General features: G+C 40.5%; 1 protein-coding gene across 2 annotated transcripts; it reads right to left on the reverse strand.

Moving 5' to 3' along the window:
* Positions 1–15,658: 15,658 nt before the first annotated feature.
* Positions 15,659–57,484, reverse strand: CDH11 (cadherin 11). Of its 2 annotated transcripts, XM_028094787.2 has the most exons (11): positions 57,257–57,484; positions 52,719–53,013; positions 49,727–49,846; positions 49,255–49,422; positions 44,783–44,970; positions 38,763–39,016; positions 32,292–32,428; positions 31,705–31,838; positions 31,351–31,468; positions 18,135–18,386; positions 15,659–16,394 (listed from the first exon to the last, which is right to left on the reverse strand). In XM_028094787.2, the coding sequence occupies exons 1-11, from the start codon at positions 57,482–57,484 to the stop codon at positions 15,898–15,900; spliced, it is 2,391 nt and encodes a 796-aa protein (XP_027950588.2). In that variant the 3' UTR covers positions 15,659–15,897. The 2 variants fall into 2 exon arrangements, with proteins under 2 accessions (XP_027950588.2, XP_087883252.1); XM_088027126.1 differs by lacking the exons at positions 49,727–49,846; positions 57,257–57,484 and having other exon boundaries at positions 52,719–53,006.
* Positions 57,485–72,089: the final 14,605 nt, after the last annotated feature.

Here is a 72,089-nt window from a genome sequence, read left to right on the forward strand (position 1 = left end):
ATACTACCAGTAATGAGGAGCTTATTGTTTTCCAAAGACATAAATTCCATAGTCCTCATTCCTTCCTTACACTGAAAATATGTATTTTTTATTATTATTCCTTCCCATCAACCCACCTAGAGGAAGCCCAACCCTACCCCACAGGATAATCTTTGGGATTATTATTAGTCCTAAACATGTCCAGACAGGTCTATTTTCTAATCTAACAAGACTCTAAACTTTCGCCCTTATTCTTTTGAGATGGTTTGAAAATCTTTTACCACTTAAATGCCAATTTGTTAGTGTTTTATTTTTGTTTTGTTTTGTTTTGTTTTGTTTTGATAACTGGGGTTTTCATGTCTAGAAACAATTCTACAGTTGTAGTACAACCAAGGCAGACAGAAATCTATTATCTCCCCCTTCATTCTTTTGAACAAATAAAGGTCTGTATTTGGAAAATAAAAGGATTACAAGGAGAAGACAGTAATGCCATAGTGAAAGCTCTGTGTGGTTGGCTTGGACATCTGCAGGAAACTCGAGTCAGGACTCCTGGCTCCTCAAAAGCACTGTCTTGTTCTCCTTCTTCTTGTATCACTTTTCTCCGAGAAAGTCATTTCATATAGTGTAACTGGGGCTGCCACTTCTCCCACCCACTGTGTGACATAGGCTTCTCCATAGTTCCCTGACCTCTGCCCACTGGGATGGGCTCCGGGATTGTCATCTTCCCCAAGCCAGCCCTGTCTTCTGTGGGATTCTGCTGGAACCATCATTTTGTTTTCTAGCATTATGGACCTAAAGCATTACGTACACCTCAAGCTATTGCAGGATGTGGTGGTTAATTTTATGTATCAACTAGGCTAGGTCACCTACCATACCCAGATATTTAATCAAACATTATTCTAGACATGTCTATGAAGGTATTTTTTAGATGAGATTCACATTAAAAAAAAAAAACATTTATTTATTTTAGAGAGGGAGGGAGAGAGCAAGAGTGAGCAGGGGGAGAGGGAGAGAGAATCCTCAAGCAGACTCCCTGCCAAACAGGGAGCTTGATGCAGGTCAACCCTGAGATCATGACCTGAGTTGAAATCAAGAGTCTGCCGCTTAACCGACTGAGTCATCCAGGCAACCCGAGATTCACATTGAAATCAGTAGACTTTGAGCAAGGCACATTGCCCTCCATTATGTGGTGGATCTAGTCCAATCAGTTGAGGAACTTAATAGAAAAAGACTGATGTTCCTAGAAGAAGAGGGGATTCTGTGAGCAGACTGCCTTTGGATTCAAACTGAAACTCTTTCCTGGGTGTCCAGCCTGCCAGTCTGCCCTGCAGATTTTAGACTTGCCAAGCCTCCGCAGTCATGCAAGCCAATAAATCTCTCTTCTCTGTACGTGTGTGTGTGTTTATATGTATGTGTGTGTGTGTGTGTGTGTGTGTGTGTGTGTGTGTATTTACGTCCTGTTGGTTCAGTTTTTCTGAACAACTCTGACTAGTAGAGAGACCATCATTTCTTCCACATGTAGGAAGAATAAAATACCTACAAACACAGGAACATGCACACAAGTGAAAGTGGATTATAAACTTAAACTCTAATCAATATACACATATAATGCTATAAACTGACTCCACCCACTCCCATTTAACATGTCAAGACCATCTGTCATGTTACCATGTTACTAAATCACTTTTGAATCGTCAGGTTTAATAGCTACATATTATCTCATTGAGAGAACATGCCACAGTTACTGAGCTCATATCGTGCTGCTGGACGTTTAATTTGCTTTCGAAACCATTGCCCACTCTTGTGAATATATACAAGCATCTATTTGTCCATGTTTGGGTGACGTTTCTGGGTAGATTTTTAGAGGTAGAATGCCTGCTCATGACAATTTGGTTCATGAAGACATTTGCCAAATTAATTTTCCAAAGAAGTATAACAATTTACACTTCCATTGTCAAAACATTAAGGTATTTATTTCTGTGAATTCTTGTCAGTATTACTGTTATAATTTTAACATTTTCTGTTTTTAATCTTCTTTTCACTGAAATAGAGCAGTTTAAATGCTACGTTAGATTAGTATATATTCATTTGATTATTAATTGGGGATATATACATGATTTTTCTATGTTTTTTAAGTTATATTTCCTCTTTTGTGGTTTGTTCATAAACTTTACTCATGTATCTATAAGTATCTTATTGATTTATGTGAGTTGTTTGGATGTTAAATATATGATCCCTTTGCTTGTCCTATTTCACATAAATATTTTCCCTTCTCTATTCAGTTGCCTTTGCTCTTCGTGTTCCCACTACTTGAAATACTCTTACACCAGATGTCCGTATGATTAGCTGCTCAGCCATTCAGGGTTTTTCTCAAATATCACCTTCTCACTGAGGCTTTCCCCGTCCAGACCATATAAAATTTGAGCATCTTCTCCTCCACCTGAAAGTTCTTTCCACTTTCCCTAGTTTGTTTTTTTTTTCTCTTTACCACTTGTCACTGCATAACTCTTTATTATAACTTCAGCTGTAACTATAACTATATATATATATTCATTTGCTGATTTATCATGCTTATTTTCTGCCCCCTCCCACCACCAGAATGATATAGTAGAATACTTCTGCTAAATATTAATCAGACTTGATTCTCCTTATATTTTCTGCCCCACTCTATCATATTTTAAAGAGGCTGCCAAAATGTTTTGTGCTTCTGGCCTCAAGGATGTTTGCCCTGGAGAAAGCAGACATAGCCTAAAGCTAAATATTGTTTCAAACTATTGTATAAAAGATTAAACCCAATGAAGAAATAATAACAGCAAGCAGGGATACATTCAACATTTCACCTCCACTCTTGACTAGGACAAAAAGGCATGATGTCCATCAGACTGAGCTGACCCACAGGTTACCCTTTGCCATGACCCCAAGGAATTGGGCATATGTCAGAGGGGATGGGGTATGGGGTGAGTAAGGAAGTGAGACCCTAGACATCAGATATTTTCTATATTCTAGGGAGTCACGACTCCAATTCCTCAGACCAGTGTGGCTTAAACAAGCAAGATATAAGTTGAAACTACATAGAGATGGAGATCAAAGGCTGTTGCCCCATTTTCCAGAAGGTTTCTGGATTCCAGTGCAACCTAGAGTAGGAAATTCAGGGGCAACCACAACTGGGTTCAGTTCCTCCACTTTAGCAAAATGGACATACCCCATGGAGATAGATAGATTTATAAGAAAAAAAGAAAATAGTACTTCTTGCAGGACTAGCACTGTGGTCTGAGATATAAACCTGTACACTTTCCCAGTCAGAGTCAGTGGTTGCAGCTCGACCCACCCTGGGCTAAAGGAATCACACCAAAGCAACCTAGTTTGGTTGGTACTTACTCCAGGTAGGATGTCCTGCCTGTGACAACTACCGGAGAGGAACTTTTTCATCCCAAAGGGGCAGGCTTGACTGGGGACTTGAAGGAAATATTTTAATGGGATATAAAGTAAGGCAGGTAGCCAATGGTATTTCCAAGCAACTGCGTTTGGGTCATCTTCTGGGTGGAATGATATCATCCCTGATCAATAGCAATGGCCAGAGGAGTGTTGGACATAGAGCTGCTGGCTTTTCATATCTCAATTTACTTAATGGGGAGTCCTGTGGGTTATGAAATGACTCACCACAGAGAGCTCCCTTGCCCACTTTACCTTTACTCCATGTGGAAGGGGATTGCCTTCAGTGGGACACATTCAGTTTGGTTCTGTGTGCATATGATGTGTACTCTATCTTATACCTTTCAGAATAGCTCAGAACCTTGTTACTCAGATTCAACCTATACACCAGAAGACAGCATCACCTAGGAGCTTGTTACAGACATATAACCTCCAGGTTCATTCCAGCTGTACTGAGTCAGTTTACAACAAAATCCCCAGTCAATTCACATGAACATGAAAATTTGAGATGTGTTGGCCTATACCAGTCACTGGATCAGGTTGCTGAGCCTTTACAATGAGGGCATTAGAATCCCATGGGTGAGGAATTGCCCCTGAGACACTGGCCTCGAGTGGAAAATTTAAGGGAGCACCAAAAACTGAATTAACAAGGTAAATAAAATCTAATCCAAATTTGTTGAGAAAATCAAAATTAATGCAAAATATGCATGATGAAAAAAATATCAACTTATAAAATACAGTTGGTATTACTAATTTTTCCTTTTACCTCTGGATCTGATACTAACCAATAATCTATATTGATAAGGCACTGCTTCAGAAAAATACAGATGTGTAAATACCATTCTACTCTGAATCAATTGGTCTTGGATAAGGGCAAGATATTATCAAGAACAGCAACAAAAGTAAAGCCAGAAGAACATTTATTAGTTGGAGAAAGCAAGTCCTATCAGGTTTCCTATCAAGTTATATGCCTGTATCAGGACTTAATTATTGCCTGATCATCCCCAGTAGAACTTAATCCTTATGAAGGCAGGGACTTGATCTATTTCACTATTATTGTTTTCCCTGAGGAGTGCCCAGGTTGTAATAAGGTGTTTAATAGATATCGCTAATTTAGTGTACAAATAAGTGGTGATTCATCCATATAATGTAATATTGTGTAGCAATTTAAGTGTTTTTTTTAAAAAGCCTATTGTTGATATTGAATACTCCTTCTCTGTTAAATGTAGGAAGTATAAAACTGTATAAACAATATGAACGAACACAATATTCTTTTTTTTTCCCTAGTATTTCTATATCCTGGGGAAGAGGGTTAGGTTTATTATTATTATTATTTAATCAGCCTTAAAGTTTAAACCTACAGGGGCACCTGGGTGGCTCAGTCGTTAAGCGTCTGCCTTCGGCTCAGGTAGTGATCCCGGAGTCCTGGGATCGAGCCCCACATCGGGCTCCCTGCTCTGCGGGAAGCCTGCTTCTCCCTCTCCCGCTCCCCCTGCTTGTGTTCCCTCTCTCGCTGTGTCTCTCTCTGTCAAATAAATAAATAAAATCTAAAAAAAAAAAGTTTAAACCTACAAAGAGAAGTTGATAGGCTGGACTATTTCTCTAAGATGAGTAAGATTAAAGTTTATGTTCCTTTTTTTTTTTCTTTCCTTCCTAGAGTAGCTAATCACCTTTCTGCCATTGTGGGAAAAGTCTGTCCAGGCCATTGGAAACCTATCATGCTGTTAACACACTGGGACAAAATTATTGGTAGGAGGACCATAAAAATGATTACCCATAATTGGTCACTTTGGAGAATGAAAGGAGGCACTATTCAAAATTACTCTACAACTACAAACACTAGGACTGTCTTGGGAAGAACCAGGACATGTGGTCACCATGTTTATTAATAATACCCCACATGAGTGCCCTGCTTCTACTTGTTTCTAATAAGCAAACAAAGAAACAAAAGAATGGCTAGGAGACATTTGGGTCTTTAGGACTTCAGTCATCTTGCTGGAAATTTAAGAAAAAATCCTACATAATCATATTTACTTGGACTTTTATCCATAATGTTGAATAATTGAAAGGGAATCACTATGAATATTAAATGGCTCCAATTTCTAGAACAGAGTAGGCTGCCAATAAATTGACCTCTGAGTGTGAGAATCATGTGTGTGTTACACACCATTACAGATATTAAATATTTAGCAGAATGACTAGCAACTATTGGAGCTTCCTTTCTGCCAACTAGTCTGGGTTTAATAATCCATCATAGTTAAAACAAAAATCTATCTCATTAACTAGAAACTCACTTCATGGCAAAGCTCTCCACATCCTTGTGGGTCATTAGAATGGAATTTTGACACTTTCTTTCATTTAGACATTGGCGCCCTGAGCAAAAACAGCCAGAAGATCCCTTTCTGCAACTCACATAGGGCTGTATTCCCTTCATTTAGAGTCTCTTCTTTGGCACTGGGGTGCCTAGCTTTTGGTGCTGTAGCTTTTCAGATGCTGGAAGAGCTAGAGGGCAACCATCATACAGGGTTAACAATTGCTGATCAGCTACTACCCAGCAGTGTCTGAAATCCCTGTATTAAAGGAGGAATGTGGTTATATCCTTTCTGATCCTCATTTGATTGACATCATTGCTATTAATAAATAGGACTGAAAGAAGAAGCTGAATGAAAAATCTCACTCAAAACTACAAATTAAAAGCCTAGTGTTGATAATGCTTATCATTATTTATTGGTTCATTCAACAATTATTTATTGAGCCCCAGTATATGCCAGGCACTGTTCTGGACTCTGGGTGTACAGAGGTGAACAGCACAAAGCCATTGTCTTCAATGGGACTGTCACTACAGTGAGGTGGGAGACACAAACAAACACATACACGGGCATTCATTATAATGTCAGGTAGTGGTGAGTGTGAAGAAAGGGAAAAAATGAGATAAATAGCTGGAAAGAGACTCAGTGACAAGGACTAGCTGTCATTTTATAGAAGGTGATTACTGAAAAGCTTTCTGAGGAGGTGACATCTAAGTAGAGCAATGGTGGGTATGCAGGAAAGGTCATTCTTGTATCTGGGCGTTTCTTTCCTTTAGTAAGAAATGACTTGATGGCTGGAAACTGTAGTTCAGTTTTCCCAGAACTGAGAGCGAGGTCACAAGTAGGAGAAGTTCATTTTCTTTCCAGATCCTCTTCTCGGTGCTTCTGATTCTTGAAGCAAGTTATCTTATCTTCTAGAACCTCAGTTCTCTCATCCATAAAATGGGTTGGCTGGACACCATCTTTGTTGTCCAAATTCCCAGGGCACCAGTGAATTCAACATTGCCCTTCACCACCCACCCTCTGCCCAGTCAGCATACCTGAATAACAGATGTGCTAGTTATGTAATATATATTTATCTTAAGTAGCTGCTTTTTTTTTTAATCTAAACAGATGTACTTTTAAATGTTTCTGCAGCCAATTCCAATGTGGGGGACAGGAAGATTACCCCAATCTATGCAATCTATGGACAGCAGCTGAGTGTCCTACTGAATTCTGACACCATTCTGACTTGGGAGATAGTGTCAGATTCCACATGTAAGGGCTCTGTCCTGTGAGACTGTTCCCACTCCACCCTGCCAATTTCAGATGTCAGCCACAAACCCAGGTTGTCACCTGTGTTTCTGATTGACTGGCTATAGATCAGAAGTTCCAGCAACCCTCCTCCATGGTTCAATGAATATGCTAGAGCAGCTCACAGAGCTCAGGAAAATATTTTATTTACTAGATTACTGGTTTATTATAAAAGGTTATAACTCAGGAACAGCCAAATGGAAGAGATGCTCAAGGCAAGATCTGGGGAAAAGGCTCGGGAATTCCATGCTCTCTCTGAGTGGCCACTCTGCCTAAATCTCCATGTGTTCACCAACCTGGAAGTTCTCTGAATCCTGTCATTATGTTTTTTATTTCATTATATAGGCATGATTGATTATGTCATTGGCTATTGGTGATTGATTCAATTTCCAGCCCTTCTCCCCTCCCTGGAGGTCTGGGCAGGGGGCCTTAAACTTCCAACCCTCTAATCAAATGGCTGGTTCTCCTGGCAATTATCCCTCATCCTTAAGTGGGGTCCAAAAGTCATCTCATTAACTGAACAAGCCACCTTGGTTGTTTTCATCACTTAAGAAATCCAAAGGGTTTTAGGAGTGCTGCCAGAAAGGGGAAGAAGATTAAACATAATATTTCTCATTATAAATTGCTGTATCACAATTTTAAAAGGAAACATTGTGTTATTGCTATGAGTGGAAAACTCTCCATAGTACAGAAGGTAACTGCACAATAAATTCATGGAAAGAAAACCATTTTATTAAATTCAAGCTACAGATTTGCTGCTGCAGACTTTAATCTTGAGATTTTATTTCCCTCTTCAAAAAGGGAATCTACAATGGTTAGACACACAACATCAAACTACCCCTTACTCCATTAGAACAAGCAATAAAAATTTAACCCAAACCCCTAAGAGGTCAACAATTATTTATTGAATATCTACAACATAGCAGGCTCTGTTCTAGGCTCCAGGATACACAGTTAAAAAGATAAAGTCTTTGCTCCCCATGAAGCTTACATTCTAGAGAGTAAACACATTTACTGAAAGAAAACAACGCATTGAAAAGATAAAAATATCAGAAAATAATATGTGCTCTTGTTAAAGAAAAAATTATTCATGACACTTGTTAAAGACGGTAAGGCACACTTTATTCAAGTAGGGCCACTACAATGGGATTTTCTAGTTGGGGAGAGAGCAGGAACCCAAATCCAGCTTAGACAGGGACAAGTGGGGATTTCCGTCACAGAAGCAGATGGGGATCACTGGATAGAAAATTACTAAGAGGAAACATCTAAGTAAGGGGGATTCTTGCTAGACCTACTCAACAGGATTCTTGCTGAAGATAGACTCGGATGATTAAGAATGAGAGTAGTCAGATCCCGAGGGTAGGGAATTTTCACTACACCAACTTAGCAGGATTCTTGCTCGAAGCAGATTCTACAAAGACAGAAGGATGGCCAATTTCAGGCCTGTAGGGACAGAGGACTCAGAGGAGCCTGATTAAAGTTTGGTCAAAGTAGACAGTCTTTGTCACTCTGCGGAGAATGACAAACAAGCAATATGGTGGACAGGGAATAGGAGGCTGGAATGAGCCACCTTAGGGGGAAGTGGATTCCAGATAGAGGGAGAATTGTGTGCAGATTATCTGTTTAGTAATTTAAAAGGGAATACCTTTCTCCCTTTAAAGTGTATTGTTATCCAATGTTGCTTTAAAACCATTTTCTTCCAACCATCAGAAATTCAGAAATGCACATTCCACACTCACAAAACAATAGACCCCTGGGATCAGGAGCCCACCTAGCCTGGGCCTGGGAGTTACTATTTCCCTGCTGGTGCTGAGGCTGCTGGGCTGGAAGAACCCCTGGGGCCATAATCCCTGCACAACATGATGCAGTCCCCATTTTAAAGCCTACCCTGGAGCCAACCAATCAGGTCTTACAAAGAGAATCCAGAGTCCCTTAAATTTGCTTCTGGATCTGAGGTTAACTCCAGAAGCATTTATAGATGCTGGAAAGATCCAGTTTACAGTAGGAAAAAGTCCAAATTACAGCAAGCACAGCAACAGTGAAATCATTCATTTGGGCAGCAATTTATACATTTAGGTTATTTCCTATTGTAGGTCATCCTTTTCTGGAATTCTTGGAGCCATGCCAGACAGAGATTACATATCCTTATCGTATAAAGAAAATGAGACCCACAGAAATTAAGCAAAATTTTTCAGGGCTAGCAAGTCAGATACATCACCTGACAGCACTTCCATCCGTTCAGTGCATTGGACCAATTGATCTGAGTTGTGTGTTGGTTGACTGTCCTGGGAGGAATATCAAGTCATGTAAAATCTAAATCCAAATCGTTATAATGATACTATCAAAACATGGGGGTGGGGAGCAAGGAAGAAGACCCAGATGAATTCTCTTATCCATTTCTAGGAGTTTAGAATTCTATAAAATCTAGAACATGAAAGGAAGAATTTATTTCCCTTTATCCATCCATCACTATATTCCTGCCCTTAATATTACTTAGTGCCTTTTCTGTGCTAAAAATCCAAAATGTAGAAGAGAAAAAAAATGGGTGCCCCACAGGAGGTCTAATCTAGTTTGCTGGGTCAGCATCATCAAACTGACTGCCTCATTACTAATTCATAACAGAAAATTATTTGAAAATTGTACTTTCAAGCATTACTATTTCTTCCATATGCCAGTTAGTGTTTGAAAAAAAAAAAAAAAACTTAAAAAGAAGTTTACTATAGCATCAAATAATTTCCAACTTTCTGAGTGCTAAATGAAGTAAAAATTGTGGTTAAATTAAACTCATCAGAGTTATTATGAAAGAAAAGTATTCTAATGAAATTATATGTCTTCGAATCTAAATATTTTCAGAGAATTATGTCTATAAAAAAGGAGCACCATTGTTTTAACAAATGAGCAAAAATATATCAAATATGAAATTCCTTATATTAGAAATGTCAGTTTTTGCAATTGACAAGCTCATCCAAATTTCAAATACCATATGATACATAGTTTCTATCCAGTTAAATACAATTCATTATCATGTGAATTTACTTATTGTCTTCTAATAAAATATTTAAAAGCTATTTTACATGTTGCTTTGCCAGTTTTATGCTACATATTGCAATCAAACAGAAGTGAATTCATTGATCAGATAATTAGTTTTATTTAAAAAAAAATTCTTTTTGGTGGTAGGGAACTTGCTCGTTCTCTGCCTCAACTAAATTACCATGTGCTAAGCTATGTTCTGTTCTTGGCTCAGGAGAGAGACAAGAGAGTAAGTTGATTTTGAAGAGGAAATGGGAAGCAGGAGGTGGTAAATTCTTCCCTTACCTTGTCCTGAAATCTGGAACAGGGAAAAGAATATGGACACTAACAATAACATCACTCCCTTCTATTGAGTGTTTCCTCTGTTCTAGGAACTGGGAGTAACTCTAGAAACAGGAGCTCATTGATCCTTTGCCACCACTTGGCAATGTGGAAATTATTTGCTTTGCATGTTTGTGGAAAATGAAGTTCAGAGAGGTCAAGATGACTGACGTCACACAGCTAGTCAGTGTTGGAGCCATATACAGACAGGCATGTATTGAATGCCACACGCAACAAGGGGTATGTCACTTTCACTGTTGAGCAGAAGATTTGAGCTCTGAGCAGTGTGAGGGGAGCATTGCCTCTGTGAGCCTGTGACAAATAGCCATGTAGTGGCAGTCAGTTAGTTGGTTAAAGTGACAAAGAACTATAAAATCATATTTAAAATGTATGGACACCTGGAATGAAGAAGGCCCTTTGGAGATCATAGCCTGTGATCATTAAAAAAAAATTATTAGTTGAGTTAGTCTGCAAGATAAAAATTCAATTCTCACTTCTAGGCCATTGGGACGTGACAGTTTCCTGACATTGACTTAAAACAAACACAATTTTAATTCCATAGGATGAAATATCAAATTTCTGTATGAAGCATAATACAAACAGCTATAAAATGCCTGATCAGTTTTTTTTTTTATATTTGATTTTCAACATTCACGTTGTAGAAACATGCAAACCCCAGCTGAAACAACGTGAGACCTTGTCCCATCTATCTTTGGACGTAGAACGCGGGTTAGGCAGTGGAAGGTCTGACTAGATCCCGTTGTCCAGCTCTGCCGCCAATGGCTGTTCAAAGTAAGAAGCCAAACCAATGAAGGGAGGAAATGTGCATCCCACCTTTACTGCCACTGTCTCAGATGAATCACTGATGATGAAGAATGACGTCGTTGTTGGTTCTTTAACCTAAGTTTAAAGGATAAACCCCTGGACTGAGGTGGAAAAAATGGGACCCGTTCCCATCCAGCTTTGATAACCACCTCCTGTGATGCTTGGGAGAGATGCTTAGCCTCTCATTCACCATCTCTGCCAGAAGGGCCCATACTTTGCCTTCTCACAGGAATGAGATCAGTTTTTCACGCCCAATACATGCTCTCCCACACAGCAAGAGCTCAAAAAAAAAAAAGCCTCACTGATTGAAGAAAAGAATTAGCGAATTAATTAATACGCACTTCTTATTTTTCAAAGCATTTGACATACATGGATGAGGTTTATGCTTACTAATTATCTGTATTAATAAAACTAAATTCAGCATTACTTGTCAGCACCAGAGGGACGGACTTACTTCACCATTGAAATACGCCTTTCAGTTGGCAGAGAACAGTGAGCTCTACTTAGAAACACAGTCACTCCAGAGACTTTCCGAGCCCTCTGATGACTTCCGCTCTATGTACTCAACCCACCTGTGTAGGGTGCTAGCAGGAAATCCCAGTTTCTGATGACCCACCTGACAGTGTCCCATCTGTCACACAAGCACCTCCAGTTTATAAGTCCAACATAAACTTAATTCAACTTTTTTCCCCACAAACTCATTTCTCCTTTTGGATTCATCACCACAGACACCAAGATCACAATTCACTCCATTTCTCAGATAAAGCAGCTGAAAATCATATTGGCATTCTCCAATCAGCCATCACATCTGGATAATCTGCCTTATTGATGTGCCATCATTCATTCAAGAAATATTGCTTGCACACGTATTGTGTTCCAGGCACCATGCAAAGAACTAGGCATACCTTAAGAAAACACGATGCCCGGTCCTTGGAGCTTATACTCTGCTGTGGCAGTCAGACACATACACACAGGAAAAGCCAGTAAGTAGACTAAATTCAAGGAGTTGCAGCTGATACAAAGGAAACCAACAAAGCATGGCCTACTTTGAATGGAAAGGGAGCCCGTTCTGTCTGTAGAGGAACTAACTGATGGATGGCCAGCATGGTTGGAGCACAGTGCACTGGAAGGAGAATGGGATGAGATAAAGTTGGACAGGTTAGCAGGGTCCTGGTCATGTACAACAACAAAGTAAGGGAGTTGGAATTTATTCAAGACTTTTGGAAGCCAGTTAAGAGGTTTTGGTTGTAGACTCATGTGATCTGAGTTGTGTGTTAGTATCTTTCTGGCTTCTTTGTGGAGAAGTTGGAAGTCAGAGAGCATGGCTATGGGTTTGTCTCAGTCCTTCCAAGTCAGAGGTGAGGATGGTCTAGACCAGGCTAATGGCAGTGCAGAAGTGGAGAAGCCTCGCCTCCTTCCCACCCCCTATTTACTGAATTATTTTAGGTCCTCATTATATGTTATCTAGCTTTCATAAAAACCCTCTTGGACTGCCCGTAGGTGATGTTCCCAATCTGTCCTCCATACTGCCTGCCACATAGGTTTGGCCACTCCTGTGCTCAGAGATCCCAATTCACCTCCTCCCTCCCACTCACCACCATTGTCCTACAGAGGCTCTCAAAAAGAGGTGAATTATACTCACAATCACCTAGGAAAAACTGAAAATATTTTGGACCAGGTCCTACCTGCTGTGTAGAGTGATACTCTCTGGGCACCATGAATGTGTATTTTTAGTAAGTTTCTCCAAGCCATGTAGATCGTCTGCTCTCTTTTCCTCCCCACCATCCCCAGGAACACTGGCATATAAGATATAATTTGGCTAAACACAAGATCTGTTCAGCACTGCTGCAGTTGGCCTACCCTCCTCACACACGGTCAACATCTCACCATCTCCTGTTGTATCTCTCATATATTTTGTTCCCTCAACCTTCAGGGAGAGAAAGTATCCTGTTGCACTGTCTGGGAAGGTGGGTGGGCACAGAGATCAATAGGTGATTACAAGACAACAGGATAAATACTTTGCAACAGGGTTGGGAAGACCAAAAGATATCAAGGAAGGTAGCAAGATTCTTTGTGCATCCTGAAGTCGATAGCGGGTCTACCAAATAAGATTTTAATGACTAAATGAATGAATGGATGAATGAATGGATGAATGAATGAATGATGATGAATGTAAACAAAAGCCACTACTCAAGGACAAGAAGAACAGAGAAGTGTTCCTTCTTTAGCTGAATGGATGTCATAAAGCAGTAATTACTCTATATCGAAATAAGGAAGAACCACTTAAACGAAGATTGCTTTTAAGGCAATATGTTCCAAATGAAAGAGGACTCCACTAGTCGGGAAAGACATTTTATTTCCAAGCTTCTAAGAGAGTTCTACAAACAATAGAGGCTTAAAGTAAAAAAGAAGATAAAAAGGAAAAAAAAGAAAACAAGTATTTTAACTATTAAAAATTAGACAGCCTTTTTTTTAAAACTTAAACATAAAAATGTAAAAATGTAGTTGTCAAATCTAATCTAAATACATTCCTAGACAAAAAGGATTTTGTCTTTTACTTACAGCTATGTTCTTGTTTAAGTGCTATTCATATTCCTTTAGAATTATTTCTTTATTTCAAATTCAATTGGAGATCTGTGCAAATCTAGCAAAATATTCTTTGGATTACAAAAACTATATAAAAAATGAACAAAACCTGCAATTATGGAAGTATTGAGAATGTGCAATCCTTCATTGAAATGAAAGATTCCAAAGTGACATTGTCCACAGAATTTATTCCACTGAAGGGTTGAGACAATTTGACTTAAATGCAAAGGAAAATGAAAGTGAGCACTTCATAAAAACATTTTTCTTTTTATGCATTTTGACTGAGTCATAAAAATAGGATGTAGCAGGATATCAAGAAATGCTTGAAACAAACTTTCACAATAAAGTAAAAATAAAAAAGAGATAAATCTAAAATTTGTCTGCAATCCAGGAGAAAGTATGTGCCCTGTGTCTAGGGGGAAAGAGGGAAAACACTTGTAGCATGACTTTGTGTGATCTTTCCCCGAGTATTGCTACATTTTGACCTTTGGCCCAAAGGAACAGGTGAAATGCCCTTCATGGAAGTCCCAATCCCCAGGCAGCTAGATGGGACTTCCAGAGACAATAGGCATACTGGAAGTGACCCTCAGAATCCACCATGGTCCCTGCCCTCATTCTGAGCTTATTGCCCAAAGCATATTTTAAAACTGAGTTTTGGAAATGAATTGCTCTTTCTTTTATCAAAATTTAAAATTCCACATTTTATGAGGAGTTATAATCACAGGAGGATAAAATAAGCAGTTTCAAATGTCAGAGTCATTACAATAGCCTGGCAAAATCAAAGTAGGGAAAAACAGAGTAACACCGGATGTCTGATAACTACACGTGGCAAATTTATATTTTTGACTTCCTCACTCCCTCAACCCCCAAATGTTCAGTATGGGGCAGAAAACCCACATCTTGGAAGTTTCGAGCTCCGATCCTTTCATTCCCTCATGGATTCATCTCTCATAGCCACTGAATTACTGATAGGCAAGAAAAACGCCTATTATATATCAAGTATTGCAAAATCAGAGACTGACCTAGATCTTTAGCATCCTTCTTTTTCAGAAGATGTACGCAGAGGGAAGCCAGGACACTAACACTGAGAATGTACAAGAAAGCTTTACATGGCGTTACAGAATCTTGTCTGAAAAAAACATTTGCAAAACAGATTTGATTTCAAATAAACAATGAAAGCAGCACGCAACAGCTCATAAATAGGGTTATGAAAAGATCACAATTATCTTAAATGAGAAATATAAATGAGTCATTAGAAATACTTAATTTTTTTCAATGTTAAGAATGAAACCCAGAATTAAAAAAGAATCTGTTTTTATTTCAAAGGTTGCTTCTTATATTGAAGCTCATATTAAAGCAACAGTACAATGTTCATAAAATATAAGTGTGATGCCGTAACATTTCTTACATGTCAGAATACTGATATTTGTATGTATACTAAAATAAGAACTTTAAAATTGTACAAATAGATACATTAAAAATGGCATAGAAATAGGGAACCTCTCACCAAAACAAGACAGTTATATCTGGCACGTATTAGTTTAAGATGAAAGTAGAAGCAAAAAGATTTACAAGAATCAGCAGTAACAAGATTGATGCTCAAGAGACATAATTGTACATTGTATTGTACATACATTGTATGGGTTTAAGCTGGCTGAATATTATATATTTCAAGTTTAAAAATGCACTACATATAGAGTGTCCATAGTTTAAGGCGAAATTACAGCTCAGAACTGTTGTCCTTTCTAATTTTGTGGAAGCTTCTTTGACAAATAAAAAAAAGAAGAAAGAAAGACTTAGATGTTCATAACACATAAACAATTTCCCTTCATTGTAAGTTCACCATTAGACTTCTCCTTCACTTAAATATTTTGTACGCCAAGTGGTTTTTCTCTAGAGAAGTTGATAAACAACTTCAATATTTGCCTTTTTTTGAGAAAAGGTACTTCACAGTATTTACCACTTTGATGTCCTTGCAGTTTTATTAAACGTATCCTCTCTGTAAAACTTTGCTTGTTTTAAATGAGCCTTTCCTTGATTTAAAAAAATACCTGTTTACATATCTTCTAGATTCTTCAGAACGCCAGACACAGTTCTTAAGGCCAAATTTGTATCGTTATTGTTAAGAGTCGTCATCAAAAGTGTCTTTGGAACCGTACAAGTCTGCTAGTTTCTTAAAACGAGGTCCCCAGTTCTGTAGGTAGTCATAGTCCAAGTCTGAATCTGTGGTAGCAGACTCTAGGGAGCTCAGGGACCCAGCCACCGAGCCCCTGCCTTCGTAACCATAGATTTGGATGGAATCATAAGGAGGAGCAGTTGGGTCATTATCTGCCTCCTGTATTCTCGTGTTGATGAAGTCATCGACGTCCACACTGTTGGGTGCTGGCCGGAGCCCAGGTCTAGGCATGTACTGATACTCAGGTTTTATGTCTTTGCGAGGGATAAATCCATTGATCCCGTCTGGATTCTGGAGGGTGGCAATATCAAAGGCTTCTGTATCTTCTTCCCCGCCCCCTTCGTCATCGTAGGTAATGATGTTCTCACGGACATCTTCTTCCTCAAAGACGATCAGCGGTTCTTTCTTTTGCCTTCTCAGGGTCACAAACAACACTACGATGACTGCAAGGAAAGCACAAGAAAGTGAGCACAGGTTAAGGCCAGTATTCCTGGAGCTTTCTCCCTGAGGAGAACTCTGCTTACTGCAAGGCATGATGTGCTCATGCTCAGAATAGGAACCAGTCTATGAGTCAACGAAACGAGAGTTTTACCTGGAATCCCCAAAGATGAGTAAAAACACCCTCCACCTGGCTCTTCCTCTGCAAAACGCTGCCAGAAAAATATGATATCCAAACAAGCCGACAAGTTGGAACTATTTTGAGCTTTTTAAAAATGAATCTGACATTATTTGGAAGTCATATTTCTAAGAATTAGGAAGATTCTAAATAGAGTGGTCTGCAGCTTCTTAAAACTGCCTTATGTTGGTTTCTTTTTCCAAAGGAAGACAGCTATCTCTCCAAAGCTTATGAATGAGGATGTTGTGAGACCTCAGGTCCTACCTTTCTATAGGAGGTGATGCTTGTTCCTGCCCAGAGGGCTGGGGGTTGGGGGGCGCGGGAGGAGCAGTGATCCTACTCTACCTTAATAAGAAATCTTATCATAAATGTGGTTGGATTCTCTTCAAACCACTGTAGAGAAGAGGGGAAGTTTATAATAACCCCTAGGAGACAAATCTCCTCTATTTATTTAAACATAGGAAGGTAGCATCAGCTGAACCCCAGAGGAAGCAGCTCTAGTTCCTCCTGAGAGAGGCGATTCCACTGCGCTCAGGCAACCTAGGATGAGTGGGCAGAACCACACTTGAAAGGAAAGGTGAGACATGGCTTAATTCTCCATGTTCCACCTCCACAAGAGGCTTCTACAATATTCCATGACAACACTCTTCCACACATGTGGCTAGACTAAAGAAAATGTGCCTGAATCTGGCAAGGGGTCTGAGAGCCCCTCTGGGTCCACCATCACTGGCAGCTGCAAGGATGAAGCTCCCTTTCTCCTCCAGGGCTGGACATAGCAACCGGTACCCAGAAAATTCTTAGGAACTCTTTGTTGACCTGAACTCACTGGCTCTTCCCTATGCACCTGGGCCCCCTCAACTCATTCAATGGAGAACCAAACATCATGGAACAAGCATAAAGTTGATGTCAGAAATCCTTGGGTTTGAAAGCTGATTTTTCTCCTACGTGATCTCTTCCTGAAGCCCAGCAGTGGTTAAGTGTTAATTAGCGTGTGCACACCGCTGTTCTTACAGAGATGAGATGTAAGTCTAGGAAAAGCCTCCTAAGGGTCCCCATAAGCTGAGGCTTGCACCCAGATATTACCTCTGCTAATCAGAGGAGTCAAGATCCAACTTGGCCAGGCCAACCTTCATCCAGTTCCTTGAGTCCTTCATACCATGTCTTTGGCCTCCTGATTATTCTTTCTGTCCCCAACACTTCTCTTTCCTCTTCTAAGGCAAACTGTTGCTCATATACCAGGCCTCTGCCTAGTTTCCTCTTCTGCAAAACCTTCTCAGATGTCCCCCGGCAGCACTCCCAGATAGCTGCTGCTATGTAGTCCTGCACTGTCGGCAATGTGCTCATCAGAACCTTCCCCCAACTCTGCTCTGAGTGCTTGTTAAGTTTTCCCCGTCTCTCCTGTACCATAACGTGCACCAGCGCAGGGCCCAACCCTGCCTTGTCTCCAGCTATATCCACAGGCTACGGCAGAGTTCTGGTGACCAGCCTGCGCTCCAGAAATATATGTTTCAAGGATGGGCATCTGGTTGCAAAACCCTTCCCGCAGGTGACAGCGGAGCCCCCTTACCCAGGAGAATGACGATGCAGGCAAGGATGGCAATCAGTGCCCCTGTACTCAGGCCGGCGTTCAGGATGTAGGCCTCGGCATTGCAGGAGAGCAGGGCACCGTGCACGTCGCACCCACACACCTTGATGGTGAGGGTGTTGGTGCTGCTCATGGGCGGGATTCCACCATCACTGATCACGATGGGCAGGAGGTACAGATCCTGCTTCTGCCGACTGAAGCCTCCACGCCGGGCGTACACCCCTGCGGTGTTGTCTGTTGGGAGAGCAGAGATATTTCCTCTCAGGGCAGGGCCACTGGAATCACAGCATGAATATTCATGCATTCGGCTTGGCAGAGGTCAGAGTGCTCTTTCTCATCACCAAGGTCAACAACCAGAATCTTTAATCTAGGTATCTACAGAGGCCACAGTCATCTGGCATTGCAGAATAGTGTCTCCATATTTTGGAACCAAACTTAGAAATTGGCTCTTTTTTATTTCGTAGCTACAAAGGCCCCCACTGGGAAGCTCACCACACTGCTTTCTGTTTGGATGTCCCCTTCATCAGATACCACAACAAATTGTGGGCTTGGACCACATAACCTATGTGAGTATGGCAGATAATTAAAGATATAAGTGGGTGTGAGAAAAAACAAACAGAGAAATCTTTTTCATATTTGTACTTTCCTACTTCATGACAAGCCTTTGGCCGGTTTCTGTGTGTGTGTTTAAACGATTTCCAGTGCACACTCAAACCTTGCCCAAACTGTAAATCCACTTGTGAGTCCTAAAGGAAAATATTATCTTTTTTTTAAAAACATTTTTTTAAAGATTTTATTTATTTATTCATGAGAGACAGAGAGAGAGAGAGAGGCAGAGAGAGAGAAAGGCAGAGGGAGAAGCAGGCTCCCAAGGAGCAGGGAGCCCGATGCGGGACCCGATCCCAGGACTCCAGGATCATGACCTGAGCCGAAGGCAGACGCTTAACCATCTGAGCCACCCAGGCGCCCAGGAAAATATTATCTTTAAAGAGAAAATATCTTATAAAACCACTAACAGGTTGATAGTTTCTTTGAAATTCAGGCACCATCCACCACCTGATTAAACATGTCATGCGTCCTGCTCAAAATAATTCCAAATCCTCTCTGTGGTCCACACAACACAGCCCACCTCTACACAGTGAACCACTAGATTTTCCCCTCATCTGAAGACTTTGCCTTCCAGGGTCACACCCCATCCATTCCACACGTCCCAGTTCAGTCTGACACGCGGAACTTTCTTCTGCTTCCCAAGCACACCACACTTCCCACATGCCTTTTTAGCCACTGCCCTAGGACCCCAGGAAGCTGTTCCTGGTGTCATGACAGGTGAACTCCTCAAGCCTCAAAACTGAACCCCAAAGTCATCACATTGGGGAGGCCTTTCTAGACCTCTCCCAACATCTGCCCTGTGACCCCAAGCACTTTATATTCTTACAGAAATTAATACCCCACTGCTGTGTCATTAATGTTGACATAACCACTTTGACCTCACCTGGAGTGTGAACTTCTGAGACTAGGGGATTCATCTCAGACTCTCCAGTGTTGCACACGTAATAGACATTCAATAAACATTTTTTGAACAAACGGCATAACGGTATTCTGGGAAAGATTTAATCAAAATTCCAGATGTTGGCTTCCATATATTTCTTAATCTTTTATCACCTAAGCCCCCAACTACTTCCTCATCATGTTTTCTGCATATCTGTACCAACCAACAATTTTTTTTCCACACTGTATGCTCTGGGGGAAAATTATAAAACAGGTGAAGTTTTTAGTATGTTCTATCAAATTACTCACACACACACACACACACACACAGATCCTCAGTATGGTTTGCCTCCGTTTGTGATTACAATCAGTAACTTATAGCAGTATGAATGTTATGACCAACATGATTGTCCAATAGCTAGCAGGTTTTGAATGGATTGACAGTACCCTGAATTAGCTCTTGTCATAGGAAGAAATATCTTAGAATCTCTTTTGAGGGATTAAATTGATATACTTTAGGTGAAAGGAAATGTAATGCATTTTCTGTGAGATAAAATCTATTAAATATAAAAGGTAGATTCAGTCTGATTTAGGGATGAGCAGATATTCTGATTATTGCAGAAGGTAAGGTGTGTGTATGCACTGGTTTTTGGCAAGCTGTATAATGACATTCTCTGCCCTTCGTTGCCAACATCTCAAACAAAACCAGGCTGAACACCTAGCTCTCATTTCTGTATTTTCTGAATATTGTATGACTAGTATAAATTGTTCTTATCACTGGAAAAAATTATATATACTATGGAAAATCATGAAAAAAGATAAATAAAATGGGCCAAATAGACTGTTAACTGAAAATTCAGTTTCCTGACTCTTCTCTCCTATTCCAGCCTATACCATTGTTCCATGCCTAAGGATTACAAAAAAAAAAAAAAGTACATATCTATAACAAATTATTTCAAAATGTTATTTTTCCCTTCTCATACATTTTTTTGAGTTCAAATAAGACTTTCACAAATTAAAAGTGACAATATCTACCCCGTTTTAATACTATGAAATGTCACAAGGCCACTATGAATAAAAGTGAAAATTAAAAATCAAAGAAGAAAAGCAAATTACTTAAATTGCTTGGTCAAATACACTTCTCTGATGTGAACAACATCCCCAATGGATCATTTATTTAGTTTATCTATTGGGTCACACCCTGTCACCCAGGGTGTTGGTTTGGAGGGCATGTAAACTGAGTGATTTGTTTTTGTAAACCTGTAGAAGGCATAATTTTAAACCTATTCTTCAATATGCCGTCCACAAAAAAACTGGACCTCCAGATCACAGCACGCCGGCTTACACGTGACAGCAGCTGAAATCAAACACTAATGGAAACATGGATCTGAGCAGGACACGAACCTGTGAATGTAGGATGTCTCATATTCTGAACAAGCAAGTCCCCTCAGACACATTCAAACTATTACATAAAAGCTCATCAAAGTACCCAGATGACTGAACCATTTACAGTCTCTGAGTGACAGACCTGTAGAATCTTGAGAACTTTTAAAAAAAGTTCCTCTAGCCAAACATGTTTCACATATGGATTTTAAGATGAGTTTAAAAGGTGGGAAAGAAATGGACTGAGTATCTCTTCTTGGGCATATACTAATTGCATGCTTTCAAGTGAATCATTTGTCTTGTCTAGAGCCTCATTTGTTCATCTTTTAAAATGAGGACACTGGTTGATCTCAAGTGCACCTCACAGGAATCAAATAACATAATAAAAGTCATGGTTCTCCCAGGGCTCAGGGAATACTTCTACCAGAAAATTTTACACCCATTACTGACATCCTCCAGGGCTGGTGAACTGGAGAAGGGTATACAGATGTGGTAGAAGAGAAACGTGACTAACCAGCCTGGCTTGGCACCTAGGTGGTTGATGTTGTTTGTATGAATAAAATATCTCCCCTCTAGATTCAAGTGGCTCCAGTACCAACAGGAGACTGAGATTTTTGGGGGGATGGCCATTTTGGAGAAGTCAGTGCTGCGTCCTGTGATGGTCTTTCTTGTGGTCCACTCTGATCACTGATCTACTAACGGAAAAAGCCACCACTATGGGCAGGAACTTCATTAAAAAAACAACTATAAAAACAAACAAACTAGCTGTAATAACAAAAACCGCTATTCTGGAAATCAATTTTGCATCCTAAGTTTGACTACAGATTTTCTTTCATCCAAATTAGCAACCACTGCCTATCTGTTTTTGAGAGGGTCCCCTCACTTTGGACATATACATTCCTCGGTTTAGGGCAGCCTTTGGATAAAAGAGGTTCCATGAGGACACATTTTCAGGGAAGTGTCAAACTGGTCCCATGGTTCATAAGATGAGGCAGAACAAGGCAAATGTTCTCAATCTTTAAATTTCCGTCAGGAGATTTTGCAGATCCTTCTCCTTTATAAAGAGTCCAAAGGGCAAATCTCTCAGTATTTGGGGTCAAACAGGCCTGGGTTTGAATCTTGAATTGTCTACATATCAATTGCTAGACTTTAGTCATATTAAGTAAATGTCCTGTTTCTCTAGTCTCACCCAGGAAACTAATAATTTTAAATGGTAAAATGATTTCATTTATAAAGGTACTCAGCACAGCGACAGACTGTTGGATATGCTCAGTAAATATTAATTCTTTCCTGGAAGCGATCCTATTTGAGCAATAAACTAATGAGGAAGAGAAACTTATTGGCAAAGAGAGGAAAGTGAATTCCTGGAAATGTCATCGCAGCTTGGAATGCAACTGGCTCACAGAAGGGCTCATCATCCAGAGGTAAGAACACAGTTCATGCTCTTCAGTCCTGGGCAACGTACTTCCCATGGTAAGAAAATGTTTTTCAAGCATCTCGCTTTTTCATCCTGACACCCAGTGTTCTCAACATCCTTGGCCACAGACACATAACGAGTTTCATTTTCCCCCCACTAAGGCAAAACCTTGCAAATGGAGTCATTAATTACTAGTATATGTCATGCACAAATTGTAGTATTTCTATTAATGGAAAATAAATTCAGATTTCAATTTTTTATGTCTACAACCTGGACTCCTAATCACATGCTGTTTTTACCTGCACACTTTGTCTTTACACTAACAAAATGTAAAGGTACCAGATAATGATGGTCTCCATGGTACCAGTTTGGGGATGCAAACATAGGGTTATGATGACGATGTAGCCCATTGGAGGTATACATATAACTGACATTAAAAGGGGAAATTATTATGGGTAACCAGTCCTCAATTGATAGACCACACTGGGTGCCATCTTCCCACACTGGAAGCAGTGTTTTTTGGCTGATACAAGATTTTGCAAAACACTGGAAGCAGTGTTTTTGTTTGTTTGTTTGTTTGTTTTTGCTGATACAAGATTTTGCAAAATGGGCAGCATATGGGCATAGACCCTGCATGTTAAAAATTTGGAAAAAGAGAAACCGCTACTGCAAAGGATTAATATGTTGTGGTCACACCATGACGTCAGGAGAAAGGCTTGACCTATGGTGAAGGAATCAGTCACCTCAGCAGCTTCACTAAAGCTCTGAAGATGCCCTTCCTTGGCCACATGTCCTTTTGTCATTGTTCAACCTGACCAGACAAGGGCCCCTCTCTGGAGACTGTTAAATATCTAGAGAATTAAAGCCAAACCTTGCTCTTATTTTGTTCATTTCTGACCCATGTCTACCTACTCTACCCTTACTGCTCACACCTGAGACAAAGTAGGTCTATCTATTGCTTAAATAGCTCCCACACACTTGAAGACAGTTAGTTATGCAGTCGCAAGCAGAATAATCATTATTTGATTACTTTCCTCTGGGCCCTCTCCATTTTCCCTAGAAATGTGGCAATAGCTCTATCAGGATAATGGAAAAAAAAAATATATGCATGCCTGTGAAATGTAAGTATTTATCCATAGATATAGTATGTGTGTCAGAAGTCTTAATGGAGTTTTAAGTTTTAATACTTTTAGAAGTATATATGCTATACAATTTCAAAAGACATCACTGGAAAGTTTAATTATTTTGATTTATTTTTTTTTAAGTAAACTCTACCCCCAATGTGGAACTTGAACTCACGACCCCAAGGTCAAGAGTCACATGCTCTAACAACTGAGACACCCAGGTACCCCTAGTTATTTAGATTTTTTTATACTCGTTTAGATTCGTCATTATCCAAAACTTAATTGAAATTTTTGATGCCATATTTGCCATCTTCAACCTGAGGGGCTGAAATAATAGAAATTTCAAATAAAACTTGAAAAGTTTGTTGCATTTATATTTTTGGTATTACTTATGCTCAAAGATGACCTTAATAGCTTGTGTATACATATTAACGAAGAAAATTGCCTGACCCAAGACTCCGATGGCTATAATGTCTTCCAACTGAATTAAGGAACTGCACACTAAGAGGAGATCATCACGATCTTTTAATTAACACCTTTGATACTGAGGGATTGGCAAAACATGAATTATAATAAATAACATTGTAAGAGTCTATATGTATGTGTGTATAAGACATCTAAGTGTGTGCCGTTGGTCGGTATTAATAGATTTTTCTTTGTTGTAATTTACAACTTCCCTTGAAATTAACATTTCCTCCATTTTTGTATGAGAATAATTTGCTCCTTGGTGACAGGGAGGGAAAAAGAAACATATTGCCCAAGTATTTCTTAGTTTAAGACAAGGAAAACTACGAAGGGATTCAGTGGGATATAAACATTTAGGGTCTTTTAGTGAGTTGAGAAATCCCAGAAGTTAGTTAAATCAGTGACCAGAGGAAACTCTGGAAGAATATGTCTGTTCCACCAAAATGACCTATCTTTTTTTGTTGTTGTTGGGGTGGGGAGGGAGTAAGCTCCCAGATAAGCTGTGTTGTAATGGACAAACTGCTGCAATGAAATTCAGGCAGAAAAGGAACATAATTATTTACACAGAGAAAATGGCAGCACATTAAAAGACATCTGCCATTTTGATCTGCCAATAGAGCATCTTCCATATTGAAGCAATTAAGAGGGAAAAAAAGTTCCATAGAAATCTATTTGGCTATCTTTAAATAATAAAAGTAAAAAACCAGAAGCATATTTGGACGCTATCTGATGTTGCTCATTAAAAAAAAAAAAAAATGTTCTAAGCTTAGGAAAAAAAAAAAGGCAGGGTGGGGGAGAAAAAAGATGTTTGCTAATTGGTCTAATCGGGGTGAATCTGTCTTGGCTATCCCTTTACTCAGCCAAATCTGATTTTCATGCACACTTTTTGTTGTTGTTTTGGTTTGTTTTTTTTAATTTTTTGAGCACTTCAAGCTTAACTTTGAATGCATCAGGTATCAGAGCTCATTTGATCTGCAACTTGGCTGATCTTAGATAATATACATGAAAAATAAGCACATTTCAAGGTCATCTCTTCCTGGATCCAAACCCTAGATGTCCAATTTAACTTTGTGGGATAATAAATAATGAATGGAAAGAAGAGGTGGGTTATGTGCTTTTGACTCCTCAGAACATTCCGACATTATAAGGTGGGTGTCTTTTTAAGCCTGAAGCTTATGTCATAACATAATCATTTTTCACCTAATAATAACGGATCCCTGAAATTTCTGAAGCACTTCACCTATTTCCCCAGCCATTCTTTCATTTTTTAAATAGATTTTATTTATTTATTTGATAGAGAGAGACACAGCAAGAGAGGGAGCACAAGCAGGGGGAGTGGGAGAGGGAGAAGCAGGCTTCCTGCCAAGCAAGGAGCCCGATGTGGGGCTCGATCCCAGGACCCCGAGATCATGACCTGAGCCGAAGGCAGACGCTTAACGACTGAGCCACCCAGGTGCCCCCATTTTTTCATTTTAATCCTTGCATTTGGTCAACCCACTATTTTAAGTGCTGGGACACTGCCCCCACGGAGCTCATGTTCTAGTGGGAGACAAACAGGGAATGAGTGTTTAGAATGCAAGATAAAGAAAAATAAGGAAAGGTATTGCAGTGTTCCTTCCTCAGAGGAGGAGACACTCAAGACGGGCTGGGGATACCCTGCAAAGAAACCTTTGCTTCAGTGACTTCATTTATGGCGAGACCTGAAAGAGGAAGAATAGGCAGAAGGAGTCCATTCCTGGCAGAGCAAAGTAAATGAGACAGATCATGTTCCCATGATTATGGAAGATGGAAAGAGGAGACTGTAACTGGGGAACTATGAAATTACCTGTTTTTTGATGGAAGTCACACTGACACAAAATATGGAAGAAACATCAAGGGTGAAGAAGGTCACTGAAATAGGGAAGCTGCTTCATAATGTTTAAAGGGCTGCTCTGTCAATTTGTTGACTTGAAAATCCTAAGTATTTTTGTTGTTGTTAAAATAGGAACTTATTGCAAGCTCCTAAAATGGTCCTCTGTTGCTCAAATGACGAAGCAATGTTTCTGTAGCTAAATAACCCCATGATCTGATAGGCCTCCAACTTGAATTGAGATGGCCTATCGGAGAGCATGCAACCCTGGGGTTCTTGGAACCTGGGGTGTATTCCAACTGTGCCCACCTTCCAGTGATTTGGTGCTTTTCTCTCTCAAAACAGCAGCTCAGTCTATGAGTTAGGATTGATGTAATAATTGACAATTTTTAAAAAATAAAACAGTAACAGGATTAATTATGTGTCAAATATTCATGTTAGGGCTGTTCTGAGATCGAGCCCCACATCAGACTCCCTGCTGGGCAGGAAGCCTGCTTCTCCCTCTCCCTCTGCTTGTGTTCTCTCTCTCGCTGTGTCTCTCTCTGTCAAATAAATAAAATCTTTTAAAAAAATTTAAAAAAATAAAACAAACAACCCCTTCTAGCGATAAAGAGTAAAGCCAAGCATTTAATTGCTAACCCTTGCTCTTCCTGTATATTTTATTAAATGATCACTGTTTGGAAGAAGAGGTTTAGAAATCAAAAATATGAGGTTCAATATTTGGATATATCAATTTAATTACTTTAACAAATCATTAGGTCAAAGGACAAAATCATACTTCCTCCTCTGGTTAGAATCCAAAAATTGTGATAAAAATTGAACATCCATTTTTTTTTTTTTTAAAGTAGGATCCATCCCCAATGTGGAGACCGATGTGGGGCTTGAACTCATGACCATGATATCAAGACCTGAGTGAGATCAAAAGTTGGACGCTTAAGCAACTGAGCCACTCAGGCTCCCCTGAACATCCATTCTTTTAATAAAATAATAATGGAAAGGAAATTTCCTAAAACATACACACCCCACAACACAACTCTTCACTAGTGGACATTTTTAAATGTGATTATATTTCACTTATCAAGTTGCCAATGATTTAAAAAGAGTAATAATATCTAGAGTTCGCTTGAATGTGAGGAAATGAGATACCATATAATACCATTTTACTCAAGGTATTATAAATATTTCTGGTAGTATACATATTTCTGATGGGCAGTTTGTCAATTAAGTATCAAAGGCTTTTCATCCAGTAATTCTACTCTAGAAATTTATCCTAAAATACTAATTAGATATTTGGCAAAGGTGTAGAAACAATGTACTTACATAATGGTCAACTGAGATCAGACACCTATACAGGGGAAGTTAGGAAGATATTCAGAAGGAAATGTTGACAAAAGCATATTGATGCTGATAAGTGTGTATCAGATATTATTAGGTAGGAAAAAAGTGGACATGAATTTTATGATTGCCTTTTTTAGAGATCACATATATATATATATATATATATGCATGCCAAGAAAAAGTCTGGACAGAGATAAGAACTAGCAGTGATTATTTCTGAACAACATATTATCAAGTTATTTTATTATTGATAATAATATTTCTGCTTCTCTGTATTTTCTAACTTTCCTACAGAGAATATGTGTTAATTATGTAGTAGGAGAAAATCATAAAACTCTGAAAATATATGTTACTACAATTATTATGGCTGTGATTTAAATTGAACCTGAAGTGCAATGTGTCCCCTGTTCACTTTCCCCTGGAACCTTAGAGAAATATTGAATTTTAGGTTTTTCCTCTTCTGAAGATTGTTATTATTTGACTACAGGGTAAACAAAGATTTTTTTTAAAGCATTAAGTAGAAAAGACATGAACTTTATACTCATAGTATAGTGTGTACACCCAATGGAACCCTCCAAGTCCCCAAGCTTGTTCGTTATTTCACTGATGGGCCGTGTGACCTTGGGCAAGTCTCAAGCTCCTGATGTCTCATATTCTTTCTTTATCCAGAAAATGAGGATAAAAATATTCATGCTGAACCTCATGGAGCTATCTGAGGAATGAAGTGAAACACTGGCCACGACAAAGCTTTATAAATTAATGAGGAGCTAGCTATATGGGAAGGGTTATTCTCAGCATTTTTTTCTTTGCCCTTTTCTCATCCATTACACATTTCTTGTGTTTTTAGAGATGCCATAAGGCTGATATTTTCAAAGTAAATGCATTTCAAAACCAGGGCAGGTCAGCTCTGGTGCCCAAATGGTGCCCAAACAGCACCATTCTTGATATTAACAGCCCGAGATGGACTCACCGGCTGCCTGCTGAGTCATCTGTGAAGCTGGGCTACAGAATGGAATAAAGGAAAATGAAATAGAAGGCTTGGGTTTATTAAGATGGCTTTCCTCCTCATATTTCTAAAGAACCATAATGCTTATGCCGAGTTTAGGCAAACACAATCCTGATTATTTACATGGCATAATGGAAGTAAACACTCAAGGAGAAAGAAACCTGATGCTTTTACTCAGCGTGATATAAACCATTATCTCATGTTTTCTATGGAAAACAGTCTCAGCCGAGAAATTTGGTAACTCAGTAGGCTATTAATAGGATGTGGAATGTGATTACTCCTTTTGGATTACTTCAATATGTAATTACTTCTAGGAGCTAGCTGAAAGAGACTCTATTAAATGATAATTATAGGACTGTATTTGCTTTAAGGTTTTGTAATAGCTCTAAACATGGGAGTTTTCATTAACTGTTTGCCATAGTTAATAAAGTCATTTATCTTAAAAAGGAGCAATTCCCTGCAAAAGTGGTGGCTCCGCATAGGATTAGACTCTTAGAGGGAAGGGCAGGGGAGACAGACTGCGTACTGGGCGGGCTCATCCATGGTAATAGAATCTCTTTGAAAATACTGATGGCATACCCGAAGTGTTGTGACAAAGTAAAATACTTACAACTCCCTAGAGAACAATATGTCTTCATATAATGTTCTCAGAGGGTTAACAGCAACTAAATATTATCACACACATAAAAACAAAGAAGACACGGCAGGTGATAGAGGCGAAGTTGGCACAGTGAGAAAAACCTAGAAACACCTGCTGTGTCAGGTGTTTCTGACCTGCCGACCACAAGTATTTGAGTCAACAGATCATAAAAGAGGGGGTGGCATAAGACGTATGTGAGAACAGCAGTGTTTTCCAGACAAATGAGTCAATCACCTCGCTATTGATAAAACTAAATGTATACTGAAATATTTCTTAAGAAGTATCGTCATCATAAAACTGACAAAAGCCTAGGTTTATGTCAGCGTAGCAATCTATCAACCTAGGGTGGGATCCCAGAAGAGTTTGGGCATTAAGAAAAATCTAAGAGTGGAGGCAGGGATTCTCATGCACTCAAAGTGTACACATATCTTAGAAAGTATTATGAAAACATTGTGTGTGCTACCTTCTTCAGTTCAGCTCTGGAAACACTTATTAAATGGCCACTACGTGTAAGGGTCTCCCTGCTTTGGAGAAACGTACATTTACGAAAGGAAATTCCTATATCATACACATGTAACACTAGAGGTACGTGAGCTCCCAGTTGAGAACTACTCATCTATCTCAGTGCTGGGTAGAGTTATCTCTTAAAGGTGCTTAAGGCACTCACAGGTGCCCATCAACCAAAGCCAACAAGTAAAAGAAAAATCCTAGACAAAATAGAAAATTAAAGCCTCCAAGTACTGTTTCTATTTCAAAATGATAGGAATCACTGACAAAGTGAAGGACAGGTTGTTTTATAGGGTTCCTTGAAAACACAGGTCTCTCGTATAACTACCTTCATACCCAGGCTCTCAAGAGCGCAACCCCTACAGAGAGCAAGGCATCGGGAAGAAAAATCTGTCGTGGCATCTAGGACATTTTATCCCACAGTCTCATTTGATATGCGCTTAATTTATTTCTTTTAAGATTTTATTTATTTATTTGAGAAAGAGAGAGAGAGGGAGAGAGCAAGCAGGAGAGTGGCAGAGGGAGAGGGAGAAGCAGACTCCCCACTGAGCAGGGAGCCCGATACAGGGCTCGATCCCAGGACCCTGGGATCATAACCAGAGCTGAAGGCAGATGCTTAACCAACTGAGCCACCTGGGCGGTCCTTGATATGTGCTTGATTTAAAAAAAGCCATAATTAAATGCTCAAATGAGTTTCAGAAATAATAATAAAGTATGTTAGATCCTATCCCCTCAAATCCAAGCAGCATGGGGAATTTCCTTACTTTAATATTAATCAACCCAGTAGAGCCACTGGTTAGGGCTGTAACCTCTAGCCTCTGAGAGACTGGGTTTAAAACCTAGGTCTAACTCCTAGGTGGCTGATTGACTCTGAACAAGTCACTTGATGGTTTTCTGCCTCCTTTTCCTCACCCTCACATGGGAAGGCTAATAATCATCCTGACCGATGGTGTGTTGAGAGAATGAAATTAGAGAGTGTAAGGAGGGTCTGGGTATGGTGTCTGGAGCATAGCTGCTGGAATTTATGATACTGATAACAGCGATAACAGAGATGGGAAAAGTGATAATACTTATTAGGTTAACTTAAGCTCCTCTAAGCCTGATCTCAGTCACTGGGAAAGCAATCAATCTATAACCTAGTGCACAGCAAGTGTGTGGCTAATGAAAGCCTGTATACTCAGGAGGACCACCTTTTATTCCTATGTCAAATGATGGCATCCATCTTCCCATTTCCACAGACCTGCATTGTCACCAGCTTATAGGAACAGCTGCAGACCAAAATAGCCTGGCCACAAGTCAGGAAACTTATTTTTTGATCCTGGCTCGCTACCAACTTTGTCAAGGGACTCTTTCACTTTGGTCCTATACAACAAGAACAACTATTTCAAATAATTCGTGAGTCTAGAACCTCTCTGATGAAATGAGAAGCAGGAATGATAGTAAATTCTGCCATGTTTACGGTTGCCAAACGATGCTTTGTTCATGCCCTTTAGGCAGTAATTCTGCAACCACCTTTAGGTTTCAAGCTCTATACCCAACCACACTGAATTAAAACCATGCTTGGAAGGGAAGGCCGGCTGAAAGATTACATTGCCTTACAAAGTTGAATTAATCTCTTTTAATGCTTTACTTGATATCAATATTCATAGAGCCATGCTTCCCCCCAAGGGTTTATCAGTCTCTTAAAAAAAGATAAATGAAGTTGTTTGCATATTGACCCTGTAAGCTTCCCCACTTGGTTTTCCCACTGCTTCATGAATATCAAAGCCAACAAAAAGAGTGAAATAAAATTAGACTCACTTATTCATATGCACCAAATGAGCCCACGTGTCTCAAAAATAAGGGTGGCATTATTATTTCTTGTTTGTTCTTCAACAGAGAGGCATTATTAAGATTAGGGGAAACACTTATGGTCTGCAATATAAAAGACATTCATTCTCCATTTCTACTTCTCTGAATGCCCAGGAACCTTGGTACGAACCTCTGTTGTCTCTGACTGTGAAATTTGGATTGTGAATGATTTCAGGGGGTAGACTGAAGATAAATCTTGGTCCATTGGCTGTGTCATCCTTGTCATCTGCACTAACTGTAACAATTGGCTGAAAGAGAAAGGTGGTCCATAAATAAATCATGCTGACATTGACACATCATTTATTCAAAAATTCCTGGCTGGCTAAGAAGCCTGGGTTTAACAAGAGAACATAGCTACAGAGCTAAAGAAGGGCTCTGAAGCCCTCTTGGGCGGTGGGAAGTAACTTTTGGTGAAGCTCTCAAGACCAAACTCTGTTTCCAAATTTATTTCATTTATAGCCAGGGAAGAGGACGGCATCATTACCTGGTTAGAAAGTGGCTTGGTCTGATCACTCTCACAGATGAAGCCTTCGTAAGGGGCGGCGAATTTGGGAGCATTATCATTGACATCAAGAACCCTAATGGCCACTGGGACTTTGGCTTCCTGATGCCGGTTGTCTGAAAGAAGAGAATTCAGACAATAAATACAAGCCCTCCATGATATTCCAGTGTGTGAGCAAGTTTGAGAACCACTGGTCTATAGGTAAGTAAGCACCTACAAATCTTGGCTCTAAGGGTTCTGCTGCTCTGGGTTTAAACAATCCTGAGTGGCATGATAAAGTGGGGAATCCTTCAGTGATGGCTATGGGTTCCAAGTGGCTCAGGGCTATCAGCTCACTTGCCAAGACTATACCCAGTTCTGCGAAAAAAATAAAAAATAAAATGAAAATATCTCTATGTGTTTATATGTCATCTTCAATAGATGACCAATAATAAATTTTAAAGTTTGAAAACATATGCTTAAGACTAAAAATATATATCTCAGCTGTCTGTCATTTTCCAGAATATATATAGAGTCTGATGGAATCAAATTTGGTAAAGTAGAATCAAAACCCTTAGGAGAATACTTACGGATTTCTGCTGCAAAAACGGATATGTTGAGCCAGGCGGTTTCCTCTCTGTCCAAAGGTTTTGTGGTTTTAATAAAACCGTCCTCTGGATTAATAGTGAAAAACCTGTCGAGGTCAGTATGACGATCAATGGAATACCTAAGCAGAATGCAAATGAGGCAATTAGAGACATTCCGAGCAGCTTAATATTTGAATATTTTCTCCATGCTATATTTAAAACAACTTTTTCAATGAATTACTTGAGCTAGGTTTCCTTTTTAATCAAATTTACTTTTTAAATTTCATACATGAATCTTTTATAGAAATCATTTTGCCACATTGGAATTCTTTATTCAGTACAATGAATGAAAGAGCTGTTTAGCATATATTTGATTGAGAAGCATAATGACATGTTGCATATTTCTTCATATTTACTACAATCACCCACTATCTGAATATTTATGAAACTGCATTTTGGAAGTGGGATTGCCTTGCTCCCAAACTACTCAGAAAAGTCACAAATGTATCAAACCTTTATTAGATTTTTGCAATATTAAATATTAAATAGTTTTAAGTTTATCTAAATTTATCATCAAGGATCATTTATGGTCCTACAAATCAGTTTTCTCCTTATTTAAAGAAAAATGCTAACTCTATTTTGAATGAATTTATTTAGTTTATTTATTTGGTTTTAGGGGTTCCCAGGGAGTTTGGTTCTGAATTCATGGTGAAATATGCAAAGCAGGCTTAGTCCTTCATTTGTAGAGCATTCTCCCCACACTTTCATGATGGGCTGTGCCTAATAGCACAGCTGGAAGGTTTTAGCTACTCCTGTCCCCTAGAAAATTTGCTTTTTACTAACAAAAGACAAAATAATTTCCAGAATATTACTGGATCGTATTTATGGCAAAGGGAAGAGGGAGATGGAACAAGAAGAATGGCCTACATTGAGGTGTGGTAAGGTAAAATATCTTGCCCAGGGTACCTGGAGTTGTAAGTACCAGAGTGCTGGCTTTAATAAGTCTGGTGAATTCTAAAGCCCCTTCCCTTTACACTCTGCCATACTGTCTCCAAAATGCAGAGCAAAAGTGGTTAGATTAACTCTGGGAGTTATACTGGGCTTCGTAACTGGGTTGTTTCCTGCTCTTGGACGGCTTGGCTGTGCTTTCCTAAAGTTTACAGAATACATATGTCTGAAGGCGTTCACTGAGGGTCATCAAAGCCAAGATATATTAAAGGTGGCAAAGACCATGGATGTCAGAGAATTTAATCTCTTCAGTTTACGAATGATGGGATTTGCAAATGGCTGATTATCTAGTTTCTGGGGGGCCCAACATTAGAACACAGATCTTCCAATTCTAGATCATGTTGTTTCCACAGAGGTCCCCCACGTGGAGCTGCACTTCACAGTATAAAAGACAAGAGCTCATCCACGATATCATTTGACTTTGAAGCTCCCTGTGGGAATGGAATGATGAATCCCCTGCCCCAGTCAGGAAACTGAAGATAAACCATTTACACCTCGTAACTGTCAGGAGAGGCTCAGGAACATAGCTTTCAGCAGATAGCCCTCTGCGAAAAGGAGGCAAAAATAATAGAATTTCTTTTTCCCCTGCCACCAGGGAGTTTACTATCTAGTTGACATGACAAGACACACTCACAGGGAGAAAGATAATTAACAATGCAAAGTGTTATTCTCTAGAAGCGAAGGGCATGAATTTCGGTTTTGTAAAGTCCCAGATACAAGTTCATGCTCCAGTACATATAAGCTCGGTGATATTGGAAAAGCCACTTAAGTTCTTTGAATCTCAGCTGACTTATCTCTTAAACAGGACTATGAACAGTACCTAGCTTTTAGCTCATCTGTAAGAATTACAGAATTACATGAAATGATGATACATGGTAAGGTATATAACCTAGCACCTCACATACTGTAAACAGTACAACAAGTCTTAGTTGCTCTTCTTTTTCTTGTGACCGCTGTCACACACTGTGGACAGACCGTGGAAGTTCTCAAATGTCAGTCTACAGAGTGTGACCTTCATCCTACAGCCAGTGAAAAATCATAGAAGGCTTTTGATCAGAGGAACAAATGAATGGAATCAGCCATGGGGATGATTAATAAGATAGGATGGGCAAGATGGTCTAAGCAAGAGAGAGAGAGTAGAGGAAAGGCAGAGTCATGGTTAGGCTCTGAATGAGGTGGCAGGGTACAGGAGCTGGTACAGGAGTGAGGGCAGGGACAGAAGACTGCGTGATGAAGAGAACACCAATAGGAGGCTGGGAGAGTCCTAGAGAGTACCTCGCCTGAGTGTCAGAGAAGGAGACATTGAGAAACATAAAAACAAAGGCAGCTTAGCAAGAAGGAGAGTTCAGAATTCCACTAGGGATATGCTGCCACGCTGAGAGAGTAACAGGTCAGCTCTACCTCAGGTTTCACAGAATCAAGGTGGAGTCAGGTTTATTTCTTTTTAAGGGTGTCACAATAAGTATGAGCTCAAAAATAAGTTTTGAAAAAAAAATGAGTGAGCCAGTGAAGGAAAAAAGCAAGCGTGTGAAAATTCACAGTAGACCGCAGGATAGGTACAGGGTGGAATTAGAGAGAAAGATCAGCCCTGAGGCAGAGAATCTGGAGCGTTAACTCAATTCAGTCACGCATGGGTAGGAATGCTGTAGATGAGGGGACACAGAGAGAGGTCCAAGTCAAAAGGATGCGTCTCAGGGAGCCCTCACTGCCTAGACAGGGATCAAAGACTAGTGAAGACCCCAGGATGGTGCTGTCTCAGGCATGAACAGATTACTGCCAAGGAACCTAAGAAGAGAGAATATCTCCAAAAGCCACCAGTTAACACAAGTATATCTCATGCTACAGAGTCTGAGAAGAAAGATCTGCAAAATTTCCACATAGCTAAGAGTTTGGTTGACACTATAGTGTCCTGCCCACATGTCCAAGGACATGAATTCCTGTACAGGGGAAGATAAACAATCAGGAAATTAGTGCAGACAACAGGACAGGAGACAAACCACATAAAAAGACTTGAGTGTTCTATGATTTGTTTGAGGAACAGGCTGAGTGGATAAAGAGCGGGGTTCAAGGGCGGTACTGAGCATCTTTGGATAATTATAGACACGGAAATTGCCTACATGCACAGAACAGCTACCACTGAGAACATGACCCAAATTACCAATCGCAGATGTGGGTCCTGGAGACAAGAAGTACAGAGGAAATGAGCAGTGGTTTCAAGTGTCTTCATGTCATCACTCGTCCAGTGCGTTGCTAATGCACCTCAATATTCTAAGGCCAAAACTAACTCATTTAAAATCCATGCCACGGACATCTTTGAGTAGTTTAAAGGTGTTGTTACGCCAATCCTCAGTCATTATGTAATATTTCTTCCTTCCTAGAGAGAACACGGTACTCAAAACTTCTTGGGAAATTTTTTTTATTGGTGGCTGTTTGGCTAGAGTAAGAAGCTCAAAATGGACTGAAGGCAGATCTGCACTGAAGCCCCGTCTTCTATACTCAACTGGCTAGGTGACTCTGAAGAGTGCATGTCACCCCTTTGAGACTAAGTATTTCCATCTGTTGCATCCTGCAGTCATAGCTTCAAAGGGGATCTGAGGATTAGTTTAAATAACTTAGTGCAATACATTGTCTGGGGCTAAGAAGATGCCCATTAAAGGGCGATTCTCTTCCTTTCTCCCAAAAGGGACAACACTCAAGGATTTAAAGGCAACTAAAAACATTTTCATTTGGGTCTTCCTGCTGCCCTTTCAGCATTTTCTTTGGTGTCAACAGAAAAACTCCATCGTTCATGGCAAAATTTTTTTGATGCTCAGATTTGTTTACTTTTTTCCCCAGCTTTACTTAGGTATGATTGACAAATAATAAAAAGTCTATATATAATGTGTACAGTAAGGTGTTTCGCTGTAAGTATAATTTATGTAATGATTACCATGCTCAAGCTAACTAATGTATTTATCACTTCTCCTGGTTACTATTTCCTGTGTGTGTGTGGTGAGAACACTTAAGATGGACTCTCTTAGCAAATTGCAAGTATATAATACATTTTTAAAAATAGCTAACAGGCTGTACATTAGATCTCTGGAACTTACTCATTTCATAACTGAAAGCTGTACTCTATGACCAACATCTCCCCATTTCCCCACCCCCTAGTGGGAACTACCCTGGCAACCACCATTCTGCTCTCTGTTTCTCAAAGTTTCACTTTTTTATTTTTATTTTATTATTTTTTAAAGATTTCATTTATTTATTTGTCAGAGAGAGAGCCCAAGCAGGGGTGGGAGCGACAGGCAGAGGGAGAAGCAGGCTCCTCACTGAGCAAGGAGCCCCACGTGGGACTTGATCCCAGGATCCTGGGATCATGACCTGAGCCAAAGGCAGATGCTTAAGTGACTGAGCTACCGAGGCATCCCAAAGTTTGACTTTCTTAGATTCCACATATAAGTAGTATCATGCTATGTTTGTGTTTCTGTGTCTGACTTACTTCTTTTAGCAGAATGCCCTCCAAATTCATCTAAATTATCATAAATGATAGGATTCCCTTGTCTTTTTAAGCCTAATTTATAATACACACACACACACACACACACACACACACACACACCCATATATATCACATTTTCTTTATCCGTTCATCCATTGATGAATCCTGAAGGTGTTTCCATGTCTTGGCTATTGGGAATAATGCATCAGTGAACATGGGAGTGCAAATATCTCTTCAAGATAGAGCCATTATGAAAAAGAGTATACAGGTTCCTCTAATGCAACTGGTGGCTGGATTTTTCCTGTGGGCTATAGCTTATCAACCCTGGAACCAGACAGACATTCCCTGACCCTTTTGGTGCATGCCAAGGACAACACATAACATAAGGAGTCACTGTGATTTTGTGTGGTGAGCACTGTGAGGTGGAAACTGCATCTGATCAGTCAGTAGGGTGCCCTGGAAGAACTTCTAGAGAAGGTGACACCCAAGTGGAGTTGGGAAAAATGAGTACCATGTAGCAAGTTTGAAAGAAAGGGGAGCAGAGCTCCCCTGGGGAGGAAGAACATGTGAAGGTCAGGAATCAGGAGAGAGTAGATTCTGCTTCAAAGAATAGGAAGTGGCCCAGTTTAGTTGCAATTCAGAGTCTGATGCCAAAGGAAAGTAGACTGAAAACGGAAGAGATGAGTAGGACACAGCAGGAATCAGGGTGGAGAGGCTCCAAGAAGAGGCTGACACTAAATAAGAGAGTTGGGATTATTCTGGAGGGAGCTGCAAGGGGGAACAGTTTGATCATTGATAACTGAAGTCTGAAGTCTGATATGATGTTTGGATGTGTGGTTAAAAATGCTCAGTCTGGCTATAGGACAGCAGAAAGGTGGGTGAGAAACTGGAGGCAGGGAGACCGGGAGGAGACAGAGGAAGAAGTCCAGGTGAGAAAGGAATCAGTGCGGGGGCACCTGGGTGGCTCAGTCGGTTAAGTGTCTGACTTGATTTCGGCTCAGGTCATGATCCCAGGATCATGGGATTGAACCCTGAGTGGGGCTCCCCACTCCGTGCAGAGTTTGTCCGTCTCGGTCTGCTCCTCCCCTGCTTTCTCATGCTCTCTGTCTAATAAATAAATTCTTTTTTAAAAAATGGCGTTAGTGGAAGGGCCATGGACAAATAACCAGCTGCTGGAATCCAAGCCTGGGGCAGGTTTCAGGCAGCTGTGTGTTCCTGTCCTGTCCACGTCTCCGATGCGAGACCAGCCTTCTCTGGCTATCTTCCTCTCTTCTCATCTCTAACCTCTTCCTCATCAGCCTCATCTGTCATTAACACAGGTCTGGGAGAGGGGAAGGCGGGGTTCTGAATCACTTTTCTAGCTAGTTTTTTAAGTTATAAAGATAGATTCATAATAATAAAAGCACCCTAAGTTTGTGTGGCCCTTTGTTATCTCTCCAAAGTGCTCAGTAGCCATTAGCTAGACAGAGCTTGCTCTCCTAGCCCCCTGTTCACTGGCTGTGTCGCTCTGGCCAAGTCTCTTTGCCCCACGGAGACCCCATGTCCCCTCAATTTAAGTGACAATAATTCCTATAAAATAAAGTTGCCGGGATACATTAGATCCTATGTCTAACACACGTAGCAGAGTAACTGGAGCATAGAAAAGTGTTCCATAAATTATAATTACAATGATTACTTCATAATCCTTATTCCTACTTCAGCACAGCTCCCTGAGACAGGCCCCGCTGAGAGCTGCCTCACCTCGTACACATTGGCAAGCCTGCTGCAGACAGAAATTAGGTAGCTTGAACAAGCCGATCCAAAAAGTTCGTGGCAGAGGGGGCGTCAAACTCACATCTCCTAAATCTTAATCTTGTTTACACTGCATCGAAACGGATCATCTTGGACCCTTTTTTGAAACTGAAGGAGGTGCTTCCCTCAGGGCTTTCCTAAAACCTCTTGCCTTGAAAATTCCTCATCCAGGCCTTTGAAATAAATGTCTGTACCTTATGGGGCTGTTGGCAGCATCGGGGTCTTTGGCATGCACTCTCCCAACCACCGTGCCTGCAGCTGCATTTTCTTGGACTTCATGGATGTAACTTGGGGCCAAGAACATGGGGGGTTCATCAGTGTCTTCCACTGCGATCTTCACTGTCACGGTGTCCTTGAAAGGCCCGTTGCTGATGAACTTTGGATCGATGTGCACATTGGCTGCTTCTACCTTCAAGCTGTACGCTCTTTTGGTTTCAAAATCTACGGGCTGGCGAGAAAGAAGGGAAGATTGACAACCAATTCCTTGAAAGAATTATGGAGGAGAAAGACTGGATTGTTTTACAGGGCAGAGTGAATAGCTCCTCCAAAGGAGAAAATCAGTGTCTATTCAATATCCAATTACCTGAGCCATTTGGTCAGAAAATCAGACAAATCAATTCCTGAAAGCTGGACTGTGTTCTGTGGGTAATTCCAGGAGCCCAACAGACACAGGAGGACCACATCATCGAAAATGAACTTCATTCTATAGTAACAACACTAAGGCTGTCCAAATCACTCACTAAAATCATCTAAGGAAATGAATTAAAACACTACAAAAGTATATGATGTAGCCCATTCTGTGAAGTACTAAGAATCTTGGTAATGAAAACACCCACTGAATTTCAGCACAAGTATGTCTTGTTAGATGACTCTTCTCCTACACACACACACACACACACACACACACACACACACACACACACACACAGCTGGCTTAATTATATTGACAACCTAATTTTAAATTTTCTGACCATGTAGCACTTCCCAAAGTCTGGGACCCAGACAAACAGTGGCCCTCAAGATGACTTCAGGTAGTTTGTGGGTGACTTTGGTGGATAGATTTGCCGAATGACATTAACTTATTAAGTTACTAACTGACGCTAGTATCCCTTTTCTCATTCTTCCACTACCAAACAGGTCAAGGATACATCAGTAAACCTCAGTATAGTGCTACTTTTTAACATATATGATATGTTTCCTAATCTCCTTTTGAGAGACTGTGATAAAACTTTCTAGCTAGAATGTAATGACATCATTTTATTTGACTACAGTCATTTCTAGGTTACCTTCCATTTATGGCAAGTGATATAGGACAGTGAGAATAATGCTTCCCTGTTAAAAGAATGCATATATGTTTAAAAGAAGCCCACTTAAAGAAAAAAATTATCAATAGTATAGATTTCACACAGAGTCAAGAAAACTTGAGAAGTAGTATTTGAATGACTGCAGTTATTGAGAAATTGATGGTAAACACTCCCTGCTTCTGAATGAGAGGAGGTACAAATGAATCAATCAGTCAAAGGTGAAAAGTACAACTGTGGCAGAGAAACAAGCCCGGATGCCTAGGAAACAGAACTTTCTAATTAGCACTCAGGATGATGCTGAACTATAAAATGTTTGGAAAGAGTTGGGTCTTTTAAGGTTAGCATCTGCCTGCCATGCTGTTGTCAACTGCCTGGCAAACACTTACTGTGAATGGGCATATAATCATAGGGTTTAGTCCTGACCTAATTCTACAAAGCTCAAAACTAAGGACGATTCCAGTTTCAGGAAGGAGAAACGCATTCAAAGTTTTTCCCATCATCTTCCCACCCCAACACCCCAGACTCAGGGAACATTCTTCTTCCTGAAGGAAAATCCAACACAGCCAATCCACCCTTCTGGGACTCAACAGCTTCTTTGTCCTTCTCTGGGTTACTGAGCAGCAGAAAGGAATGTTATTTATGGGCTGCAGGTACAAGATTGCTGCAATTTCTCAAAAATCTCTCCAATTATTACACAATATAAAAAACTGTAATGTGATAGTTCTGAGAGCAGGTAAGGAGAAACTTTCTAACCTCAGGTAGCCTGTTGATGCTTTTAGAGCAGAACTTTTTGGACTCGATTTAAGCATATGGCTAGGGACCCAGAGCCCAGAGCCACGTTCCCAATGGACAGCACTGTTGATGCTGAGGCTACTATAGTCACACTGCAGTCTGATACTTTTCAGATTCCAAGCAAAACTCCCCAAATCCTTGCAAACATTTGTCTGGAATGCCCTTTCCTAGTTTGGTGGGATTTGACTAAGTCTTCAGGTGGTCAGCCCAATCCTCATTGCCTTATGAAATCAACTTCCCTGAGCTGCCTTTCTGCAGTCCCTCATTCTCACCCCTGCTAGGTGGGGGTTGGGTGGGGGGCATCCCAAAGGACTCTGTTGAGTCTTGTTGATCTTTGCTTCCCCACTCCCCAGGACTGACTGTAACAAGTGAGCGTCTACACTAGTTGTTTTGAGTGAATGGGGAGCAGGGCTGATGGACGAATGACCTTTACACATTTACCTACAATTTATACCTTGACTCTTTTCAAAAAAAGATTTAAGGTAGTTTCCCCTATGAACATTTATATCCATGTTATGAGTAGTTGAAATAAAGCTAAATGAGGCAACACACTACATAAACCATAAAAATCTTAATACCCCTTAGTTTACTAATCCCACCTCTTGAGAATTCTCCCTGAGGGATTAATTCAACAGAAAACCAAAATAAACAATATTCAAAAATGCATACTGTTTGTCAGATATAATAAAGGGTTATATCTAATCAGGGGAAACATACACACAAAACACCAAATCCAACTGTGGGATTTTATTAAGGAAATAATGGTCCATCAATAGGATGAGATGTTATGTAGTCATTAAAAATGATTATGTATATTATATAACAGCATGTAAAATGTTTATGATATGACATTAAGTTAACAAATCAGATCACTCTAGCATTGCAGCTGTGTCAAATGTTATAGACCCATATGTATATACATGTGGACAAAGAATATAAAAAAATACTTGGACATAAAAATAGTTTTATTAAAATAGGGGATATTTAAAATGTCTTCTAATGCTGCTCTCACACTGCTTTACAAGGAGTTTATTTGGTAGAAAGGAAATAGCTCAGAAACTGCGCCAGGATCTCTGTGCCATAAATAGGAGCCCACTTGATCAAGGGCGTTGCGATGAACAGATTGGATTTTCCTCCCCAAGTCCACCAAGCCACCGACAGGTTTCATTTTTATTTCGCACTGGTTCTTCAGCTAACCACACAGAGACTGTCTGAATATCCTGAGGGCAGGTTCTCTCTTATGCACCATTAACACTTCTGATGCTTACTGTGTCTGACACAGAGTCAATACTCAAGAAATATTTATTGCTTCCTAAGCTATTTGATACATGAATGACTCCACCTCCTAAATGTCTCTTAAATTCTTCACCCTAACCTGTTCTGTCTTCTTCAGTTCTTTGTAATTTCTCCCTTGGATTCCAACAACAGTGTTTCAGCTGGTCTCACGGTATCCAACTCAAACTCTCAAGACTGAACTTACTCAAGTTTCTTAAATGTGTCCTGTTTCTACAATAGCAGCCCCTCAGGAGCTCTTTTTTTTTGGGGGGGGGGCTTCCTCTCCTTATCTATCTGGTAAATTCCTACTTCTCTAGGAGTAAATTCTTACTTGTGTAAGAAGTCATTCATGACCCATATTCTAAGATTTTATCACACTTTATTACAGTTGGTTCTCAACTGGGGAGAGATTTTGCTCTTCATCCACCAGGGATATGAGGCAATGTCTAGAGCTATTTTTAAATCATCACAACAGGTGGGGTGCAGTAGTGTGTGTGCTTACATCTAGCAAGGAAAGGCCAGGGATGCTGCTCACCATCCTACAATGCACAAAACAGCCCAGGCAACAAAGAATCATCAGTCCTGAAATGTTAATATGCCCAGGCTGAGAAAATCTGCTCTATTTTGTCTTTTCGCTCAACTTTTCTGTTAAATTGTGACCTCCCTATAGCCCGGACTCTGTCTTTTCAACTTTAGATGTCCAGCCTCTCACAAGGGGCCTGCTTACAAAGAATAAGAACTCAATAACTCTTGGTAGAAAAATGGGTGAATGAATTAAGAAATGAGTAAAAATACCATATTAAAGAATCTTTTAAGAGAAAAATACATCCATGATCTCTCTATATTCTCTTATATTATTAAATCATGTATAATGACTTCCATAGGATTCATCATTTTATACAACTACATTCACCCCTCAAAATTCTTTTCTTTCCTGGTGGACATTTAGAACTTTGTGCTACAAGTTCAAGCAAACATTCTTTTACAAATGAAATAACATCAAACTGTGCCCTAAACCTAGACTTCAGTGCTTTATAGAAGATGATTCCTTTGCCTGGAATAAACATACTGAATTGGGGGAAAATGTGCAAATTAATCATATGCAGAGAGCTCATTTGTGATGTGTGAGTTCCATGGGGTGATTTAAATGTTTCAGGATCTTAGAGACACAGTACGTGTTTATACCTTGAATACATTGAAAACAGGTGACAACCTCAGCATAACCAACTACCCATTACTTGAACAGCAAAGGGTGGGAGGCAGGAATTGCTGATGTCAATGTTCATATGTCAGTGTCAAGCAGAAGGGAAAGTAATATTAATTAACAAGGTAAGTTGACAGCTCTGTGCTAACACACAAGTCACTCAGCTACTTTTCTAGCAGAAAACCAGAGGGAGTGATTACCCCAGCCCTCGGTTGTCGATGATTAGGCTGCCACGGCCACTAATTCTTTGTCACTAATGTTGACTTTTCCAAGTATCCAAAGTTCACCTCAACTTCCATACTCTTTTACTAAACAGTCACCTCCTACCTTCTCTTTGTTTTGTGTCCCATAGACTATCTCCCAAACCCAACAATGTTTGCAAGTATTGCAAAAAGTCAGCTTCTGAGAGTACATCTCTCTCTGCTTTCCCTAACTAAAAGATTCCTCCCAGGAATTTCCCCAACCCTACTCCTGCCTGCTCTCCAGCTACTGACCTCTTTATTGATTCTTCAAATTAATTTTTTATCAGTGTTACAGTCCAATCTTTCCCATCACACCAAGGAGCTTAATATTCATGCTACAAAACCAAGCTGAAACTGAATGCTTGATTAAAACCAAGGTAATCCCATCATCCAATTCAGATTTAATGCTCCATACACTTTGATGATGGAGAGGTATTGATTTCTCAAGTGGTAAATCAGGGGGGAAAACCATTTTAGAAAATACCATAACTATTTCTTCACCTGAAAGTGAATCCTATCTGGCTTCCTTTACAATCCTTTTCTGGCCCAGCTGTTTCTAAAATGTTTCGAGTGGGAAGTTGTTCCAGAATACCCTAGGTTTGAATTTCATGTCCATGAGCTACTAGCCATGTGACTATGACAGGATCAAATTATCTAATCTGTCTGAGCCCCAATCTCCTCATAATTAAATTGAGATACCATTGCCCATCGGGACAATATTATCTACTTTATATGATTTTTCTGAAAAATAAATGTTTGTAAGATGCTCAGACTTCATTTAGCCTATACTGAGTATTGAGTAAATTTCAGATTTTTAAAATAAAACCAGGGCAAACAATAAACTCCTCTTTGCTGTGAGTTAATTCCAGGACACATTTTTAGGGACAATTCAGCTGAGTGTGGGGGAAAGTCCATCATTGCTGTTTCTCAGGCTCAATTTTGAGAGAAAATCAAGCAGTGGATTGGCTCAAGTTTCACATAGGGCCCAGCAATACAGTGGCCCTTGGATGCTTCAGATGGGAAATGCTCTGAGCAGCCAGTATGAACAGAGTTAGCTTGGCAGAGCCAAAGGAGGAACCCCTTCATGCTCAGGGCTGTTTGTCCAAATTCTAGATTTATCTACCTATCTACCCTTCTGTGTGAAAACGGTGCTAAATCACAGAAAAACTAACAGGCAGTTGGCCGGCATCCCGAGCCCCTTTGCTAGCTCCCTCTGTAGTAACAGAAGGGGATACAGTTCTGTTATGGCCCAGAACTGGGAGCTGAACTGCAAAGTCAGGCCAGCCCCCAGTTGTCCATATTCTTGTTGCTTAGCCTTCCACTCTGCATTCACTGCAGTGTTGCCTTGGCAGGGCTGGCCGGCCCACTCACACACCTGCGTCCTCACCCTAACTCACCTTTTTCAGTTTGACCACGCCCTCCTGTGTCTCATAGTCCGTCGTGATCTCAAACAAGTCCATACCGTCTCCATCAACAATATTGTATGTGACTAAGCCATTTTCTCCAATGTCTGGGTCTTTTGCCTTTACTCTTCCTACTTCCTCCCCGGGGACAGCCGCTTCTGACACAGACATCTGGTATACGCCTAGAAGAAGAAGACATCTATTTTTATTTTCCCTTTTATTTAGCAGCTGTAAGACTTTAGATTTCACTGAATCTCAATAAATTTCTCAAAGGGTTTGAAATTGAACTCTCTATTGATTGAAAACATGAAAGAAGTGAATGGACGGGAAGGAAGATCCCACATGGCCTGCTTGTCAAAGAAATGTGTTCTACAAAGGATGATGAAACAGTATCGGGGTCCAGGGTTATGTGGTGGGGTCACCTGCCACATGAGAGAAAGGAAAACAATACTCAGTTCCATTTCCCATCAGGCAGTGATGGAGGACCATGTGTATCCTTATACGTTCAAAGAGCAAAGACTTATTTTCTTGTCTTCAGGATGATCCACAAGTTAACTCCAAAGCACTGCCAGGTTCCCAGAAACACATCCTTCTCTTTTAAAAAAACTTCCACAGCTCCATATTTTTTTTTTAAAAATCAAAAGCAAATTCTATCCTTCAAGGTTATGACTCTTCTAACTCTATAGTTGACTCTTCTCTTACATTACCTCCTTCACCATTTGATCAATAAGCACTGCCTTCTCTGGAAAGGTTTCCCACAGTGTGGTCTGTCCATTTATATTTATTAAATATTTACTGGGTGCTGCTTTAGCCCCTGGAGACTCAGTGGTGAATGAAATCTTCAAGTTTCTTCCCTTACTGAGGCACACTGAAGAGAAAAAAAAGCAAATGTATACCTACTCTGATGTCATTGCCAGAAAGAAGGAAAATAAAGTAGCGTAAGTGGTAGAGGGTAATGAGACAGCGTGTGACTCTGTGTGAGCGTATACGTTTTGTGAGGGGGATGGTGCATGTGTGAATGCATGTCCGGGTGTGTATGAGTGTCTGGTACGCATATGCATGTGTGAATGTGTATATGAATGTGTGATGTGTGTGTGTGTGTACACTTGTGTTAAATATGTCTGTGTGAGAAGAAGAAAAAAGGAGAATCAAGATCGATTTGGAATTAGTTGGTCAGAGAAGACATCCCTCAGAAGAAGGCATCTGAACTCCCTTGAAGGGTTAGCAATCAATCACATGAATCTCTGGGGATAAAAATTACAGACAGAGTAAAGAACAAGTGGCAAAAACCCTGAAATGGGCACATACTGAAGACATACAGAAGCAAGAATTCAAGTATGACTGGAGCTTTCTGTAAAAGGTGAGGGTACATGGGTAGGCTGGGGCCCATCTGTGTAAAAAGGCCATTGCAGGAAATAGGAAAGACTTCAGGTTTTGTTTAAGCTTGGTGGAAGCCACTGGAAGGTTTTCAGTAGAGAAGCCAGATTTGAGATGATTTTATCTGCATTTTAGCATTTTAAAAATATTCTGTGTGAAACAATATAGAGAAACAAGGCTTGAAACCTTGTCTCTACCACTTCCAAGTTGAGTGGTTTTGGACAAGTTACTTAAACTCTTTTAAGGTTTATGTTCCCTTCCATGGATTTTATCAGTTCCAGTACTGTTTCTATATTTATCTATATAATGTGGCTTTGAATGCTTTCAGGTTGACCCATATTCTACTTAATCACACCATAATCTGCATAGTCAAGGACAACCGGGAGGTGTAGTCTTCCCTGATAAGTCTCTGTAAATAATTACCAATTTACACAATGGTTTACAGAAACCTGTTCTGAACTGGTTTTCTCCAAATCTCATTCGAGTTCATGGCAATGAAACTAGTATCTGCACCGAAGCAATGTAACTTTACTATATGGTCGCATGTGAGCAAGGGCATTAATGGCTGCCTGCTAATAATCCTGTTTGCTTTTTCCTTCTACCCACCAAACAATTTTGTTGTGTGGATAATGGAGCATGCAGTCTGTTAGAATGCTGTATGAGCCTTAAGCTTATTGGGGGTGCTGAACTTTGTGCCTGACTGGGCAAAGCAGTCTTTCTTCATCTCTTCTGGGACCTTATGAGAACTGTTCATTGCCTTGTAATCCTATCTCAGTATCTCCCTTGTGCAGACCATTGTCTTTGGATTCCTCTGAATGACCATGGTGCCTTCCTGGGACCATATTTGTTTGCCTGCCTTGTTCCCAGGTTTGCAAAAAGTGCCATCTCTCTGATGATAAACTCCCAGGCTCTATACCAGCTACTCTCCTAATCTTGTGGTGAATTCCCCATGTACTAGCAGCGTCAGCAACACTATAATCACACTGTACCTTTGTCTATGTCTATATATACATAAACAGATTTATGTTCAAGTTCTGGCTTTGCTACATTCTTGTTTTTTAAATTTGATTAAGTTTTTTTAATTTTAATTCCAGTATAGTTAAACATACAGTGTTATATTAGTTTCAAGTGCACAATACAGCAATTCAGCAATTCCATACACTACTCGTGATCATCAGGACAAGTGCCCTCTTTAATCCCCATCACCGATTTCACCCATCCCCCACCCACCTCCCTTCAGGTGACCATCAATTTGTTCTCTATAGTTAAGAGTCTGTTTCTTGGTTTCTATCTCTTTTTATTTTGCTAGTTTGTTGTGTTTCTTAAATTCCACGTGAGTGAGATCATATGGTAAATTCGTCTTTCTCTGACTGACTTACTTCGTTTAGCATTATACTCTCTCGATCCATCCATGTTGGTGCAAATGGCAAGATTCACTCTTTTTGTGGCTGAATAATATTCCATTGTATATATATGTGCCACATTTTCCTAATCCATTCATCTATTGATGGACACTCGGGCTGCTTCCATAATTTGTCTACTGTAATAGCCAATAATGCTACTATAAACATAGGGATGCCTATATCCCATTGAATTAGTGTTTTTGTATATTTGGAGTAAATGCCCAGTAGTGTGGTTACTGGATTGTAGGGTAGTTATTTTTAACTTTTTGAGGAAACTCCATACTGTTTTCCACAGTGGCTGCCTCAGTTTGCATTCCCAACAGTGCAAGAGGGTTCCACTTTGTCCACACCCTCACCAGTACCTGCTGTTTCTTGTGTTTTTTATTTTAGGCGTTCTGACAGGTGTAAAGGGATAGTTCATTGTGGTTTTGATTTGCATTTCCTCAATGGTAAGTGATGTTGAGCATCTTTTCATGTGTCTATTGGCCATCTGTATGTCTTCTATTCCTGTCTTCTGCCTATTTTTACCTGGATATTTTTTGGTTTTTTGGGGTGGCTTTGCTACATTCTTTGGGCAACTTATTGTACTTTTCACAGAATCCAGTTTTACCTGGAAAATGTAGGCTCTTGTGGAGATATTCAGTAGTAGTTATGATTCATTAAATGATGGTAGATGTTGTAATTATGATGATTAATAATCTAACAAAAGTATTTCTTCTTTTATTTCCCTCCGCAATCCTATCAATTTTGTAGAAGGACCACAATCCCCCAGATAAAAATACTGTTGTTGACAACTTATGCCAGATATAAGATTTTATACAAGCCTATGTAGTTCTAACAATATCCTATTAATTAAGATCTACGGAAGACTGTATTCTCCAAAACTGGCCAAAGCCATATCTCCCATCCCACATGCTTTTCCTTCAACATGACTTTGACAGTCTTTCCATTGAAAAACCTGGTCTATAAGAACTCTCCTTAAATTTGGGCAGTCTTATGACTACAGTGGAGATGATGTGATGTGATTTCTGAAGTTAGGTCATAAGAAGCAGTACAGTTTCTGCTTGATATTCTTGGGGCTCTCACTTTCAGAACCTATCCGAGCCATTTCTTGGTGAGCCCCACATGGAGAGAAACCAAGAGCCAACACCACTTCATCAGCCATGTAACTGAGCATTCTTGGAAATGGATCCTCCAGCCTCAGTCAAGCCGTCCTCACTTGATGCTATGGAAACAAAGACAAGGGGTCTCCTCCAAGTTTTGCCCAAATTACAGACTTATGACAAAAATAAGTAATTATTATTGTTTTAAAGCACAGAGGTTTTGGGCAGTCTATTTTAAAGCAAGACAACTTACTCAGGTACTATTATCTCCAGATTAGAAATGAGAACACTGAGACAGAGGTTAATTAATTGTGTCACCAGTATCTAGTGAAATACCTAGCAAAATAGATTTTCTGTTTCCAGGGTCATAGAACTTTTTAGGTTTCCTTTAACTTCTACTACCTGTACTCCACCTTCACTTTTTCGGTAGCTGTTGTATTGTTTTGGTTTTCATTTTTTGCATGAATGATAAAGAGACACCCTTCTTCTAGCTTTCTTCCTGAAAGCTGAGTAAAGCAGGAACGGGTCAGAGAAGGGTGGCCGTGGCCCCATTAAAATGTGAAAGCCAAGCCCACCTACTTACTCTGCGGAAACTTTGGTGGATTGTCATTGACATCAGTCAGTGTGATCGTCACTTTGGTTGTCCCTGAGAGTCCACCCATGTGTCCACCCATGTCCTTGGCCTGGATCACCACGTGATACTCCTCCTTGGCTTCCCTGTCCATATTGGGAAGGGCTGTTCTGATGATACCTGGTTAGACAGGAGGGAAACATCACACATATTCACTGATAACAACATTAAAACAAAAAAGTTCTAGACACAGGGGAAGCAAAGAGGAGTAAAATAGAACCTGCCCTTACAGAAGAGTCACTTCAACATGCTAATTATAATAAAAAGCACCCATACCTGGAACACTCTATAGATAGATGTCTTTCTCAGCAAACTGTCATAATTATTAATATAGCATTGAAATTGTATGTGCTTTCTATGTTGCATTGTAACTGCAAGTAATAACCTCATTATTCTCAGGGATCACAATGACATTGCACGCTACCTGTCTGTGCTTCTACTGAAAAGTAGGGCTGTCCTTCCAGGATGCTGTATACTAACTTGGCGCTGTTTCCATAGGTAGGATCATCAGCATCTGAAGCGGTCACCTGGATGACCGATGTCCCTTAAAAACGAAATAAATTCATTAGCAACACCCTCTCGGCTTTTTGAATTATATTCTAATTTACAAAGTTCCATCTTAAAATTAAAAACTAAGAAAAGCCCCACAATTGTGTAACATGCTTGCTTTTCTGGGTTTGAGATGTAAAATCTTCCTCTCTTCCTCCTTTTCTTCCTTCCCTCTTTCCTTCCTTAAAAAAACAAAAACAAAAACAAAAAACCTCCTGTAGCTTAAAAATGAACTTTCTGTATTCCTAATACATCGTGCTATGCTTAGTAGTTAAAATAATACTATGAACATTACTGCAAAAACATTCTGAGACCCATGCAATTGAAATGTTCAGTATATCAAATAATTAAATAAAAATCCTCCCAAAGAGTATAATAAAGGATAATTAATGATGAATTGCTTTTCGTAAAAGGACAGAGAGCAGTCTACCATCTGTAGCAGAGCAATAAATACATCATTTTATTGTTGCTTTGCATGTAATAAAATAGCTCCTAATACTACATTTTAATTAATTTATGGCTATAAATATTGTACAGAATGTTGTTCCCCAGTGACATGAAAATTGCTTCTTCCCACCTCTATCGGGTCTGGTAGTCATTTAACAGAAACCACCCGTAAACATCGGTGGGTCCGAAGGAGAGGAAACCAGGGAAATGAAGGAAGGTGGGATTCTGTTTCTCCTGGCAGAGCCTCTCTTCCCTGATGGTCACAGGACTTGAGGGCACAGAGTGCTGGACTACAGAACGGGGTGCAGTGCTGGAGGAAGCAAAACAGCATTTAGTGCCTCTGAGCCAGGCACTGTTTTGGGCATATTCCGTGTGTTCCGCCAGCCTCCCTCGGCTTCTCATTTTTACATCAATTGCATTTTGAGAAATTGGGTGTGAGGGGTAGGAACTTTTGCCATCTATTTTGCAAAGTGGATTATTGCCAGAGTCAGGAGTCTAACTCCCATCCAGCAACCAACCAAACCCACGGTCTCTCAGTGACATTTTTGGCAGAGGGGCAAGGTTCTTTCTGTATGAGGGCAAGGGAGCCCATTTACACAGCCTCTGTCAACCCTTTAATTTACAATTGTCAGTTTTATATGGTGTAAAATTCAGTCTTGCTTTTTTCTAATTTTCTGTAATTCATTATTTCATGCAAATGACTCTTCTCGAACTCTTCCCATACAATCAGGCTCTATTCTAGGTGGTAGGGGTTTCTAAAGGAGAATAGGCTCTATTCTCTACCATTGTGGTTGAGCTAAGGAAATTATTAAATCTTTATGCTTCATTTGCTTCTGGAACTCCTCTAAATCCATTACGACTCCTTGTATTTTCCATCTATGTTACTTAACCCTCATCACAGTTTACATTATCCTCACTTTATAGATGACCAAATGAAAACTGAGAAAGATGTGACAAGTGGCCCAGGTTTTGCTGGCTGGTGAGGGGCACAGCCCCAGTACTGTGACAAGAGACTCTACTCTCATAAGCCATGACAGAAGGTCTGGGTGCTAGCCTGAAGCATCAGGGGGCTCCTCGAAGTGGGGACAATGGAAATTCCTCTGGAGTATTCATTTGGATGACAGGCCTTTCCTTCTGGCTCAGTTGCTGATGCTACTGTCCCCTATTTAATGATTTGGTTCATGTCCGCTTTTTTCTCATTAAAATCCCAAGGCAAATACTGAGAGACTAAAGGACTGGTCATGGCCAGGGAAGAGAAGCAAGAAATGAAGCCTGACCTTCATAAAATGTGAGAAGAGCCTGATTTGATCTGGAGGAGAACAAAAGAGACTTTTTTTTTTTTTTTAAATCCCAAGTTCTACATGCAAAGTGCAAAGAGCTTAGGGTTTGGGGGTTACTTCTGCCTTTAACTTTTTTGAGCAGGTTGGTACCTATTCTTGCTGCTTGGTTTTCTCATCTGTAAAATGGGCAGTTTGGCCCAGATGATTCTTAAGTCCATTCGGACTTTCAAATCTCTGATTCATATAATCAGACTCATTCCCTGATCAGAACAGCCCTGATCATTGCCTGAAAGACAAACCCTTCTCAATATGAGGCATGTTTCTCAAAAGACCACAACTGCATGTGTTCTATAAAGCCAAACAAAAGTTGCTGCCAGGAAAATGTGGCCATCTGAAGAAATCCTTCAGAGAAATATCCTTTAACAATGCAGTGTGTGTTTAACCCTGATGAAAAGACATATCTACTTCTAAATTATTCTAACAGATCGTGACATAGTGTCATGACTAAGTGTATATTCTGGAGCGGCTTAATAGCTCAGATGACCTTGGATAAATTAGTTAACCTATTGCTAGCTTGGGTTTCCCATCTGCAAAATATGTCAAATAGGACCTACCTCACTGTAAAGATGAATCATCGCAAAAATTAAGTGCAATAATGCCATGGAAATCACTAATTAGCATGATGTCTACATGCAACAAATATTACCATCACTCTGACTTCAACAGACATCAGTGTGCGCTAGTGACTGAACTATATTGCCTCTAATCTGGCAAGACTAGAAATGGTCATTCCATTTTACAGAAAGTAACACTAAGGCTACAAGAGACAGACCCAGATCCAAGTCACATAGCTAATGAGTACCAGAGCCAGGATTCCCTGGATGCAGTCGTGTTCTTGCCCCTCGGCCACACTTCCTTATGTTTTATAAGTTTCGGTTTTAAAATCTCACATCCATTTTAAATATTTGGAACTTCAACTACACAGATAACATTTTTTTTGGTCATTATGCCATAGAAGAGGCAGGATAAATTCAACTTTCCGGATTCAGGAGAATAGGCACCAGCCTACCCGCCCCCCCACCCGCCGCCAAAAGGGACAGCAGGCCTGTAGATAGAGTGGGGCTCCCCTGCCCTACGCACCCACGTTGGACCTCTCAGGCACGTTCGCATGGTAGGTCTCATGCAGGAACTCAGGAGGGTTGTCATTAATGTCCTGGACCTTGACAATGAACTCCGATGGCGGCTCCAGCGGCCGGTTGGTGTCCCTGTCCACCGCTTGTGCCATGAGCGTGTACTGGGCTCTCTCCTCTCGGTCCAATGTCTTGGTGGCATGAATGTTCCCTGATTTGTCATCAATCACAAAAATGGTTCCGGCTCCTTCACCTGAGAGAATGTATTTAATGTTCCCATCACCAGAGTCAATATCGGAATGAAGCTAGGAAAAGAGAAATCGAGATTTTTAATTCTGTGAGGGAGGCCATGGGGAGATAGAGTCTCACTTGCACACTGTTTGCTGGCGGACACTGTCCACACACACTCACGCAGACACACAGACCCACGCATACACCACGAGAGGGAGATGTGCTCCCCTGCTTCTACAAATGAAGAAATGAAATCTTAGAGAAGATAATTCCTTTGGCCAAGGGCACACAGCTGGGTGCAGTGAACCCAGCATTCAAACTTGAACTCTGAGTTTATCCAATTCTAAGATTCGTGCTCTCCCTCACGAATATGCACACATACAAAACAGATGCATATATTCACACAAACATCACCCAAACAAAATATAGATACATACGCACCTATATTAATAGACTTATTTTGAAAGAAATATGTAGGTAACATAAAAAATAAAAAAAACACATTTATGCCATAAGTAAGTCTTCTCAGTTCTGATTCCTGCTCCTTCAATTTCTCTGCTCACACACAACAGTTGTTACCAGTTTCCTGTGAATCCTCTAAGATATATTTTACACATATGCTAGAATATCTGTACAGTGAGATACATAAATGTCCCAGCTTATTTTTATGCAATAAAGTGCTATAGTGCACACGTCACTCTCCACCTCTGTTTTCCTGTGAAAGTAAATTCAGGTGGCCTTCCGTACTGATACATACAGATTGACCTCACCCACTGGATGGATGTTACCACCTTGTTCTAGCTGTCCTCTTCCAAAGGACACTAGGTTGCTTCCAGGCTTCTGTTACTACAAGAAGTTCATGGCTCAGACCTTTCCATAAGACCCTCTGTGAGGCACATGAGGTATGAGGGTCTAGGGATGCAGCCTGCCTGGAAGAAGCTCCCATTCTGATCATAGGCATCGTGTGGGTAGGATGGGTTGATAGATATGCAGCTTCTTAGACAATAGAGAGAACCTTAAATAGCTTTAGTTTTTTTTTTCTCCTCCTTTGACAAAGCCCAGAGAAATGATGGTACTTGCCTAAATACACAATGGGCTGGACCAGGGCAGGATCCAGTTGTCCTGACTACCCATCCTGTGTCTTAATTCTGCTCTGTGTTTCAGAATGTGGAGCTCACCCAAAGACCACCTCTGATTTTCCTGTAGTAATGAATTCCTCACCTTCCCTTGATGTCACCTCAATGTCTGAAGCTTCCATCTTAATCTTAGTTCCTCTGCCCTCATTATGCTGTTTGTCAGAAGAGATAGAAATTGTTTTTACCATTTCCGTAGGCTTTAAGGGTAGCCGAAGGGCTAAAAAGCCCTTGGTTCTACCCTACTACGTAAGAAGCCCCAGTATAAACCAAAAAGCTTTATTCAAATGGCAATGATAATAATAATGCTCTTTCTTATTATCAATGGCATTTTAATACTGATATTATAAGTAAATGCCATTGTAGTATTATTATTAATGCCATTTTAATTATTATTGTTATGAAACCAAGGCCCAGAGAGCTTGTGCAGAATCACAAAGCAAGGTTGAACACACTGCTTTTTAAAAGTGTTTGTGTTGTTTCAGTTTCCCAAAAAGTATCTAATTGATTTGCAGCACCTCAGTGAAACACCAAATATTTCAGTTCAGGGGGATACCTGTAGGCACAAATCAGGAAGACCATTTTGATTTCAGTTCACAGTGTTTCTCAGGAAAATTAAAAAAAAAAAAAGTTCTTTCAGAACTTGTTATTCATAACCAGCTACATATTGTCATGAAATGACAGTTAATACATTTCTCCTGAATAAGGCAGTTTGGGAGTAAAATATGAAGCTATTTAGTGGCCTCCAAAGGATGAACAGAATTGCCCCAATCTTCATTCAATTTACACAGTGAGGGTAGGATCTCTGCCACCATTCCCCTGGCTTTCTCCCCAACCCCCCCCCCCACACACAGTTTATTTGTTCGTTTTCTCTGTCTCAGGCCTGGCAAAAGTTAGGGGCTCAGTCTTGTGAATGAGAAACAAGGAAATCAATGCTTATTTTAATGGGAGTGTCTAGAAGGGAAGTTTCCAGGGACTTTAATGGATTACATGTGAGTTTGGCCAAGTTTCTTAAGAATTACACAGATTCTAGTTCATGATCAACCAAATAACTGGAAAAAAAAATGTAAAATCATAGTGCTCATTATTTTCCTCTACTTTGTTTTCAGATTTGAAAGTTGGATATAAATTCCTTCTTTTTCTCTCTCCAACAAAGATGACCTATACAGCTGACAATGATATTTATTAGGTTCCACACAAAAAGCAGTTTGGGAAACCATTCAATCCTATCAGGGGATCCAGTTGTGGAGGCATACACAGCCAATTTCTAACACCAAAGACTGATGGCTTCCTCCTCTGCAGAGCACAGCATGACACAGACTGTGTTTCCTGCAAGAAATCTGAAAGTCCGTTGCTTGCCAAATTCTACTTTTTCAGAGCATCGTAAAGCACTCAACCTTGAATGTTGTCAAATCAAAGGTCATCTAGTCTATTCCCTCTATTCACAGGGAACTATATATCTGCATTATCTCAAAAGGAAGATCCACAGGATCCAGCCACTTTTTTCTTCTTCCCCCATCCAATCTGACATCTCATACTCAATCCCACGTGCCTATATTTTAAAGGCCACTCACTACTTACTTTTTCTCCATGTTTTTTCCCTACGTGCCCCTTTAGCTTGCTCCACAAAGATAAGGAAAGGGTTCTCGAAGTCCTGTCTCTTCTGCAGTCTCACACCCTAACACACACACTGTTCCCCACTGAGAAAGTCCCCAAGGCGGAGGTTCTATATTCTAAGAACAATTCACACACAGCTCCCCATGTTGTTCAAGCTGCACAGCCCCTGCCTTGACTGAAGTCTCGTCTTTCTCTCTGGGCACAGAGCCCATCTCCTCATGTAGGGAATTCACATGCCAATTATTTCCCTGGGTTCCCATTTCCCCCAGACTACTTCTATTTGGGGTATAATCTTTCCATTTTCGAGCATACATGAATGAAATTCTTTTGGTACATCTCTTTGAAAAGACTCTTTCCCAACCCGCCCCCTCCAACAACATTATAGAGATGCTAATATGAACCTCTTCCAAATATGTCAATTACATAAATATGCATTGATGTTCTCATGTTAAAGAACAACTGAAATAACTCATTGGAATATAGGAGGCTTACAAATTAGCACCCTTTGGATCTACTCTTGGCCTTTTCCCCTTCACAGGATTAACTCCCAAATCCTCTTTCAGGTCACAAGTTATTACCATGTTCTCTATGAAACCTTCCTCCATCCTTCCCAAACATTCCCATGTAAATGTATAATTGCTTCTGTTGAATTTCTTCATTATCCTATTCTCTGTGTGTGTGTGTGTGTGTGTGTGTGTGTGTGTGTGTGTGTGTGTTGTAATTGCTTAGATAAGTGTGTCTTTTCCACTAGTCTCTGAACTCTTTGAAGTCAGGAATATTTTACCCTAGCTTACCATTTGCCTACCTCTTCCCCCAGAGCATAGTAGGCTTTCTTTCTTATGCCAGTGAGCACCTATCTCCTTGTAGTTAATGCCACTATCCTCTGAAAGATGACTGCACATTTTAAAATAAATGATAATGGGCAATACATTTTTTAACGTATTTTGGACTGCCTACACTTTGCACTTTTTTGGAGGGGGTACACAAAGAATGCAGTCCAAGTACTGCTAGGACTCTCAGATCATACTAACTGGGTGTTGCCATCCCTAAGCCAAAGCGCATAAAATCCCACCCATTCTTAAGACACATCCATCTCATCAAATATTTACAAAGGCCTCCCCAAAACTGGGCTTAGTACCAGGACCTCGGGTCACAAAATGACACCGGTCCAGTCCAGTGAGGGAGAATATGATAGACACATGTAATACAAAAAGGAAAGCTCTCATAAGGAGCAGGGAGGGTTCTGAGAACACAAGGAAGGGGCGTCCATGTTGGGGATAGGGCGTGGTCAGGGAAATGCCCTCCGCTGGAGAATGGTTGAATAAATAATGGTTTCAACTCAGTAGATTATTGTGCAGTCATGAAAAATGGGAGTTTAATGGTATAATATTAAGTCTATGAATTAAAAAAAAAAAGGCTGAAAGGATGTTTGAACAATGATTTCATGTTTCTTATTGAAGGGCCATTAGTGTTTTTTCCCCCTTCCTAGAAATTTTCTTTCTTGGCCATATCCTACTACTGGGAAGGAGGAGAGGGAGAAATAAGCACTGTAGAGCAGAGGCCTTACCCTGCCCACGAGCACGGGGTCCGGCCCAGTGTATTCCTCTATCACGAAGAACTGGTTCCAGACCCAGCCTCTCTTGGAGCGCTGCAGCACCTGCCCCTCCTTGCCCTTCTCGTGGTGCCCGTGGAACGAGGGTCGCAGGTGGTTCCGCCGCTCGGTGGAGAAGGCCTGACTGTGGCATAGCACACCCAGGCACACCAGGGCGGCTTGTAAACAGTAGTGCTCCTTCATTTTTGGTTACGTGGTAGGCACAGGAGAATGCGGCTGTCACCCCTTTCACCAATCCCGTGGCGTCTTGGCCGACGGTGGCCTCCCAGACGCGTCACGCAGACCTCTCTTGGAATGGAATGTCTCTGCTCGCTGAACACATCACGTCAGGGCTGCCCACTTCCCCAGTCGGCTTCTGCAGGAAGAGAGGAAGGTCAGATTAGCTGCAGGCTCCACCCCCAATTCATTTCAATCCCACCCCATCAACAGGGGACCCGCAGGAGCGCTTCATTCTGGGTACTGGGGGAAGGCTGAGCGAGAAATAGTCCCTGCTCTCTCTTGCAACTTACCATGGTGCTGGTGGAATAAACACATACACAAAGATGACCCTCAAGGTCTATACAAGGATGAACGAGTGTGCTGTGGAATCCAGCCCCCAAGGTCTCAGTGCCCGTTTTACCACTAACTATCTTACTACGGATTTGGGGTAAGACAAGAGCTCTTTGAGCTCAGCTTGCTCATTTATGAAATGGGGATGCTAATCATACTCACTGCAAGATCGGCACAGGGATTAAATGACTAACGCCTCTAAATCTTTTAGTACAATGTCTCGTACACAGCAAGTACTCCATATTTATCTGTTATTATTATTGATCATAATTGTACTAGGGTATGTTTTCATACTAGAGAAACTTAGGGCATCATGGGAGTCCAGGAGAGGAACATGTAATGGATGGGGATTAAGGGTGGACATGGCAGAGAGTGGGGACAGTTATGGGAGACTCCCTGAGTGCAGGATGGCTGTGCTCCACCCTGAAGTGAGAGTTACTGTGATCAGAAGGGAGCGAATGGGATGACCATGCAGAGGGAACAGCATGCCCCAGAGCTCCTCATTAGCACAGCACGTCCCAACAGTGGTCAGCATGACTGGATGCCGTAAGGAGGAGAAAGCAGCAATGGACCTTTGCCAGAGAAAGGAGGTTGGGACAGATCCCGAGAAACCTCTCATGGTCACTAAAACGCTTGTCAGTGAAATAACAGATCAAGTCCTCATGGTGGATCAGTGAATGCCATGGTGTGATTTAATGAGTAAGATTTGCTCTTGTTTGCTCAAAGGCCCACCCAAGAACGTGAAGATCCTTTCTTAACCTGGCAGTCTTAAAAGAGATACTCTCCAAGCTTTTTCTAACCACGATATGCAAAATAAAAGAGCATACCCCACCAACTGGTCCAAAGGTTTTGTTCCTGGCACCCAGCCATGACTCAGCTACTCATCAGTATAAGAATGGGCCTTCCATGCCCCTTGTAGGTTTCTAACCTACAGTTACTCTGGTCTTTAATTTCTGCCTTGGGTTCCTGGACTTCTTCACTAAATTGAGTCTTGCTGCTGCTGGAAACTTAATTATGCCCTATGGAACTTCCCTCGCTTGCTCCCCTTTCTTAGCACTCTGCAATTTCTTCTAAACAATTATCCTCTTCCCTTGGTGTGCCACCCAGACTTCAGCTAGAGTTCTGGCTCCCAGAACCAGGCAATCCCCATTACCATGCCCACCGCCAACGGGAGAGAATCTCAGAAGAATGTTGGGCATAGAGGGTAACTCTCAGATGACACTTCATTTCAGCACTGGTGGGTCTAAATGAAACTGGTGAGCTTCTTAAGCATTGTAGAAAAAAAATCATTTAATTCTTAACTATTTGGTATAAATGTAGTGGTGGTCGGGGGGAGGAGAACATAAAGGAAGAAGCATGAATCTTGGCATAGTGGAATGTACCTAGATTTGGAGATCAGAGAGACCTGGGTTGGAGTACCACTTCTATATCTTACAATATAGGTGACATTGGGGCTATCAGTCAGGCATTCTGAGCCTCTAGAGGTGTTTTCATCTGAACCATGGGGATGACAAGAATTGCTGCCCTCATATGGGGCTGCATACAGGGTGAGGAACTGGGCACAGACTGGGTCTCTTCCTCTCTTCCTAGAGTGCCACAGTCCAAGCCTGCTGCTCTCACTCAGTAGAAGGAGGTGCCTTACAGATGGAGATGCCCAGAAAAGGATGGTGAGGTACTTTCTCTAAGAGAGGACTGAGGAATAAGAGTTACATGGGGATACCACAGCCGTCTGGTCTTAGTAGTCTAGAAAATAAGGGAATTGGTGGAATTGTAATTTGTTGGAGCAGAACATTTTTCCTTCTGATGGTCTTTGACTTCACCAACCCAAGCCTTTCTGCTTCCTTTGTCATATGGCAAAATGTATCTAGGAGGCCACAGATGTGCAGATAAGTTCAGGTGTCCATCACTGCCCCCAGTACACCCTATGATGTACTCTGTTAGTCTCTTTTCAAGGAATAGGGAGTCCAATATTTGGTGTAGACAGACATCTCAGGGTATGGAAAAGGCTGTGTGGAAGAGAGAGAGAGAGAGATTAAAAAGACAGTGTCATCATTCAACAGCTTCATCCTCAGACTTGGACATGCTAATAATACATCAAATGCTGTTTCTTGCCATCCAAACTGATTGTGTGAAAAAAAGCACAGAGGGCAACCCAGGCAGAGTCAGATCCTAAAATGAGTCAATGTGAAACAACAGGAAGATCCCTGGGCTTAAGTCAGAAAGCCAGATATATGGTCAAGAATCTGCCAGTAGCTTGTCATGGGACCTCATCATTCCTGTATTGGTACATTCTCCCCAAAATGAAACTGTTGGGTGACATTTTCTACAAATGGCTTCCAGTTTCATATTCATGGTTGGAGCTCCAGTGAGAGATTGTTGGGGATTTCTTCTGATTCATACACTGTCTCTTTACTAAACTGGATGCATCTTTATGATTGGGATTATATGTTGTACATGATTATAGGTCCCAGTGCCTGTGGTTTTGAAAGCAAGCCATCAATAAAAGTTGAATGTATGATTTGAACCACATACTTAAAGTTCAAACTTGATACTGCCACCACAGAATCTCAAGAAGAAGAAACAGCAAAGACCATATGGTGTGACAAGATCCCTGCCCATTTTACACCATGCCAAGTATTAAGTGTTCATTCACATGGTGATAAATTATTCTTGCATATAAACCATGAAGTGTATTTGAAAGAAAGGGTTTAATTAAAGTTCATATTTCTGCACCTCTTTCTTCTGGCTGCCATTTTGCTGTAAAGCACAATTATTTCTGACACCAGAAGTGTTAAAACTAGATGACAACTTTTTTCCCTTTATAAAAAAATTCTAGCTTGATAGTAATGAATTTAAGAGTTTCCACATGACCCAAAAACAATGAGCCCATTATTGAAAAGATGAAATTATCTATTTTCTTTTCTTGGAAATAGCAAAACCATCTTGCTTTTAAAAGTAACTCATTGGACCCATTATTTGAAAGTATTTATATGACTATATGTAATATGTAATGTTATTTTAATGATTAGCCTCAGGTATGTATAAGATGAATTTTAAGACATAATTTTAAAAAATTACTTTCAGAATGAAAATCACTGAGCGAAAGCTTTTCCTAGCTATTGTTCTAATAACTTTACAAATAGTAATCCAGCTATTTATTTCTATAACAAACTTATGAATAGGTACTATCAATATTCTTATTATAAAGGATGAGGAAGCTGGGGCCCAGACAAATGAAGCAATTTGTGCAAGGCTATGCTTTTGGGAAATCGCAGAGCTGGAACTTGAATCCATGCCATCTGGCTCTGGTGTCTGTTTCTCAATCAGTGAACAATACCAACTCCTGCCATTTGCTTCTGTCTGAATTCATAAGGAAATGATATGGTTACTATGATCTGAATACTGTAACCTAGAAGGCACCAGAAGTAAACCAACATTAGAACTTGGTATATCCTAAAAATATGACTGATAAAAATCATAATAATAGTTAATATTCATCCAGGTTTATGATCTGCCTAGTACTCTTCTAAATGCTTTCCATGAGTTGAGACATCAAATTTTCACAATAACCCTACACAAATAGTATTATTGCTATTCCCATTTTATAGGTAAGCAGTCTGAGGCACAGCAAGATTAAATAACTTATCCATGGTTACAGAACCAGCTAGTGGAGGATCTGGGACATGAACCCTGGATATTTGGCTCAAAGACCTGTACCCTCATCCCCTACAATCCTGTACCTTTTCTAAGAGAAGGTGGCAGAGCAAATACAGACACACATCTCGATACACACATAACAGTCTTAAAATGATAATAATTTACGTTTTGGTGGCACTGGTGGTGACTAAAATACTAAAACCAAACCAGAAAGAAGAGGATAAAGCATTTTATAGCAGAGACCAACGTGAAGACGAACAGGAAGTAATTACATCAGTCCATCAACAGCACAGTACAACCAGGCCTTTAAACAACACATTACACAAAAGTTAATCTTTGTTTTTTACTTTTAAATGCCCTGTTTCAGAATTTCTAAATGTGTAAGTTTCAAAAATGTGTTCAGGGAGGTTTTTTTTTTTTTTTTTTTTTTTTTAAGAAATCCTTCTAAAATCCAGAGATCTGGGGCACCTGGGTGGCTCAGGCATTGAGCGTCTGCCTTCGGCTCGGGTCATGATCCCGGGGTCCTGGGATTGAGCCCCGCATCAGGCTCCCTGCTCGGCGGGAAGCCTGCTTCTCCCTCTTCCACTCCCCCTGCTTGTGTTCCCTCTCTCTCTGTGTCTCTCTCTGTCAAATAAATAAATAAAAATCTTTAAAATAAAATAAAATCCAGAGATCTGATTGATACATTCAATGGTAAAGAGTTTGCAAGGAACACACATGAAAATTAATAGGCGGCCCTCCTAACAAGACCTTGACATTGGTAATAGAGAAATATATCAATGTTCTAATTGGTTTTAATAAAGACCCCCGAGGCAACTCTCCAACAATCCTTCCATTAAAGCACTTTCTAGCAGTATGCCAGGATGTCTAAGCATTGGGGGTTCCACTAAAACATATAGGCTGACTTTATTTTATGGTGGGAGCATATTGCTTGGAAGGAAAAATAAATGTTGAAAGTCACCGGAGTAATAACATGACAGGAAAATGGATTTGCAAAACCACCAGCTCTAAGTGGAAGGCTTGCCCCTCTATCTTGAGAGCAGATAGCCCGTCATAAGCTATTGCGCCTTGAGCATAAAACCCTCTTGCTGTGACTGCTTTTGTCTCCGTAAAAGAAAATGACATATACGGGTGTTTAAGTATATTTGGACTCCTGCTGGAAATTGTTATCGGATAGAGAAAGAAAGACGAAAGCGCTGAGCAGAAAGCAAGTGGCTTTGGTTTTTCAGCTTTCTCCTCCCCACAGAGCTGGAAGGATCAGACAGGCTGACCCATTCGTTTCATTTCCAGGGAGCTAATTTACAGCTAAAGACAGGTTATCATTACATTAAGAATATTATCGAGGCCCACACCAGAACTCAAAACTCCATTCTGCCTGGGCAGTGTCCCCTTGTGGGGAAGCTCGGGGGCTCTGCTCTCCACTTCAACAAACACAGCTTTGTAACCAATCGGATTCTATTATGCAAATTAATTCAAGCATATTTTATTCCCCGTTCAGATCTCATCACTCAGCACTGAGCTGGTCTCTAGTTTCAAATCAAATCACAGGAATTATGCCATGTCTGTGGAAATCACAGAGAATGGGGAGAGGAAGTATAATAAGAACTATTGAATCATATTTCTTCTTCCCTGATTTCTACACTGGGAGCAAAGCATAAGCTTGGAGTAATAATCACTTCTGTTCAGGTGCAAAACACACAGGAAAGACCGCAAAGGGGTCATTGTTATTCCACGCTCTAATACTAAATTCAAATGTCAAAGTATGCAGCAAATAGGGCCCCTTATCAATGACCATAACGTTCTCTAGGGGAGAGTGGGAATTTTAAAACTGCTGCAGTGTAAGTCTGATCCTCTGTTTCTAGAGAAATAGAGAACCACGTGAGTGTCAGCTTTGAAAGTGAAAAAATCACTCACTGCCTGGTGTTGGGCAGACCTGTGTCCAAATCCTGGTTCCATTACTTACAGGCTACATAACATTAGGTAATGATAGTAGAAATTATCCTTGACCAGGTGCTGAATCTTTCTAGTTCTGGGCAGTAAACTCAGGGCTTGGTACATATTATTTAATTTTGTTTACCACAATTGTATTACCACAGCTTGTATTATGTATATATCACCCAAATTTTATCTACAAGGAAATTGAGGCTCAGAGTGGTTGAGTAAATCACCCAAGGGTACATCCTAAATCACTAGCAAGGCTGCACTTCAAATTCAAGTTTATATGACAGCAAAACCCATGCTTTCTCTTTACCTGACTCCCAAACTCTGGGAGTCCATGTTCCTCATCTTTGGTATGAGGAGATTGCATGATCTATCCTCAAGGATCATCTCAGCTCCAAAATTGTATTTGATATTAAAAATAATCTTTGTTAGATATGAATTTCATTTATTTTTAAAGTACGTACAATCAGCCTTTATATTATCAGGCTCTCATGGCCACAAAGTACCATTGGACTCCAACTTCAGTTCTCAGACCCCAAACATGTAGAATCATTCTGTGATTATTTACTTATCTCTTCAAGTAATTAAGTAAACTTCCATTAATAAGATGATTAAATACAATGTGTGCAATGAAGAACTTATTATTTGTGATCTACTCAATCCTTAAGACAGTCTTTTTTTCACTGTAATATTTTAAAATGTTAATCATTAAGATGAATAAAATATATCAAAAATGTTAATCATTAAGATGAATAAAATATATCAACATGTACAGGAAATAATGTCAGCTGTGTCATCTCAGACTGTGAATAAACACTGTATATGAATGTGTAGAGAGAGAAAGATTTTATTTTCAATTTTTTTTTTTTTACATGAGCTAAAATACCTGAGGGAAAATTAGGGCAGAAATGGCAATGATAAACAGATGCTCAACATGATGTAACTTCATTTGTGGTATCAAAGGCCCATATATAAATTTCCCTTTGTCTCAGAGCAGTAAATACCTATAAAGCTTTTTTTCTTTGCCAGTTCTTTCATTCAGCAGTAACTTTGCACAGTGTCAGGCCTGGGTTGGACCTCAGGGATCCATAGGCTGCTGTGTATCTCTGATCTGTATGTAGACTGTACTCGAACAACGGAGAGACAGTCATCTACCCAGATGAATAATCGTATGATGGGATCAGTGCAAGCAGGACTTATGTACACAGCACCGAGGAATTGGGGAGCACGTCGCTGCAGATGAATTTGTACCATATCATTCCGGTCTTCTGGTCTTTGCCCAATCCAGCTTCTTCCAAGTAAACACCTATCTCTACAATCTCCACCACATGAAGCTTCCATTCTCATCTTGAGCCATGGCTGATTGAACTGCATCTAGTCCAGCAATAACCAAATCTTAAATTGATCACTGATTGCTTTAACCTGTGTCATCTGGCTCATAAGGACAAGCTGGGGGAATAAGATCCACTTGGGAACTTGAATGAAAGAAAACAGGAACCATGTCTCCGTGAGTGAGGGAACTGAAACAGGAAGGTTGATGGGCTCCCTGGGGGATGGAGTAGTCATCCTCCATGGCCAAAGATTTGGTGACATCAAGGTTATGACAAGCCAGTTAGTAACCAAACAAACATGGCCTTTGTCCCCAAGCCAGGTAAATGGCACAACACATGGCCCTATTCTCTGAAAATCTTGGCAATCAAGGACTGCCTCCACCTGCTGTCTCCATGCCCTTCCCCCCACATACTGATCTTCTGCTCCTGAGTTTCCATACATCGAATGACAATAGGTCTCCTGTAAGTGAGCCAACTTGAATGTTTTCTTTTACCCTCAGACAGCAAACCTAGTAAAAGACAACAATCAATAGGAAAAAGTTAGGTGGTTCCTCTGATAAAGGGTGAAGTACTATAGCTGTGGAGATCATTTGTTCATATATAGAAAATGCCTTCTTCATTCCTGAATATCCAAGAAACACTGGAGCCATAGGGAGACTTTCACAACAAAAGTCAAGATGCTTGTGTTCTAGCAAAGACTCTGTCATTGAACAGTTATGTAATCTTAGAAAAAAATTCTCCTTCCTGAGACTTTCACCTTCCCATAAAATAGGAGGCTGACAATAGCTTATTAAGGTTTTCCGTGTCTGTGGGAGCCTGTGAGTCTGTGCTGTGCTGAGAAAGAGCAACCTTCCCTGGATGGAGGTTGCACTAAATTTAGAAAGTCTGGGTCCTAGCTGGCAGGACTGCCCCATGCACACCAGGAGGCTGCACTTAACATCAGATATAATGGCAGTGGAGTCCTCTGGGACTAGGCAATGCAGATCCCTGTCAATGTGACAGGCTGTGGGTCCCAACATTAGGAATAAGAACTCACCTAATGGGCAATGGGAATCCACTAAAAACTCTTGATCCAGAGATTGATGGAATCCAAGCTGTCAGAGGTATATGGAAGAAAGTGGCATGAGAACTGGGAGTTCTGACACAATTGTTAACAGCATGGGCTCAGCAGTCAGGTGGGGTTAGAGGGTTAGAGCTCAAGAGCTAGTGCTTGTTCATTAGGTGTATGACTCAGCCAGCCTCCAAGAATCTCCATGCCGCCATGCTGAAAACGTGGAAACAGGAGGACTGGTCTCAGAGGGAGAGTTAAAATGAAAGGAAATGATGCAGGGAGAGAAACTTGTATGAACTTGACATGGCCTGACACACTACAGGTGATCAAGAGGATAAATGAGGAGTTTTGTTCCTTCAACAAGAATACATAAATATGTACTCTAAGCCCTGGATACACTGATATGACATACCATATACATACAACATGCAATAAAGTGCAAACCTTACAGAAGCCTCTAAGAGGCTGTCCATTAAGAGGAGATAAACAAAAGAATACTTAGAACAGGAACTGTTAAATACGACCACACAAATAAATGAGGGAAATGAGATAAAGCAGACCAGTGTTGTCCAATAGAAATATAATGTGAGTTACATGTATAATTTTTAAATTATCTAGATGCCACATTTTTAAAAGTTTAAAAAATGGGTACATTAATTTTAACAATATTTTCTTTAATCCATTATGCCTCACATGGCTTCATTTTAATATGTAATAAATATATGAATTATTGAGCTATTTTACACACATACACCCCGGTTGTTTATTTATTTATTTATTGGTCCTAAGACTTCAAAACCCCTGTGTATTTTAAACTTATAGCACGTCTCTGTTTGGACTAGCCACATTTCAAGAGCTCAATAGCCTTATGTGGCTAGTGGGTACCATCTAGGACAGCACAGTAGAGGATTCTACAGTATCTGGAGAGAGAAGGGGATGTGGTCAACAGAGACTTCCTGAATTAATTACAGTCATTCATAGAGAGGTAACATGGCTCTAAATAGGAAAAATAAGCATCTGGTAGAGGAAAAGGGGCCCTTCTGGAAACCATGCAGATGTGGAGGGCCTGGGGAACTGGGCAAACCGAGAAGGACAGAGCATGAGACTGTAGTCTGAAGATGGCACTGTGGATCCTGGCCTCAAGAGAAGAGGGGCTGGTTTGGGGATAAAGCACATGTGTTTGGTTTTAAATGTGTTAAGCTTGTGAAGCCAATGGACTGATGCTCACATGAAAAGTTTCAGAGCTGAGCTAGGTTTCTGAGTTCTTCCAAGTATAGGTATTATCAGCGTTACCATTTCTGTTTCCAGTTTGGGCATTCTGCTGCATTCACTGCTAGAGTCTCAGAACTGGAAGAAACCCTCCCTTAGACCTTCCACTCTTGTTCTTTCTTCAGTGGACAAATAGGAAAAGGGTGATACAGAAATGACAAGCAACTTGTACAAAATTTAAAAAACAACAACAAAGTACACAAAACCTGAAGTCCTCACTCTGTAGAGGAAAAATGAAAGAAAGCATCAAGTGGAAGATAATTTATACAGCATCTACCTTGCCCTCTTGCTCCCCAAACCCAGCATAAAAGCAGTCCTCCCTTGCAGACTACTTCTATGTAAACAACCAGTCCATATTCTATAAGGGAAAAGACATTCATAAATAAGGACCTAGGAGCTCTCTTTAAGGACTGTCAGTGGAGAACAGGAAGAGGGAAAACAATCTGCATATTATCCCCGGAATCTACAGGGAACCACTTTCCACAAGAATGTTTTTTAAAAGTATAAACAAGAAGAGTAGGAATTATCCTGAGGTGGTCTTAATAACTGACAAGGGCTTGATGTGTTTTTTTCTGAAATAATTACTAAAACAAGGGGAGAGAGTGCCTCAAATCACCACTACCAAGTCTTCAGAATTCTGCAACATCCAGCCCATGACCCCAATCCACTGTGGTCCACATGCATCCGTCTGGCATAATCAGCCTCCAAACAGAAGTGAGGAATGCAGAAAGTCAAGCTGCTTTCAATTATCAGAAGATTGATTCTTACCAGAGTGTGGGTGGGCTGTTCTGGAGGTCTCTTTCTAACGCACTTCCCCAAACCATGCTATCACACTAAGAGTAGACTAAACTCTGCCACATTTTTTAATGACTTTTTTTTGGGGGGGTATCTCTACATATACCACAGGTTTTCTCCCCCCCCCTTATTTTTAGAAAGCAGACACCAACAATAGCCTCATAATGATCTCATTGTAGTTTCAAATAATCCAATCTTTGAAGCCCGATTCTTCTCAGATGCATTAATGTCATTTATCAAAAGCAATAGGATTTTTTAAAAAGGTAAGCATAAAAGAAAAGTAATGGGATACAGCAAACCAGTCAAGTGCCTTGTACATGTGCAGAGCATTTTCTGAAGCATATGCTGAACACTTTCAGACAGGCAGAACTTTCAAAGGCAACGTTAAGTGTCTTTTGTGGGTCTCAGATAATATGGTTCACTTAATTAGATTTTCCATAATCCCAGGTTAATCCTATTGTGAATTACAGACGTGAGTTTTGACTTGCCTGGCGGAAACGTCTATTGCTACAAATGCACTTCTGGAAAAAAAATATACCTTATTTATAATTCATTACCAGAATCATTACCGTAGAGACTGCTTCTTCTTCTCCCTTGCCCTGGTAGAAGTGACCATTTCCACTCCTTTGGACCATATTGGCCTTTTAAGCAATTTAATAAGGGCACTTCTAATATTTTTTGTCCTTGATTATGTCTTCCTCTTCCTCAAGATATATGAAGTTCTCTAAGATTTGGGAACATACCCAACTCCTTACTGAATTCCTTGCAACTGAGTATAATGATGCAAATAGCTGACATGGCCTCTGTCCTTTATGAAGCTTAACATTTAGACTAGTGTCCCTAGACCTTGATTGCACATTAGACTTAACTGGGGAGTCTTAAAAATCCCATTACCAGGCCTTATTCAACACCAAGCAAAATCAATGAAAACTAGGAATCGCTATTTTTTAAGTTCCCCAGGTGGTTCTGGTGTACATTTGAGGTGAGAACCACTGATCTAGAGCTACACTATCCAATATGGTGGCAACCTAGACACACGCGGCTTTTTAAGTTTAAATTAATTTAAATTAAATAAAATTAAAAATTTACTTCCTCAATGTACTAGTCCCATTTCAAGTGCTCAGTGGTCATTTTTATCATAGAAAAGAGTTCTGTTAGTCTGTGTTGGTCTTAGTCTCTAAAACATCTTCATCGGAAGCATAAAGGGTCTGTTGAATGAATGAAGGTATACAAAGAACACTGTACTAGGCATTCCAAGGTCGGCCACAAACTCATTGTGCACTGTCCAGGGGTCTAGACTTCTGTTTTCCTATCAGTGAAATGAAGGGCTGGATAGGATGAATGGCTCTCCAAAGACGGCCAGCAGAATGCCCCAAAAAATTAAAAGGGAAGGGGCTGCAACGGGTGGGGACAGCTGAACCGATTGGCCCCACATCCCACAGCAAACAGAAGCACAGCGAGATTCAGCAAAATGTGTCCTTGAAAAGCAGTTCGGTTGCATTCAAAAAATAAAGGAAGAAAAGAAACCACTTCTGAGATCTTGATACCCAACAGACTCACTGTCTCAGCCCATCAGTGGGTTAGTAAATTCCTGCTTTAGTGCCCAAGATCTCCTGGGTTAGGGATGGAGACCCCAGCTCAGGGAACTGTGGGGCCACTGACAACTGACAACTCACTTCACCTCCCTGAGTCTGTTTTCTCTTATGATAAAAATAGTAGGAAGATGCCTGACCTCCCTGGCTCCCAAGTTAATTTGAGGGTGGAAAGAGAATAGGTAGGGAAGCTCTTTATAAAAGTATAACAGGTGAGGTAGGAGATGATGAAATGCTGACAGGAGCAACAACTTCCATTTCTTTGGGTCATTTTTAAGTTTGGCTTTTAGTCTTTAGTAGTGTAGCTTGTAAATAAATGCAGATGACCTGTTAGCATTACAGGAAGGAAATGTGATTACATTCCTTTTCTCTGATGGGGATACAAACTCTGTCAGATGCTGCAAATGGGTTCCTTTCTTATACCTGGGCACCCTTTCTGTATTCTCCTGGACCCAAAAGGATTCCGTAATGCTGACTTGTGAGGACGCAGAGCCTGGGGGTAGCTCCTCGGCTGGGGGACAGTATGTGTGGTGACGAGAGGAGGGATGGCCGATTCCAACAAGAAAAGCTGTGAAAATAGATTAGAGCCCCAGACTCAATAGGGATCGAAGCCAGAAGGCCCTCCGCAGAGACCGGGGCCTTTTAATGATCCATAATAGGGGACGGGAATGGAACAATCATGGGAAGTGTGGCCAAAGCTGCCAGGAACTTGTCACATGAGATGGCAGGAGCTTTCCTGGCTGGAGAAGTGCCAGGAGCCCATCCTGGCAAAGCACTCATTCTCCATTCAGCCTCTGCTTGGGGTCGGGGGAGGGCATACCTGAGCACCTAGTATGTGGCAGGCACTGTGCTAGGTGCTCCACATACATTTTTTTTATTAACATAATGTATTATTTGTTTCAGGGGTACAGGTCTGTGATTCAACAGTCTTACACAATTCACAGCGCTCACCATAGCACATACCCTCCCCAATGTCCATTTGTTTGTTTGTTTGTTTCCTGAGATTAAGAGTCTCTAATTGTGGGTGCCTGGGTGGCTCAGATGGTTAAGCATCTGCCTTTGGCTCAGGTCATGATCCCAGAGTCCTGGGATCAAGTCCCGCATCGGGCTCCCTGCTCAGCGGGGAGCCTGCTTCTCCCTCTGCCTCTCTCTCTCTCTGTCTCATAAATAAATTAAAAAAATAAAATCTTTAAAAAAAAAGAGTTTTTATGGTTTATCTCCCTCTCTGGTTTCATTTTGTTTCATTTTTCCCTCCCTTCCCGTATGATCCTCTGTCTTATTTCTCAAATTCCTCATATCAGTGAGATCATATGATAATTGTTTTTCTCTGATTGACTTATTTCACTTAGCATGATACCCTCTAGTTTCATCCACCTTGTTGCAAATGGCAAGATCACATTTTTTTGATGGCTGCATAATATTCCAGTGTGTGTGTGTGTGTGTGTGTGTGTGTGTGTGTGTGTGTGTGTACCACATCTTCTTTATCCATTCATCTATTGATGGACATCTAGACTCTTTCCATAGTTTGGCTATTGTGGACATTGCTGCCATAACCATGGGGGTGCAGGTGCCCCTTCGGATCACTATATTTGTATCTTTGGGGTAAATACCCAGTAGTGCAATTGCTGGGTCATAGGGTAGCTCTATTTTCAACATTTTGAGGAACCTCCATACTGTTTTCCAGAGTGGCTGCACCAGCTTGCATTCCCACCAACAGTTTAGGAGGGTTCCCCTTTCTCTCCACATACATTTTTTATCACCTCTTTCCCTCCAGCATCCTAAGGAGTTTTGTGTCATTGTGTCCATTGTCCAGATAAGGAAACAAGGACTTGGGACACTTCACTTTCAGAGCACTCACTTTAGCTCATATGACCAGTTAGCCCCAAAAAGGGGACTTTAAGTATATGGTCCATTTGGAAGCTCTTGCCTATCTACCTTTCATATTGAACTTCTCTGTAATTCTCCTATGGAGGTCTTAATTTTTTTTTTTTTTTTTTTTTTTTTTTTTGGTAGGGGGGAATGGATGGTCAGAACTCAGCTAGATTTTATTCCACATAGCAACCATTTAAGACACATTTGCGGAGACTAGGATTTTCTGCAGTAGTTAAATACTATGAATTTAGTGAAACATGTTCTTTGCCCTCAGGAAACACATAAGTTACTGGGAGTTTTAGAAAGTGGGTATTTCACCCAAGGGTCAACCATCGCCAGTTCCTGTGATGTTTCCTTGGAAGATTTCCCCCCACCCCTGATGTTCTCCAGCCTTGCCACACTCTTCCAAATAGTCCTTGAATGAATGAAGCATGTTTTTTAAACGTCTCCCTTATAATGTTTTCCACATTAGAACAAAATTTTGCTCTACATTCTTCACTGCATCAGCCTCCAAAGGAGGTGCTAATGATTAATAAAAGGCAAGTGGTGCAGGGAACCGTGGGAAGGCAGCCAGACAATAAATGTATTCTAACAAAGGAGCCAGCTCATCATGAGGTAGCTCTGTGAGATCTCATGAGCTAATCGTTGTTAGAAAGAGAGGGTATGTTGCTCAGGGAACGAGGAGTTACACAGTGGTAGAGGCAAGTCCCACACATCAATATTTCACCCGA

This window comes from Eumetopias jubatus, unplaced genomic scaffold, assembly GCF_037043125.1.
Source record: "Eumetopias jubatus isolate StellerSeaLion01/CBP00866 unplaced genomic scaffold, mEumJub1_p1.0 scaffold_10, whole genome shotgun sequence".
NCBI lineage: Eukaryota > Metazoa > Chordata > Mammalia > Carnivora > Otariidae > Eumetopias > Eumetopias jubatus.

Bases quoted from the DNA above. Each gene is read 5' to 3' on its own strand.
- CDH11 (XM_028094787.2), bottom strand. From the start codon at position 57,484: ATGAAGGAGCACTACTGTTTACAAGCCGCCCTGGTGTGCCTGGGTGTG. The intron at 31,839-32,291 runs GTAAGTATTCTC...CTCTTCTTTCAG, and splicing joins CGTTTTTGCAGCAGAAATCC to ACAACCGGCATCAGGAAGCC. The intron at 18,387-31,350 runs GTTCGTACCAAG...CTCTCCCAACAG, and splicing joins CACAGTCAGAGACAACAGAG to ACAACACCGCAGGGGTGTAC.